Source organism: Dendrobates tinctorius, unplaced genomic scaffold, assembly GCF_039654945.1.
Source record: "Dendrobates tinctorius isolate UK_male_01 unplaced genomic scaffold, ASM3965494v1 ptg000016l, whole genome shotgun sequence".
Taxonomy (NCBI): Eukaryota; Metazoa; Chordata; class Amphibia; order Anura; family Dendrobatidae; genus Dendrobates; species Dendrobates tinctorius.
In genome coordinates this window covers 33,265,230-33,337,318 of record NW_027361684.1, presented here as the reverse complement: position 1 = coordinate 33,337,318, position 72,089 = coordinate 33,265,230, and the positions used below count along the sequence as shown (strand labels likewise).

At 45.1% G+C, this 72,089-nt stretch overlaps 2 protein-coding genes across 5 annotated transcripts; both read right to left on the bottom strand.

Annotated features, from left to right (window-relative positions):
* Positions 1–1,192: 1,192 nt before the first annotated feature.
* On the bottom strand, positions 1,193–11,343 carry CRK (CRK proto-oncogene, adaptor protein). 2 transcript variants are annotated; one of them, XM_073565643.1, is made up of 3 exons: positions 10,867–11,330; positions 7,385–7,917; positions 1,193–2,259 (listed from the first exon to the last, which is right to left on the bottom strand). In XM_073565643.1, exons 1-3 carry the CDS (start codon positions 11,078–11,080, stop codon positions 2,122–2,124), a joined length of 885 nt encoding a protein of 294 aa, XP_073421744.1. In that variant the 5' UTR covers positions 11,081–11,330; the 3' UTR covers positions 1,193–2,121. The 2 variants fall into 2 exon arrangements, with proteins under 2 accessions (XP_073421744.1, XP_073421745.1); XM_073565644.1 differs by having other exon boundaries at positions 2,172–2,259; positions 7,555–7,917; positions 10,867–11,343.
* Positions 11,344–21,740: 10,397 nt separating this feature from the next.
* On the bottom strand, positions 21,741–64,662 carry NAGPA (N-acetylglucosamine-1-phosphodiester alpha-N-acetylglucosaminidase). Of its 3 annotated transcripts, XR_012228905.1 has the most exons (15): positions 64,389–64,662; positions 59,694–60,176; positions 58,448–58,587; positions 58,138–58,246; positions 57,648–57,776; positions 50,791–50,996; positions 50,641–50,688; positions 49,537–49,665; positions 31,961–32,092; positions 31,799–31,880; positions 30,494–31,039; positions 28,135–28,271; positions 27,862–27,959; positions 22,600–22,723; positions 21,741–22,242 (listed from the first exon to the last, which is right to left on the bottom strand). XR_012228905.1 is itself a non-coding variant. In XM_073565642.1 (11 exons), the coding sequence occupies exons 1-11, from the start codon at positions 64,592–64,594 to the stop codon at positions 30,808–30,810; spliced, it is 1,896 nt and encodes a 631-aa protein (XP_073421743.1). In that variant the 5' UTR covers positions 64,595–64,662; the 3' UTR covers positions 28,119–30,807. The 3 variants fall into 3 exon arrangements, 1 of the variants encoding a protein (XP_073421743.1); XR_012228904.1 differs by having other exon boundaries at positions 28,135–31,039; XM_073565642.1 differs by lacking the exons at positions 21,741–22,242; positions 22,600–22,723; positions 27,862–27,959 and having other exon boundaries at positions 28,119–31,039.
* Positions 64,663–72,089: the final 7,427 nt, after the last annotated feature.

The following is a 72,089-nucleotide window of genomic DNA, read 5'->3' as shown; positions in this document are numbered from 1 at the left end:
CCTGGGAAGGGTAAGTTTAGTTTTTTTTGGGAGTGAAAACAAACTGCACCTGTTACTAGAGGGTTTTCTAAAGGTGGCAAACCTTTTCACCAGTCAGTACCAGGCATAAGACTTAGTATAAACCTATTTTGCATGACATTACATCTATAGGTCATGTTGGTTTAGTATTTCCTGTATTTTATTTGGAAGAACACATGCGCGTGCTATGCATAATCAGATTTTGGCATTCAGCTTTTTGTTTTTCTACAGGTATTGCTGGACGAGTCACACTGGCCTCCAGAGTGATCGGACCAGCTCCAAAAGCCTACAGTACTGTGTCCATGGCCGACAAAAATTGAAATAGGTTGCGCATCCCGAAATATCTGAAACTGCAGCACATTCATAAAACAGTTCAGTATCATTAGGGCAACAGCAAAGCAACAATAGTTAAGTAACTGATCTAATAATCGTGCTGCAAAATGGTCCCACAAAACTGGAAACTTGAAATGTAATGGGAGTTTTAAATCATACACTACAGCAAACGAGACTAAAAAGGCAAAACTGGAAAATCTCCTCAACAAGGCAACACTAACAAGTTGAAGCCAATAAGCAGCACATAAGGAGTGCCATGAACCTTGTCACTCCTGACCATCTCGAAGGCACAATCTGAAAGTCACTGCCAGAATACTCTGCAGGTCACGTGAAGTACGTCTCATGAGATGTCCATGTCAACTGAACACAATCTAATACCCTTGGCTTTTCCATACACCAGACTAGAGCGCTCAGTCAGGGGATAGACGAAAATCTATCAGGAACCAGCACGCTTGAACATTTCTGGGTTCTTATCTATTGATGCCCATGAAGGTTCTTATTGCCAAACAAGTAAAAGAGGAAAAAAAAAAAAAAAAAAATCAAAAGTGCCTCCTGCAGCTCCAACTAAAAATCAGCGGTATCCAGTCTATTCTCCAGGCACACAATGGACTAATTTTAATCAAAACTACGCACTTCGATATTTACTAGTCATAAAATCTCCTTATATCATGGTACATTCTAAGGAAAAATCTCTAAATTCCATCTACATGCCTCTTTACAAGAGCTCAGATAAAAGCACCAAAGCCATTCAGGAGAGACTTCTAAAATACATTGAGGTTTTAGGTCAAAGCAATACAAAAGGCAGAAATACCACAGTGATTCAATTATCCTTTTCACCCCCTTTCATTAAATTGTCTTTATTTTAGTAGTTTCTACATATCAACATAAAATACATCATTTCCATATTTAACAATTAGTGTGTTCTTACTTGTTCCCCATAGGAAAAAAAAAAAAAAAATTATATATATATTTCTAAAATAAGTGTAGGCAGGGGACGCGCTACAGGGGGGCAAATTATTACGGGGCTTATGTTATATATATATATAAAAAAAAAAGTCCTTATTGGCAACAAAAGATGCATGTAAATATGCAATAATCCAAGGATTCAGGCACGTGATGGAATTCTGTTGCACGTTAAACGCGCTTTTTACTTTTCAGTCAAGTGTTCTGACGTGATGTGTTATTTAGTATTGAACATTCATGAGGAAAAGGAAAATGAGGGTGTTGGTCCGAGCCATCAGGAACTGGGATGAAAACCACAGCTCGGACCTTTGAAAATTAAAGCAGTAATACTGGGAATGGCAGAAAGGAAGACGAGCTCTTCTTTAGGAGAATGAACACCTACACTGGCTTATTAGCCTCAATGACCAGACCCGATTAGAGACCCTAATAGATGTGAGAATCCGGAATATAAATTGGCGACATCCAGTCTGGGAAAGATCAGGGAAGATACATGAAAGGCCCTAGAAAAAGTCTTGTGTTCAAATAAGATTCCTTCCTACCAGCGACCGTGCAGCTGGCTGCGCCTGCGGGATGGCAGATATTGCCGCTGGTTGTCATTCATATTCTGCCTACTTTCAAGACGCAATCCAGGCTCGTCCCCCAACTCTGCCGAATCTCATAGGAACTGAACCATTGCAATCGAGAGGGATTCTGGGGTATTACTACTTTCATTGGCTAAATAACCTGTGGAAGGCAGTCTAGGTGGCAGCTGGAAAGAGGGAAACAGAGCAAGATTGTTCGCATTTTAGAAAGGGCTCCAGGTCACACTCAGCTGAAGTCTTCATCCGGGTTTTGTTGATCCAGCAGACGCACGTGTGTAAAAGGAAAATGACCATATTTTCCATTGCATTCTCCCTCCCATTGACCACTGACGTTAATCTTTGTTACCTTTACTAGGTCACCAACCTGTTGAAGAGAGAGAGAGAAGTTAGCACCGATTCTCAGCTTTCATTCAGTTCATGTATATGCAATTATTTCTAAGGTTTCTACATCTCTTCAACAACCTGATAACTTTCTACATCCAAATGTTTTTGTTTTTTTTTTGCCCCCGAACAAAAGCTTGGAATGATGAAAAATAACCTGAGTAATACTGAGCTTCTGATGTCTGCAGCTGGCAGGAGCAGTCACAAATCCATGTGACAATGTCATTGCTAGAGACCAGGAAATGGTGATGATAAAGGTAAGCATTACCTAAAGCTGGAGTCACACATAGCGACTTACCAGCGATCCCAACAACGATATCAATGTGTCAGGATCGCTGGTAAGTCGCTATGTGATCGCTGGTGAGCTGTCAAACAGACAATCAGCACAGCGATGCCGAGCGCGCGGCATCGCTGTGTTCGTTAGCGCTGAGGCCATGGATCCATGTAAAAAATAGAGTTAAAATAAAAAATATTGTTACTCTCACCTTCTGACGTCCCACGCAGCCATCCTGCCTCTCTCTACGCTCCGGTCCCAGTAATCCTTTGCGAGAATGACCGCGATGATGTCCGTTCTCGCGGGATTGCGAAGTCTCGCGGTCATTCTTGCAAAGGATTACTGGGACCGGAGCATGTAGAGAGGCGGAAATGCTGCGCGGGACGTCGGAAGGTGAGAATAAAATAAGATTTATTTATTTTTTTTAAATTTTACAGCTGATCGCTGGTCTCCCGCCTGTCACACAGCGATGCGTGCTGGCCAGCGGGAGATCAGCGACGAAAAAAAGTGTCCAGAGGTTTCTTGCAGCGATAAGCGATACCGGCAGGGGGGCCGGTCGCTGATCGCTGTCACACACAGCGATCTCGCTGGTGAGATCGCTGTTGTGTCACAAAAGTTGTGACTCAGCAGCGATCTCGCTAGCGAGATTGCTATGTGTGACGGGGCCTTTACTGGTCCTGCAGAAGGCAATAGGAGCAGTACTGCAATGAGTAGGTTACCTAATATTGGTATTTTATAACTATCCAAACTGAGACATTTTCTAAACTTGTGGGTAACACTTAGATTTCAGAAAAGAGATTCACAGAACTCTGGTCCAGGGGACACATCAGCAGTCTGTTGCCACTAAACCAGACCCCTCCAAATCTTTTATGCTTAACTCCATCATTTTAAATAGGTTCCTAACACAAGGTTTCAGAAAAATTTGGGAGAACAAATCACTCTAAAGATCGTCAAAAAGTCTAATGGAATCCAGAACATCCAGAGTCTCCTGTGGTCATAAATATCAGGAAAGGTGGGTTGGGTAACACGAGGCCTGGTAGCAGCTCGGACTTTCCCCACATTGAAACAAGCAAGCATCGACCAGTGTTTGGTTTATAGTGACATCAAGGGGTTCATTTTTAATTTTAGATGTCACAGAAAAAACGACATTTGTGATTGCAAATGTGGACCTCCCATTTAATATACAACTTTACAGAGTATGTATTCACAGACATGAAGCTGTACAGAGCACTGTTGGACACCACCTACTGAAGAGCTTATTGCCAGACTACAACCCCCCCATCCCCAAAAGGATTGATTGAGTTATTTATCTATAGGTATCCATATCTCACTGCATGATAAAATCCAAAATCCACAATAACCAATCAACCTGTGTTTTAAAAGGGTTGTCTAGTACATGGACACCAAAGCCCTATCCCTAAAATAATCAATATAAGATAGTGGGGATCAGACAGTAGAACAACCCCCCGGTTATGTTACCAGCTTCAGAAGGATCCGACCAGTATACTATGCGGACCAGCAGATCCCCGGACAACAATTAGTGGCTGGTGCTCAGCTCCTATTCAAGGGACTCTCACCAAACTGATCTTAATGACTTATCCTTGGGATACATCACCAATATTAAATAAGTGGATAACTCCCTTTAAATAGGACTATTTAATTCTTGAACAACCTCACATCAGGAAAGTCTATAAAAAAAGATTACCTGTTCAATTCCCCTGTAGCTCCCTCACCAATACTTTGATGGTCCCCACCAGTGTTCATGGGATAGCTGCAGTCAATCACCGGTCTCAGCTGTCTCAAGCCTACATGCATTTATCACTGCCCAGGTCTTTGATTGGCCACAGCCTCATGTTGATATAAATGACAATCGCTGCCGAGAAGACGACTGACGGGAACCACCAGGACATCAGTACTGTAGCCATGGGGAAGGATCATTTTTTTTTTTTCTTTTTTGTTTTTAATATACCAGAGAACTACTTTAATGCTGTGGTGGTGAGCAACTTTAAAGGGCCACAATGAATCCTGTAGTCATCTACCTGGACAATGCATCAAATTGCCTGATGCGTTTCCACTCCCATGCACTTTTCTAAGATAATAAAGCCATTTTGAAGGAATGAACCAAGCTTGGAAGGGATGATTGGTAAGATCAGTAAGTACACACTCATGTGAAGCCCAGGCTGTTTCCTAACTAAAGGAAAAACGGGACCCAACTAAGCCTGCTCACATGAGAGCACAGCTAATCCCACTGGAATAGCAGGAGCGAAAACGACGTATGTAAGCAGAGTTTAATAAAATTAAATCCGCAATCAGAGAACTTCATCAGTACATAATGTAGTGAGAGCTGACCAAGGCAAGTCTTTAGCAAAATTAATCAGAATCCCTCTACAGAGCTTGTAAGGTTTATTATATGAGCAAAAGGATTGCAGCAGATATCAAGAATACCCCTCTAAGGAGAAAGAGCTCTAAACAGCATGTCATCCAGGCAAAAGTCTGCAATATAATGGTGTCCTACACTTACAGAAAATGTAAAGACTTTAGGCAGAAACAATAGTTTCAAGTTGTATGAATAATTATTAATGGGCCAATAAAAGTAAATCGGGCCCTAGTGGAACTCCGCACAGCTCCAATTATATAGGAAGGTGTATAGTAGGTCTTCATTTTTTGGATTTATATCTTATCTGAGAAAATAAATTACTGGCATGTTCCTCTTCGATCGGATGCTGGAGAGACTACATCCAGCAGCACACAGAGCTACGTCCAACCCTAAAAGATCTGTACACAACCCTATCGCATTACTACCAGACGCATGGAGACGTTATTTGTGTGTGTGTGGAAGGCCCATCACTAATGCTGTAGTTGGAGGGGATGAGGAATTACACATTCCCGAATGCCCAGTGTGCTGTGTATATGCACACCAGGTAACCGGCGCAACCTGCTGACAATCATGGACCGATGCTGGCAACAGGGTCCAAACAATGGTTATTGCCAGGCTGACAGGTCGGCATGTGAGTCACTAGGGATCTGGATACCAGCTCTGTCCTTCTAGCTTCCTGACCAGCACAGCCAAAAGGGATCTAATAGAATCTGCTCCCTATTTTTTACCGGACATTTATTCTGACCACCAGATCTGCAACGAAATGGGATTCCAGGTTTAGCAAAGCGCGATTCATAATACAGATGGAAATTGTGGTCATTTTCTAATATTTACAGTTATTTAATGTTAGTTTGTTCATGTGACTTGCGCCAGTCTGTTTTTTTTAGGGTTTTTTTGGAATGTGGAAAAATCGGAGAATTTTTAAAATTTAAGACGACTCTACTTCAGGAAACGTTCCTTTATTTTTACCCCACCAAAGGTGGTTTTGAATAGGTTTTTGAATCATTTTATCTCCCCCTATTGTGAACAAGAAAAAATAAATAAAAGTTAAGACTCGTATGAACAGCAAAGTGGATTTGGATTTTCCACTGAATTGAACAGAAATAGTATTTGAAGTTTGTTGCAGCAGATCTGTTTCAAAAGCTTCCTCACAAAGCACCATGTTACTATACCCTTACACAGGGGGATTATTTGTTACAGTGCAGTTACATAATACTGAAGGCCTGTCTGAACCTTAAAGGGCGAGATCTCATCCCAAAACCGCTTTCCATAAGGATCTTATGAACGGGGATCCCCAGTTCAGATATGACTCAACATGGAATCTATTCTGAGCTTCTGCTTCCAGAGTTTCCAACGTCATCACAGATATTGACTAAAAAGTTCCCGTTCATACAATAAACATTTGCACTTCCTTCCCACTAGCTTCTTAAAATGCAAGTCAACAATGAGATCTGATATAGTCAAACCGGTTATCTGACACAGATTGAAAAAAAATAGGTGATAAATGTAAGAATTGCTGAGGGTCTGAATGTTTGCACCCAACAAATCGCAAGAATGGGATTCCCACAGTCCGGTGTAGTGAGCATGTGTGACCACTACATGCACAAACTCTACAGCTACAGGGTACTTAGGGTCCTCTGCACGAGATCTCTGTGGTCTTAGCAGCCAAACTTCAGCAATCTTACCCATCATCTAGCCACAGAAGAAATGAGAAAACTTGATTCTAAGACAACCTCTTTAAAAACTTTAATATTGGAAGAGGCTGAGAAGAACATTTACTAGTTTAATAATCAAATATGTATCATACACCCCAATATACAGCAGTGAGAATCAGTTAATGGGAAGAAGCAGAGGTACTGTGCCTGCCATCCAGCTGAAGATGAAGTTTGGGGAAAGTACTGAGCTTCATTAGCCACTAATGAGCCCAATCAGTGAGATAACACTGCTGACTCCACTTTCCCCAAATCTACATACCGTACAGATGGCACTCTCAGTATGCACCATCTAAACTCTGGGATCTGTGTGATAAGGGGCTATAACCATCGTATTAAAGCTCCTCTGAGTGACAATGACATGAGCTCCCATCGTACAGGTGGATTTGTGGGACCTTACACAGAAAACATACTGATAATTAGAAGCTCAGAGTAAGGCCAGATTCAGATGTCTGAGAAACATGGACTATGTACGGACCATGATGTACAGACCGGCTGTGGATCTCTTGGCCCAAACGCCACCGCTTCATAGGTGGAACCCAGGCTTTCGAGTTCGGATCAGGACACCAGGGGGCAGTCCATAAACAGATTCCTGAATTTGGCCTAATGAGAATCTGAGCCTCTTTCACCATGCAGGAGGGTTACTAGTTTTAAATACTGGAATTATAAATTTAGACTAAATACTGGACTTGAAAGGAAAATTCATTGGAGACAATTTTCCTTCACAGCTGCACCCATTATATACCTCCAAAGCCAAGGCTGTCTTGTCGTAGGCATTGGGCACTCGCTTCTGGATAACCCTGGCAAAAATGGGCCCATTCTGGAGGTTAGGCAGCGGAGTGTTGACACTGGGCTGGGCATAGGGCCCTGGCTCCGGCCCACCCAGTTGCTGCGGATGCGAATTTTCCTGGTTACCTCCAATCAGAGTGGACCCAGGAGTTGAGGGAGGCCTGTACTTTTCCACATAGGGGACAGGTATCATGCCCCGTCTTCCTTCGCTGTCCTCTGCATTCCACCACTGCTCTTCAGGTTTATCCCGGATTCTTAGGATGTCTCCCTTCTTAAATGGAAGATCTTCATCATCATTACCGTTAAAGTCAAAGAGAGCCCGGACATACTCCGCTTCTTCTTGTCTCTGGATCACTCCAGATTGCTTAGACTTGGAAACAGGCTCTATTAAAGTGGTAGTGTCCAGATAATGAATTTTGTAAAATTCCAATAACGCAGGTAATGATTCAAACTCTTGATCACCTATCCTGAATCGTGACTGATTCACCCCTGGAAAGAAACCGGAAACAATGAGCACATTTCTACAGGACAGTATTCATACCTGTGTCATGTAAAACAAGATGCAGTAACTTTACCAATAATGCTCCCGCCGTTGGCATCTGAATTTTTGGGTTGTTTTGTATGGCTCACTGATACACGGAGCAAATTGTCCGCCTCTCGTGTTAGTTTAAAACCCACATTTTCCCCCACGGGAATGTAATGTTACATGAAGTTCTCTACTACATATAGGGGGGGGGGGAAATCACAGGTCACAGGGGGTTTTATTTACTTTACCATTGGAGTGGTGTGACTAATCTAAGTCCCCTGTGCTCTTAGTATTATACTCGCCTGTCACCGCTCCTGTCGGTCTCCAGCAGTTTGTGACCGTCACCTTCACCTCTAACATCAGTTCGAAGTTACGGTCACAAGATTGCGGAGAAGCACTGGGAAGAGCAGAAGACGGCAAGTATAATACTTAAGGGCAGGGATCTTAGATTAGTGGCACCACCCCAGCGCTGAAATGAAAAAAGCTGAAGTGGTGCTTTAAAATTACATTATACGTCAGATCGTCTGATTACAATTTTTTTTGGCCTTACCCTCCTTGATCTTCTGCTTCAAGGTCCGGTCCATGATACAATGGAAAGAACTAGAAATGCCTGCTCAACCAATCATAGGCCACGATGGTGACCACACACACAACCAGTGACTGACTAGAGGGCATTTCTGACAATTTCAGGGCGAGAAGCAGAGACCAACAGACTGATGAAGGGGATCGAAGACTGACAGACATTTACCAAAAAGGAAAATTCCCTGGAGCAACTGTTCAAGAAACTTTAAAGGAGCGGTTCCCTTTATTTGGTAGAAGGGTCCCGGTGACAATAGGTGGATTAAGAGTTTCCTATAAGGGACCCCCAGCAATGAACTATAACCAGCAGTAAGGCCACATTCAAACACCTGATGCCTGTCTTTAGATAGAACATGTACCCATTACAGTTTTTGGGGCCAGTCACGTGGCTTTATTTTTTGCAGAGCAATTGTTCACAAAAGCAAAGAACAAAAAATATGTAAAATACACATCTAGTTATGATTTGATTCACAGATCAATCTCTGCACTGAAATGGGGGGGGAAGCAGATAGTGCCCCAGATGCCTGCCGTGTGTCTTCCGAAAAACAAATGCCACACGGATGGTAAAAAGGACACTAAAAATTGATTCACCACTGATGGAAATTGATCCATTTTATTCCACAGGCACCGAGGACAGGAAACCACTGAGGAACGTCGGGAGGCTCAGTCTTTGTGTAGCCATAGGTTTCCTGTCCTGGGAGCGGACCCTTGTCCACTCATGCTGCCGTCATTAATGATGGGAAAAAAGAAATATCTATGAAAACTTCCTAACTGGAATCTTAAAGGGCTCCTCTGGATTTTGGCCAAGATTATTCTTAGTCTAATCAAGCATCATAAACTCTGCCAATTTCTTAGTTATTGCTATCTCTGCTTGATGTTGCTTAATAGGAACTTCCTGAGTTTTCCGCCAATGAATACCCTGCCCCGGGCATGAGATGGGTGCATGCGTACAGGTCATTACAGCATGGCAGAACACAATACACATTCCTACTGCAAACAGATGCCGAAATCAGAGACAAAAAATATATAGGAGAAACGTTAAGTGTCCAACATTCGAAAAAAAAAAGTTTTCTCACGATATCTGATCAATGGGGGCGACTGGGGGGGGGGGGGGTCTAACAGCCGACACTGATCACAGCTCACCAATGTTACTTCCAGGCTCCGGAGGTCAGGGGAACTGAATCCTACTGATCTAATACTGACGACATGTACTATGGAAAGTCATCAACACTAGATGCCCCAACAACCACATAAGGACTAAGGCTATGTGCACACGTAGTTTTTTGGGTGTGCGGATTTTGTAGAGAAAACCGCAGGTAAATCCGTAGGACTAAAGTTCAGTAATAATCTGTGAGAACCGATGCAGAAGCAATCAGGTGACAAAAGTTGTGCAGACTCTGCTGTGCACGGCGAGACACACATGCTCACCCTCTGCTGTATACATAGGTTGGGGGGGGGGGGGGGACACACACCCACGGTTTCAGCCTCTGCCGTGTAAGGAGGGGGCTCACCCACTGCCGTGGACATACAATGGTGTGCTGTGCAAGGGTGAACCTACAAGTACCACACCAAACACTGCCTGACAAACAAACAGTTTGTATTTCATTTTTTATTTTATGTGTGTGAGACACAAGCAGGCCCACCCTCTACTGTGCACGGGGATGGGGGCAGACACGCAGGCTCACTCTCTGCTGTATACACAGGTTGGTGGGGGGGGGGGCATAGGACTCACAGGCTCACCCTCTACTGTGCACGGGGATGGGGGCAGACACGCAGGCTCACTCTCTGCTGTATACACAGGTTGGTGGGGGGGGGCATAGGACTCACAGGCCCACCCTCTACTGTGCACGGGGATGGGGGCAGACACGCAGGCTCACTCTCTGCTGTATACACAGGTTGGTGGGGGGGGGCATAGGACTCACAGGCTCACCCTCTACTGTGCACGGGGATGGGGGCAGACACGCAGGCTCACTCTCTGCTGTATACACAGGTTGGTGGGGGGGGGCATAGGACTCACAGGCTCACCCTCTACTGTGCACGGGGATGGGGGCAGACACGCAGGCTCACTCTCTGCTGTATACACAGGTTGGTGGGGGGGGGCATAGGACTCACAGGCCCACCCTCTACTGTGCACGGGGATGGGGGCAGACACGCAGGCTCACTCTCTGCTGTATACACAGGTTGGGGAGCGGGGGAACTCCCAAGGGTTCAGTCTCTCCTGTGTAGGGGGGGTCACCTTCTGCCGTGCACGGACACACAGGCTCACCCCGCTGCTGTGCACACAGGGGACACCGCGCCGCCGCCTCCCCCCCAGTCCCGGCCGCCGCACTCACCAGACTGCCGGTTGTTGCTGACGCTGTTGATGATGTAGTGGGAGACCTTGGAGTTCTCGCTGACGGAGAGCACGTAGTCCCCGGGGATGGTGGCGGAGTCTCGCACCAGGAACACTCCGTGCCTCTGACCCTGCAGCAGATTCACCGCCTCCTGCCGGTTCTGCCTCCCCCAGTACCAGCTCGCTCGGTCTTCAGAATCGAAGTTGCCGGCCATGGCCTCTGCTCGCTCCCCGGTGCGCTTTCCTCCGCCTTCTTAGGCGCCTACCGACGCCGCCCGCAACACACACGGGAAACGGGCACTTGTATCCGCTCCCGTCCTCACCAAACCCGAAATGGCGGCACAGGAAAGGTCTGACCTCACCTTCCGGAAATGCGTCATCAGCGAGCGCCGGGGCCTTGTCACCGCGCCGCCATCTCACCGAGGTCAGACGGAGCATAAAACGCGCGCCCAGCTCGTGTCCTCACCCACGGTCACGGCACCGTGTAATGTGCGGGATGTGCTCCGCGGTCATGGGTGGAACGTGACCCCTGCTCAGTTATGAAAGAAAGCGATCCGTTTTCTGTGTGCTCACGGGAATATCCAGCGATCACCAACGAAACACGATCACAGCCCGAGATTATCCGGGGCCTGTGAACCTGAAGCCGCCAATCTGGTGCGGATTTCCCACAGAAGGCCGAATTCGCACATCTTGATATTTCCGGACCGGAGATATCCGTGTGTCAATTTGTCACATTCGTGTGACATCTGTGTACTGTCTGTGTATTATCTGCGTGTGGTCCGTGTGCTGTCCGTGTATTGAAACAATTTGTTTCAGTGTTAACCCTGTGACTTAAAATGCACACGGATGGTACACGGACGCCATCCGTTTGCAGTACGCCGTGTTTACACAGACCCATTGACTTGTATGGGTCCGTGTGATCCGTGCGGTTGCTCAAAAACGGACATGTCAGCGTGTTTTACACACAGACGCACGGTGCGTGAAAACCCGCTGACATGTACATACACCCAATCATTTGAATGTGTCTACGTGTGTCAGTGTCTCCGGTACGTGAGAAAACTGTCACCACACGTACAGGAGACAATGATGTGTGAAACCGGCAACACGGGTGCAACCGCAATGGTCTGATCACGGGGGAACATCGGTGTAAGGAGGAAAACATCCGGTGTACGGGGGGAGGGGCACATACAATATAAGGGGGGTGGGATACATCCAGCATAAGGGGAGAAAACATCCAGTGTAAAGGGTTAATTTCTCCATGTGCGAGAAAATCTGATGACACTCGGACCACGCTCTGATCAGAATAATCGATCCTTTTTTCTCGTCTGTGCAAAACCAGATGTCTGAATGAGCCCTAAAGCAAACGGGCTATACGAAAAGACCACCGTGGCTTGTAGTCACTGAGGTGGCTTATGAGAAAACTCCCACCACAAATGCATTCTGGAAGAGTAAACTGAATACTGACAACCAACTGCGATTTGCTCAACATATGCGCCGATAGGGGTTGTCAGGACCCCACAGCTGAAATCCTTTACTGCTACAGGGCATTTGACAAACCTGGAGCCTCACGCTATATGTCTGGTCTGGGATATTAAATATATTGCCCCCTAAGCTGTGATGAAGGCGGCATACAATGCTCAGATGAAGCCTTTTCTCTAGCACCGTCTGCCAGTTTGATGTAAGTTATAGATGGTCCGTAGCAGTCACCCCTCACGGCACATTGCGCTGGTGTCACTCGCGAGCATCTTGATTGACAGCCGGCTCTGCAGTGTGCGCACGCACAGCAGGCTGTGAACCGAGTGTAGGAGAGTGATTACAGCGCTGTCAGTGTGTAGTGAGTGGTGACTCTTACGGCCACAGCTCCGCCCCGATGACTGGAAGCAATCGGCTGTGGGAGAACGTAGCTTTGTTTTCTGCCTGTAACTGCACTTCCAGCAAGACATGGTTAAAACACTATTTACCTGCTTATTACCTCTATATCTGCAGGAAATTAGCATTATTTGGATGGGACAGATTCCTGTTAAACCGATCTCCCAGTTTAAAGGGAATGTGACACCACAGAATAACTGTTCGAACCAAGTACAGGAGCTCATCGCATCATGGCGGGGCAAATGTGCTGTCTTCCAGGTGCAAAAATTAAAGATGTGTCTGACAGGATACCAGGACTCTTCAGACCTACAGATGACTACCCATTCCTGCTACTACATGTGGGGACAAATGACACCGCAAGAAACGACCTGGAAACCATCTGCAGAGACTTTGAAGACTTAGGCAAGAAAGTGAAAGAACTGGGAGCGCAGGTGGTCTCTTCCATCCTCCCAGTGGATGGCCATGGAACAAGGAGGTGGAATAAGATTCTGCAGGTGAACAACTGGCTACGTCGATGGTGCCGTCAGCAACGATTTGGATTTCTGGATCACGGAGTAAACTACTTATACGATGGACTACTTGCTAGAGATGGGGTGCACCTTACGAAGACTGGAAAGCATGTATTTGGAAGTCGCCTTGCTACACTTGTAAGGAGAGCTTTAAACTAGAACAACATGGGAAGGGAAGCAAAAGACCAGAAAAAGCCATACACCTGACAAATGCTATTGAGAACTCTGCTATTAGAAGTGGAAAGGAAGAACAAAGACGAAAGAATAATTAATAAAAATATTGGAGAAAGAGAAACCAATCACAAACTAAAGTGTTTCTATACTAATGCACAAAGCATGGGCAACAAACAAGGAGAATTGGAACTACTAACACAGGAAAAGAAATATGATGTCATTGGAATCACTGAAACTTGGTGGGACAATTCACATGATTGGAATACAAGACTAGAAGGATATAACTTATTTGCAAGAAACAGACTTGATAAACGAGGAGGGGGTGTCGCATTGTATGTTAGAAACGCGTATATCTGCACAGAGATTGAAGCTTCAGAGATTGGGAGTTCTGTGGAAACTGTTTCGGTAAGAATACAAGGACAGAACAATGGAAAGGACACCATTGTAGGCATTTACTACAGGCCGCCTGTGCAAGCTGAAGATATGGATGAACTCTTTATGTGAAAACAAACAAAAGCCAGCTCACCAAGTGTTCACCGCAGACCTCGGAGCTCCGTCTGGACTGACGTGTAATCAATAGGAAAAAGCAATTAGTTCCAGCTGCGTGTAAAAAATTTCTTCTTTATTTCAACATTAAAATTATGTCATCTTCATAGTAAATGCCATACACACGGACACGGCCGTGTCCGTGTGTATGGCATTTACTATGAAGATGACATAATTTTAATGTTGAAATAAAGAAGAAATTTTTTACACGCAGCTGGAACTAATTGCTTTTTCCCATGAACTCTTTATGCATCAAATGGCCATGTTCTCAAAAAAATATGACATAGTTGTCATGGGAGATTTCAACTATCCAGACATTTGTTGGGAATCTCTCTCAGGCAAAACTAACAGGTCAAGGAAATTCTTATCCTCTCTTGCTGACAACTTTATCTTCCAAAAGGTAAGGGAGAAAACAAGGGGAACTGCTACCTTGGATCTAATCCTTATAAACAGGAAGGAAATGGTTGAGGAGGTAAAAGTGGCTGGGACCCTAGGAGGTAGCGACCATGCTATTTTGGATAACTAGAGGCGGAAGACCTGTGAAGACTCAGACGTCAAGGTTAGATTTCAGAAAGGCAGATTTTAAAGGATTCAGAAAGAGAATTGGAGGGATCCAATGGCTGGATATCCTTAAAGACAAAAATGTCCAGGAAGGATGGGAAATCTTGAAAAATGAAATTCTCAAAGCACAGTTGTTAACAATTCCGAAAAGAGGGAAGAATAGGAAGCATTTAAGGAAACCAGGATGGATGAACACAGAACTTAAGCACATGCTAAAAAGGAAGAAAAAAATGTTTATAAAATGGAAAGAGGGAGGCATATCTAAAGAAGAATATAATGCTGTCTGCAGGGCACAAATCAGATTATCTAAAGCTGAAAATGAATTGAGGCTTGCAAGAGATGTCAAAAGCAATAATAAAGGATTTTGGGGATGTCAAAAGTAAAAGAAAAGTCAAAGATGCTATAGGATTTTTACAGGATGAAAATGATGAAATGGTAAGACAGGATGTTGAGAAGGCTGAACTTTTAAATTCCTATTTTGCATCTGTTTTCTCTCAGAAAGGAAATGTAACATCAACTGTTATTCACTGTCCTATTAAGGGAATAGAAGAATCCAGGATATCTATAAACAGAAAGATAGTGAGGAAACACTTAGCTAACCTAAATGAATTCAAGTCTCCAGGTCCAGATGAATTACACCCCAGAGTACTGAAGGAGATAGAAGAAATTTTTGAACCCCTCTCCATAATCTTTGAAAATTCTTGGAGAACAGGAGAAGTGCCAGAAGACTGGTGAAGAGCAAATGTTGTTCCTATCTTCAAAAAGGGGAAGAAGGTGGACCCAGGCAACTATAGGCCGGTGAGTCTGACTTCTATACCAGGAAAGATCTTTGAACAAATTATTAAACAACATGTATGTCAATACCTGGATAAGAATGAAGTGATTAAACAGAGTCAGCATGGGTTTGTAACTAATAAGTCATGTCAGACTAACTTAATTTCCTTCTATGACGGTATCACTGATTGGGTGGATCAAGGAAATGCTGTAGATATAGTATATCTTGACTTCAGCAAAGCATTTGACAAAGTCTCTCATACAATCCTTATTGAAAAAATGACTAAGTATGGAATGGACAAGGCAACTGTTAGGTGGATTCATAACTGGCTTAGTGATCGGACCCAAAGAGTGGTCGTAAATGGCTGCACATCCAGTTGGAAGAATGTCTGAAGTGGGGTACCACAGGGCTCTGTCCTGGGCCCTGTATTGTTCAACATCTTTATCAACGATTTAGATGAAGGAATTGAGGGTAAACTGATTAAATTTGCTGATGACACAAAGCTAGGAGGGATAGCTAATACTAGAGAAGAGAGAGAGAGGATTCAAAAAGATTTAAATAAACTGGAGAAGTGGGCAGTAACTAACAGAATGGTTTTTAACAGGGAGAAATGCAAAGTACTACATCTGGGCAATAAAAATGAAAAAAGCATATATAGAATGGGAGGAATAGGGCTAAGTGACAGCACATGTGAAAAAGACTTGGGTATACTAATAGATCACAGACTGAATATGAGTCAACAGTGTGATGCAGCAGCAAAAAAGGCAAATGCAATTCTAGGATGTATTAACAGAAGCATACAGTCTAGATCACGTGAAGTCATTATTTCCCTCTACTCCTCTTTGGTCAGACCTCATCTGGAATATTGTGTCCAGTTTTGGGCACCACATTTTAAAAAAGACATCAACAAACTGGAGCAAGTTCAGAAAAGAGCGACCAGAATGGTGACCGGTCTGCAAACCCTGTCTTATGAGGAAAGGTTGCAGGATTTGGGAATGTTTAGTTTGCAAAAGAGAAGACTGAGAGGAGACTTAATAGCTGTCTACAAATATCTAAAGGGCTGTCACATTGTAGAAGGATCAACTTTATTCTCATTTGCACAAGGAAAGACTAGAAGTAATGGGATGAAACTGAATGGGAGGAGGCACAGATTAGATATTAGAAAAAACTTTTTGACAGAGTGATCAATGAGTGGAACAGGCTGCCACGAGAAGTGGTTAGTTCTCCTTCAATGGAAGTCTTCAAACAGAGGCTGGACAGACATCTGACTGGGATGATTTAGCGAATCCTGCTTTGAGCAGGGGGTTGGACCAGATGGCCCAGGAGGTCCCTTCCAACTCTACGATTCTATGATTCAAACATTTCCACCTTCCCACCTGCTTGCCTTTGCTCTATCTCTGACACCCCTTCTTTGATTGATAGCTCTGGCTTCAGAGAAGGGAGGAGATAGATGGAAACTAGGAGGTGGAAAGATTTATATGTTTGGCCCCGCTGTGATGCACTGAGCGGCACTACTGGAACAAAGTCACTGTAAGGATAGATTATAACGCTCTGATGGCTGGGGTTCCCAACAATCCCAAGAATGGGACTCTGAAACAATGCCTTGTTTGGCGCAAGTGATTACCACATGTCCATTGATTGTCTCTGGGTCTTCTGTACATTTTGCAGGATACAGCCCTTGACTATGTTCCAAAGTGCCATACACAACAGAACATTGGCATGCATCGTCATCACTCCGGTCAAAAAGGGGCACTTCTGAGTCCCATTCTGGGGATTGGCGAGACCCCCAGTGATCACGACGTCATAACAAGGTTAGCACACCTCCTTTAAGCTGAATTCACAAGTCCATAAAATACAATCTGAGTGCGGACCCCAATGTCCAGACCGGTCGTAGGTCTCCCGACCCAACTTCATATACACGTATCAGGCTGCTGTTTTGGATCATGTTCCACTAATGACTGAACGAGGCCTTAAATGATGCGGTGGCACTAAATTCACTTTTACCTTGAGTATGAACACATCTCCATTAGGCGGGATTCACACACTGCTCGAAAAGGGGAAAAGAAATGGCCAACGATGAAAAACGTGTTTTACATTAACACTGTCTGTGAAGCCGGCCAATAACGGGGGAAGAAAAGGCACCAGTGACACAAATTGGGCTGTAGGTTGTAATCAGGTTTTAGTGCAGAAAACCAGAATTACATTTAAAAGGAAGAGGATGTAGAAAGGGATAACTTGTACTTGCCAGAAAAAAATGCAGCATTTCAGAGAATTTTTTTTTTTTTTTTAAAAGCCGTTCAGGGGCAATGTGACAAATCCACGAGTCAAGTCCTTAGTGACTTCCCCACGCCCCGCTCTACTAGACTGACAGGCCTCTCTATGGATGGATGACCTGTCATGTGGGGCAGACGGAGACCTGTCGCTATGACTGCATGTCCTAGTTGCACCTTTCCCAGGCAACATTTAAAAGTTCGTTTTCTAGGAAGTGTTTCAAAGTAAAATATACGTGGATGACTCGCTTTCGCCTAATACGCAGAGAATTGCATTCCTCCATGAACCCGGCTGCCGATATTCCTAGTGCTAAGCGCTGTCTCGTAGATCAGCCTCCTGACTTTCATAACCCCGGAGTTACAGGTCACAGAGGGAACCGAGCTGCTGTAAGGCAATACCGGCCAAGGGATATATGACCTGCTCCAGTGCACGAATGATGGCGGGGGGGGGTGAGCCTGTCTCCTGCCTACAAAATATTCATTTCTTGTTACTTATACGGCACCTGCGAATTCTAAAGATGCAATTCTTGACATCAGGGTCCTCTCACAGTAATGGCAGATTGCCGGTACACGGATTTTACCGTGAGCCAGCAGCAGAATCTGTAGCTGTTACATGGGAATCTGCGGTTTATTGCACCCTATGCTTAGCAGAGAGCAAGATGTGAAAATACGCAGCATAAAATGACATCGGGTAAACTAGAATTCCGCAGATCAAATTCCGCCGCTGTTTTTCTGCAGAGAGTGGATGACGTTTGGTGAATCTCACCCATTTTTCTTCCAGTGTGTATTACATTGCCATTTTTCTTCAGCAGTTGGACCCTGACTGATGAGATACGGCCAGTGTATCTAAATATATGCAGTGTGCACATACTCCTCTTCTTTGGTAACCTTAAACTCATGGATGTGTGGAGAAGATATTTTTTTCCTTGCTTCCATTAGCAGTGACACAATGTAGCAGATGAGCGCCATCTAGTGGACAGAGTCATTTTTGTTTTTAAATTTAAACATTTATTATAGCACCGTTCATTCCATGGCACTTTACATGTGAAAGGGGTATACATAATAAAATACAAGTACAATACAAATCACCGATTGGTACATGAGGAGAGAGGACCCTGCCCGCGAGAGCTCACAGTCTACAAGGGATGGGTGAGGATAGTCCTCATTCAATCATTTGTGTTTCTCACAGATGGGTAACCATTGTAGTCAATACACATTTGGCTTTTGCTTGGACCAATTATTTACAAAAAAGCACCCAAACCTCCATTTTTTAAATTGGATTTCCAGTTCAAACTCATCCATTCAAATTCACGACTTTAAAGAATCCAATCTTTTGCAGGGGTGTGCATGCTCGACCCCCATTGTCTATGAGACTGATGGAAGTAGCCAAGCACTGTAGTCGTCTGTGGAAGCGCCATAGACAATGCGCACTAGGGTGACCGGATCTCATATGGGGGGGGAAAAAATGTCAGAATCTTGTTCGTCTGGACCCCACAAAACGATTCCCCTTTCCAGATATTGAGATAGCCAAAATTTGAGCTCGATCAAACGACGTTAACCCGTGCCGCTTGTCGCTCAAAGTTTGAAAAAATCCAAATTGAGTTATTTTAAGATTTAGGTATTTTGCATAGTCTTTTAGACTATAAAGAATGTGACAACGACATTGCAGAAATAGCCCTGACCAAATTTTCGAACCATTTGTGGTATTTGAATGCAGAGTTGGTGGGATTATCGTTTTTTGATCCCACCATTACAGACAATGAAAAGTTGTTAATGGCTAATAAATTGCTCAGTAGCACAGATGAACCATCAGAGCACGCTAACCTACATGAGTTGATAATTTTACATAGTTATCTAATCTATTCTAGAGCTTTTGTTAAAGTAGTTTTTGAAACGTCAGAATATAATGCTCGGCATTTGCTTACAACTTGCAGGACATATTGCTTTTATTCTTCATCTTTTGTCAGAAGGTCGTTAAAGTCGGTTACTTCCTACCTTTTTTAATTTTTCTTTCCTAACTTTTGGATTTACAACCCTAGCGTGCTCTGATGGTTCATCTGTGCTACTGAGCAATTTATTAGCCATTAACAACTTTTCATTGTCTGTAATGGTGGGATCAAAAAACGATAATCCCACCAACTCTGCATTCAAATACCACAAATGGTTCCAAAATTTGGTCAGGGCTATTTCTGCAATGTTGTTGTCACATTCTTTATAGTCTAACAGACTATGCAAAATACCTAAATCTTAAAATACCTCAATTTGGATTTTTTCAAACTTTGAGCGACGAGCGGCACGGGTTAACGTCGTTTGATCGAGCTCAAATTTTGGCTATCTCAATATCTGGAAAGGGGAATCGTTTTGTGGGGTCCAGACGGACAAAATTCCGACATCGATTTTTTGCGGTCACCCTAATGCGCACCTCTGCTTCATTTAAGACAAGGCTCATTAGAGCCCTTTCAGGATCAATGGAGGTCCCAGCAGTCGCCCACTTACCCCACAGCAATCAATAAGTTATCCCCTATAGGGTCAGACGTAACTTGCAATTTTGTAATCAAACCCTTTAGTGGGGTGACAAAAAAAACCGATTTACATGATAGTTGTTACAAAAATTGTGAATTGTAAATAAAGTTGAATAAAACTGCAGTCTGATCTCATTCAGAGGCGTGATGGTCTAGTGAATGGTGCAGGTCACATGATCTCATTCAGAGGAGGGGTGGTCTAGTGAATGGTGCAGGTCACATGATCACATTCAGAAGCGTGTTTAGTGGACGACGCAGGTCACATGATCTCATTCAGAGGAGTGATGGTCTAGTGGACGGCTCAGGTCACGTGGACGACGCAGGTCACATGATCTCATTTAGAGGAGTGGTGGTCTAGTGTTGGCCATTGGGACCGCACCGATTGGCACAACTTGGAACTTTTACTTCAGTGGCTTACATAGAGATCACTTGGCCCCATACCAGAAGTCCTAATTCCCCGAACACGCACATTATGATGACATCACAGTGCCTCCAGCAAAGTGTGCAACCACCACCGTAATCCCAACATAATATTTCTCCCACAGTATGATGCCCCTAAGTCTTCTCCACAAAGTGATGGCCCCACAGCTCCCCTATTTATAGCATGGAGGACTCAAAGCCCTCTATACACAGTATGATGCTCCCCATGGCTCCTCCACTCAATATGATGTTCCCTACAAATCCAACAGGCAGTGTGAGGGCTCCCACACACAGTATAATGTTACTCACTGCTCACCACAAAGTATGAGAGCCCCCACACAATATGATGTCCCCTACAACCTCAACATGCAGTATGAGGGTCCCCACAACCCTCTACATAGTATGAGGATCCATGCACACTATATGATGCCCCCCACAAATTATGATGTCTCCTAAAGCCGCAACATGCAGTTTGAGGGCCCACACGCACATCATGACGGCACCAAGAGCCCTCCACTCAGTATAAGAGCTGCCACCACAGTATGGGGACCCCCACACACAGTCTGATTGTGTCTGTCTGTCTCTGCAGGACTCTCACTATGATGCCCCTGCAGGCATCATGTCACCCACAAGTACTGACCATAAAAAATTACTCGCCTTCCGCTGTTCCCCCGATGTCTGCTCCGGTTGTTGCAGTGTGCTGACTGATGTTCCGTCTGTCAGAGTGGTGCAGCTGGGAGCTGACGGCCCTAACCTGCATCATTCTATTCAGCGGCTCTACAGATGTACATACTGTTTAAATTACGAGGATAGGCAGTGCCCCCCAAGATCACGGGCCCATAGCAGCTGCGTGATCTGCCACTATGGGCGGTACACCCCTGTTTTACCCACTTTAGAATGGTGTGGCAGTGCAGAAGCTCGACCTGTTTCCATTCATACCCCATGGGGCTTCGCAGTGCTACGCTTGACTTTTTCTGGCAGCCCGAGAATGAATGGAGGCATCTGATCTGCTGCGTCAATTTCTATGGGGGGATAAGAGATTCCTCGTTCTGGCGATCACTGTGTCTCCCAGCAAGTTATCAATGGACAGCCCATTTTAATAGATGAAATATTGAGTTTATTCTCATAAATGTAAGAAGTGGATTGATTGCTTGCTTCGTGATACATGGATGATATTGATGCCCATGTATGAGAAACTGATTCAAAATGATAAAGTTAGAGGCAAATAAAACAATGTAAGAATATTTTATTGTAATATATAAGTCACAGATAACTCTTTGTGGGGGAATAAATCACATGGAAGCACATGAATATATATTATAACTTCTAAGTCTTTACTATCAGGAGTAAGACATGACCGTGGTGTTATTTGGGGGACGCTCCTTGAATTTGGGTCCGGTCTGCTACCACATGTGCTCGGGCTTTACTGGATGTGAGGGATGGAGAAGGTAGAACATCCAGCTGCTCTAGTGTAGAGAAGACATGTCGGCAGTGGGGAGGACATTACTGGGGAGAAGCTGGTGAGGAGTTTTATAGAGAAACCATTTATATGGGAGCGCATGTCAGAAGACATCAGCATCAGCCGGTAATGATGGATGGGAGCAACCAAATTTTTGGTGCAAACCATCAAAGCGGTAGGCCAGCATAGAAAAATTGGATTAATAAATGGCCCTTTAAATCGCTGCCTGTGGAGCTTCCTGTTGGTGTTATGTCTGTTCTGGATCCAGGCATCTGTAATAAACACAAAGTAATTATTATACTACACGTGTGTGTGTTTATACAGTGGAGAATAAAAATTTGGGCACCCCTGGTCAAAATTCCTGTCTTCCCTAAAATGCAAAGGAGATGTGTCATCCTTAACTTTAGGCCTTTAGAGATCATTTCATCTTCAACTTGCCTAACTGTTCATTCACAATAACAGAAATTTTGACCATATATTTATATCAGGGAGATATAGTGGAAGAATGTGCTGCTTGGAGGGTGACACTATATGCTTTACCTGTCTATCATGACATCACTAATGAGGACAACAAGGGGGGAGGTTAGTTTCTGATGTCAGGGTTATAGACCATGTAAAATACTACATACGTGCAGAAACAAAGGATGGCGAAGAAGAAGATGAGTAACGGCAGACCAGCGATCACCGCTCTCGGGGCGTTCTGCACATGTTCCATCCATTCTTGTAGATCAGACGACAAAGATCTCTGGATCCCTACAACAAACAGTATTCATGTTACCATTAGGCCTGGGCCGCACTGAGATTTTTAGCCGTCCTGTGACTGATTTGTACCTTTGGAGGTAAAGCTGCCGTCCACAGGAACACACTGAACTGTGTGCGATTTTGCGGACTGCAGCTGTCACTCCATGTGACTGAAAACAAGCTTAGTGTCAGCCACACCATTAAGTTTTTAGCTTGCCTACCGTGCTGCAGGTGGGAAAAATGTTTTATTTTGTTTTCCTGGTTTTTAACTGCTAATTCACGGACTGGCCACGGGTCTTCTGACCAGGGCATGACAGCTTCATGTATTTCTATGAGGCTGTCACACTTGGGGTAGGAAAGACACTGCCAGTCCGTCCATTGCCGTCCGGGATAGGTCTGAAAGCCCCAAATAAGCCAACTACTTGTGAGGAACACTAGAATATTTAATTCAACTCTGAAAATTACAGATATAATTTAGATTGTAAAGTTGGATCTTTTCAAAATGAGCAATTTCTATATAAACGTTTGTACCTTTTTAGGTACAGTGAGGCTCGTGTGATTTATTCTTTAGGGAGATATGATATAGATTAAGAGTATGCGGCTGAGCTACAAGACCAGGTAAAGTCGCATGTAGTTCGGCATACCAATGTGCTGGATTGTGACTTCCAAGATTGTGAATCTTTCCAGTCACACATCAGGGCATATTAAATCAGTAATGTCTAATTTTTAGATATTGCAATCACAGATTAGACAGTCTAAAAATTATCCAAATTTATCATTCTGTATCATTCATGCTGTATAATAATTGTCTAAGTTTAAGCCACCAATTAGTTGACTTTGTGTCTTAAATTAATAAGCTAATTAGACATTGTTGGTAATGCATAATGTCCCAGTTTCTAAGCCCATGGAGGACACTTACTCTCTACTTTCTGCTCTGTCTCAGTGTTGGAAGAAAATCCGTCTTAAGAGTTAGTGTTCTCTTCCTTCTCACTCTCAGGCTCCACGTCATGTGGAGGTAATGGTCGGCACAAAATATGTGACGTCCAAACAATTATCAACAAAAGTTTAAGCATTTTTTTTTCAGTAGCAGCAAAAGTGACGCTCTCTCCTCTCTATACTTTCACAATCACATCTACATCTGCTGACGACGTGTCTAGAATCCGGTGATGTCATCATTATGACATCACCCCTGTGTGACATCACAGTTAACCCAGCACAATACTGCAATATGAAATATGAATGATGACTTGTAGAATAAATATATGATAAGATTGGAACATTTATTATAACACGCATGCTTGTAAAATATGAAACATGAATGTTCTTGCAGAAATAAATTTCAGCTCCAGACCTTTTGCCTTAGTTGATGATAGATTAATGAGATAATAGCTCATGCAGTCCATTGAATAGCTTGTGAGATCATTGTACAATTACCCTTACTCCAGTGTGAATATCCTCAAATTAAAGCTGGGAATCTGCTCTTTAAATCTAGATTAGTTATATAACTGTATCTTGAATATGTTTTGTTAGTTAGCTAAAATTTGTGTCACTGTCCACATTTTTTTAACCTATTTGTATGTACAGGTGTGCTTTGCTATATTGCTATTGTACAAACTGCTAGCACTCCTCTCATCTAGTCAAGGTTGTTTTTAACTAGAGCTGGATCCTACGTGCCTTATAAACTTGCAGGCCTAGGCACAGAGGAGCTAACCTTGATAGTGTAGGTTCCCATCTACAGAGATCGCTCCGCTGTTGTAGCTGCTATGAGAAATCAGAGGTGATGTTTGGTTTTATAAAGTTGTGATTTTCAATATCCTAAGAGTTATCAAAAATAGTCACCGGTCTCCTTGACTAATGAAGTTCAGGAAGATGGTGCCTTGTGAAGACAGCCCTGTCTATATGTCCTACTATGGCATAGCACATGGATGGCATGGTGGGGGGGTCACCTCAATCAGGACTTTCCACTGTCAGCTATAAAAGAGATCTGATATTTGTGCTGCTTACTTTAAAGGTTTGCCTGGCTAATACAAGTTTTCCATGGGATAGGTGATAACTTGTTGGCCACTGGGACCGCACCGATTGGCATAACTTGGAACTTTTACTTCAGTGGCTTACATAGAGATCACTTGGCCCCATACCAAAAGTCCTAATTCCCTCAACACGCACATTATGATGATATCACAGTGCCTCCAGCAAAGTGTGCAACCACCACCTTAATCCCAACATAGTATAATTTCTCCCACAGTATGATGCCCCTAAGTCTTCTCAACACAGTGATGGCCCCACAGCTCCTCTATTTATAGCATGGAGGACCCAAAGCCCTCTATACACAGTATGATGCTCCCCATGGCTCCTCCACTCAATATGATGTCCCCTACAAATCCAAGAGGCAGTGTGAGGGCTCCCACACACAGTATAATGTTACTCACTGCTCACCACAAAGTATGAGAGCCCCCACACACAATATGATGTCCCCTACAACCTCAACATGCAGTATGAGGGTTCCCACAACCCTCTACATAGTATGAGGATCCATACACACTATATGATGCCCCCCACAAATTATGATGTCTCCTAAAGCCGCGACATGCAGTTTGAGGGCCCACATGCACATCATGATGGCACCCGGAGCCCTCCACTCAGTATAAGGGCTGCCACTACAGTATTACAGTATGGGGACCCCCACACACAGTCTGATAGTCCTGCAGAGATAGACAGACACACTCACTATGATGCCCCTGCAAGGCATCATGTCACCCACGAGTGCTGGCCATAAAAAATTACTCACCTTCCGCTGTTCCCCCGATGTCTGCTCCGGTTGTTGCAGTGTGCTGACTGATGTTCTGTCTGTCAGAGTGGTGCAGCTGGGAGCTGACAGCCCTAACCTGCACCATTCTATTCAGCGGACTCTACAGATGTACATACCGTTTAAGTTACGAGGACAGGCAGTGCCCCCCAAGATCATGGACTCATAGCAGCTGCGTGATGTGCCACTATGGGCGATACACCCGTTTTACCCATTTTAGAATGGTGTGTGGCAGTGCAGAAGCTCAACCTGTTTTCCATTCATACCCTATGGGGCACATGGACGACTCAGGTCACATGATCTCATTCAGAGGAGTGGTGGTCTAGCGCAAGGGTCCCCAACCTGTAGCTTGGCATGTGGCTCACGGTCCCATGAATTGTGGTTTGCGACTGTCTGCCAGCTTGGTGCATTAGGTCCAGGTCTAGCAAAAAGGTATGAGGAGCACATCTCAAAATGGTGAATTTTGTGAGTAGCCCTGCACAGAAGAGCAGATCTGGCTGGATGCACATATACTGGTCTTGGGGGTTTAGTGATGTTTTAGGTATGGTACGCTGGAGGATGGTACCTGTTAGAGGAGATTCTTGAAGCTGGATGTGACAGTGTGTTGGGAGTCCTTGATCGGAGAATACTGAATGAGGGTATTGTGGGAACCCCTGGATCTCAGTGTACTGTTTCGAGTGATTTTTGTGGAAAAGTTTTGGTTATGTCTGTAATGGGGGCTTTGGTTGCCACTACTTTGAAGTGGCTGGGAGCTGGATATGGCTCGCGACCCTCTCTCTAAGCTGAATGTGTCTCTCACGGTCAGAAAGGTTGGGGACCACTAGTCTAGCGGATGACGCAGGTACATGATTTCAGAAGGGTGGTGGTCTAGCAGACAGCGCAGTCACATGACCTCATTCAGAGGAGTGGTGGTCTAGCGAATGGCACAACTCACATGATTTCATTCAGAAGAGGGGAGGTCTACTGGACAACAGGAAACATCACATGATTTCATTCAGAGGACTGGTGATCTATTGGACAGGACAGACCACATCATTCAAAGGCGTGGTAGTCTAGTGGCAGGTCACATGATATTCAGATGAGGGGTGGGCTGCTGGTCAGGATACAGCACATTTTGTCCATTTTTCTTTTGCAGTTTAAAAAATAAAACAAACCACCATTTGCCAGCACAATGCTTATATTTGCATTGTCTTTAGTATCTGCACGGTTCTGTAATAGTTGCAGTACAATGCATTATCACAGCCTTGGGGGTACAATGATGTAACCCATTTGATGATGCAAAAGAAACTCAAGAGGGTTCTAGGGGGCATAGAAAACATCTGTATGACAGTCCTGGACAGGTTTCAGAAGTCAATGCACTTTTTGAAAGTTATGTAACTTTTTTCTTCCTTTCTCATGCAACTTCTAAAGGATTAATCCAAAGATTTTTTGGGGGGCTTTGCAAACAGTGAGGCACCTTCAGGTTTTGGTGAAGCACAGCACGGGATTCAGTTTAAGGTTGGAATCACACAGGTTTTTAGGGGGGGCTAAAGCCAGAAGTGGCTATAGAGGGATTGGATGATAAATAGAAATGAGCCGGTTATACGTACCATTTCAAACAAAACAAAAAATATTTTGGAGTAACATTCCTCAAAAAAAAAAAAAATTGTGGGTCTAGATACCTATGACGCTGTCAGTTCAGGTCATAAAAGCTGTGGTTGGGGTTACATCTGCACACATAATACAGGCACTTTCCCCCCAATCCGAAACTGGCTTTAGGCCTCATGAAAACACTGCGATGCATTAAGTGTCCGAGGGTCTCAGAGCCTGAGCTTGACAGCCTCATAAGCAGATATTATGCTGTTGAGTTCAGGGCAGTAAACCCTCGGCCAGTACATGGCCCATGTTTCATGGAAGTCAGAATTTGGCATAGATCACATTCACATGCTGCAGATGTATTGCACACATTGCTACCAAAATCCCCGCCATTGATCGGTGTGGGCTTTGTGCAGTAATCACATGGATTTCAGATGAATGTGATAGTCGTAGAAATATCTGCAACAAATCCACCCTAAGAGCACGCTCACACTGACGTATAACATGCCCGAGTGCTATGCGGTGTATTATCAGATCGCATTCGGCCTAATGTTATACTATGGGGCTGTGCAGATCTTTTTTTCTCATAAAGTAGCAGAAAAAAATTGCAGCATGCTGAGAGTGGCTCTGGCTATGAATGATCCAAATTCCATTCAAGTCTATGGGTGCGTGTGAAACATCGGACTTCAGTCGCATGTCAGCCAAATGCACTCCGACATCCGCAGACTCATACAATGGAGAAATTAAGTTCTCCATCTTCACTTCACACCTGTGTTGCGATTCTCATCTTTCATCTGAAAGTGGAAGAATAAGGAAAAGCGCTTATAGCAATCAATCAGGTAGCAGTTTTCAATTTCCAGCGGGCACCTGAAAAATAAAAGGTGGAATCTGATTGGTGGGGAGGGACAGGTCTACCATTTTTCCCACTGAACTAGACAATATAACTTCTAATAAATAATTCAATGACTGTAGAGCAAAGAAAATTACAAGTCATCATCCAAACAAAAAAGAGCACGCGTGGCTTCATAGTGTGCCATGTCACCTTTTTATTCAAGCATTCGGAAAAGACAAGCCAAGCGTTTTCATACTGACGTACAAGTTCTGTATTATCACACGGTGGTGATACGGTGTGCGCATGGCTGTGTGCATTAGTGGAAGTTTGTTTCTCTTTTTGTCATTCTGAAAAATACAATGCACTTTAAAAAAAAATAGTCAAACAACTTTAAACACTGAAGTTAAAAATATTATGCGAATAATCCCTTTAGGATAGAGTCCTTATAATGTAATAATAAACGATTTAATATTGTATTGTTCCCATTCTCGACTTCATATCCCAAAAAGTATAGCGTAAAAATATGTGCCGGACATTTAAATAATAGAATTAGCCAAAAAATATTTCGTTCTCTTATCGCTTTATTCCCTATGCAGCAGCGTCACATTTTTAGTTACGGGAGATCGTTTCCCCCCTCCCCTACGTCTACAATTATGTGGAAAATTATTTGCAGTATGTTTAACCCTATGTAAAGAAAATCTATTAGATCTGTGGATTTGCCATTTCCAAAGATTTTGTTTTTCCCATCGTGTGTGGTTGAGGGTTTGAAAACCCTATTCACATGTATTGTACTTCCAACTGTTGCAGATGTGGGGGCAGAAGCCACACCACACGTCAGTGACAATTCCAGCAAGTTGGAGCAAACCCATATATCAATTGGAATAGGTCTTCAAACATCACAGTATTTCCTTATGAACAAATATCAAAAGTTTCTTGAAGTTACTGAATAGCGACTAACATCGACCTGCAGCCTCATTTATAGGGACACAAAGCAAAAATTTACTTAAAAGGGGTTGTCCGGTCCAAAACGATGAGGTCTGCAGTCACTCTGTGTGACTTGCCTTGCTCAATACACATGTACAGAGCGAGACTGCGCCCTCTGGACGGACGCTGGCTGGGAGTATGTATAACACATACATACCCTCTTGGTCCCGGCTCAGAAACTGGCAAATCCTCGCAGCACACCATGCATCAGCTGGGGGATAGATTCGCAAGTCAAAGATAACTGAAGAAACAAGAATAGGCGGCGCTCACTAATTCCGTCAAACGTGGAAGTCCTTTATTCCATATTCCAAGACATGGACAAATATATTCCGTCGTCCTGCCTGCTTCTCCGCTCATTCCTCTGTAACCTGCACACCGTATATTTGTCCATGTCCTGGAATATAGGACTTCCACGTTTGTCTGAATTGGTGAGTGCCACATATTCTTGTTTCTTCAGTTATCATTGACAACATTACTGATATCGAGCACCTGATATTCACCGCACCGCTACAGTTCTACGGATGTAGGTCTAATTTCCACCATAGAAGCTGTACAAATTGCTGGTAACAACTGATGGATTCAAAAGCCTGCAGTCACACAGAGGACCCCTGATCCCCTGTTTTGACTTTCTGAATCCTGCTCATATAGGTTCTGTCCACATGATCAGGTTTTAAATACATTAGATAGGACTGCTCCGAGATGGGTATACCGTGACGTTGGTGGAGTGGCTTAGTATACATTTTTTGCAAAAAACGTATCAACTAAATACCCTGTTTTTGCTATCATTTTTTACTAGCACTTGCTGTCTACTGTTATATTTTTTTACAACAGAGTATTTTTGCACGTTTGTTATACTGTTTTTTTTCTTTGTGTTTCAGTCTTTGGGTGGTGTGAACACGGTCCAATCGACCTGTTCACTTTTGTGCATGTCACATCTGTTTTTAATCTATGCCTTTGATCATGTACATTATTTTAGCACATACAAGATAATACAAATGTCCACAAACATATAATGACTAGAGCAATCTGGGTGCACTACAATGTATATAAAGCTATTGAAGGTGCCTGGTGCATACACCCTTTGATCAGAATCATCCAAAATTAATACTTCAAAAAAATAATGTATTGTGCACTGCCAATATTATTCCAGTTACCTGTATGCTGGCTGCTCCTGTAAGGTTGTACTCGTATGGCTTGGCACTTTAGTCATTACTATGGAGCACCCGTCTCGACATTATATTTTGGAAAAGCAGATCAAACTTTTTGTATGTCGCATATGACCAATGTGATGAGTATTTATGTATAAACACAACCTGTTATGCTTTAATTACTCATAGTTCATGGTCAGCCAATTCAGAAAGTTCTCCACTATAGGTTATTGTATTTAAAATGCACCCAAAAAGGATTCTCATACAAGAAAACATACATACTGGACCCTTGTCTCTGCCCACCGGTCTCATTTCATTTTCTTTTATGCCATCTGGATCCATATTTCAATATAATATGTAGTGAACAACGCTTTCACCTGGGATATTCCCAACCATAACCAGAAGCTTATAATTAAGACGTTACTAAGTATCCGTACCTTCATATAAAAAATTTGGCACTTCGACATATCGAAACGAGAACATTGATAAAAACACACAAATAATCCAGTGTTGAAAAACCACAGTCCAAAGATAATAAAATAAGGCAATGTGAATATTGCACAGTTTAAAAAAAGTTCAAGAAATACTTTTTTGGATACTATACACCGCAGTCAATGTACTGCCAATGTGCGTATTCATTTCCTTCAAGTTTTACCCCAAAGTTGCTTGGTGTGTATAAGGCACTAGACTGCTGCATAGCACAGCATGCGTGGCTGGATCTGACTAATCCCAGCTGGATCTGCCGTGACCTTCAACTCCTGATCTCATTATGTGTCGCGTCCGCGTCAGGATCCGGATGATACAAGTCACAGGTCTCGTACATATCTGGGACGTCCACGTTTCCATTCATCTCTCGTAGTTGATGGTAGGAATATGTCCAGTCATTATGGTTCCCTCTGCAGGACCAGACCTGTCTAATATTGAATACAGCGCTAATGACAAGTAGCAGCAGAAGGGTACAGCTCAATCCTGCCCACACATGCCTGCAAAACACAATCAGAGGGTCACTATACAAAACAATGAATTGTACACAGACAGGGTCCTGTATTTCTATATTTACATACATGAGAGGAGAGGATAATCTATGGGTGATGTAGCAGAGCTGAACTGGCAGAACAAAGTGACCATATGTTTCCTCGGCAGTTTTACACAGGATGGTAGGTGATGTATAGAAAAAACGCAGCCCCACAATTAAACGTCATGTTCAGCTCTGCTACATCGGTACACACAATGCAATCTCCATGACTGGACTTCGCTCTAATCTTAAAGGATCATTCCAAAAAAAGTTATTCCCAATCCAATGGTTAGAGAATAATTTGCTGGTTGCTGTGGGTCAGGTAGGTGGGGTCCACAGCGATCTGGAGACTGTGGCCTTGGACTCTTAACAACACGCTCTGCAGCCTCTTCCTGAACAATGTGAGGTGTGCACGCTCGGTCTCCACTGCATTGTCTATGGGACTGCCAGAAATAGCCGAGCCCTGTACTCGGTAGTCCCACAGACAATGAATGGCGCAAAAGCTGAGCTTTGTCATATGGATAGAGAATAACTTGTTTATGGGAAAAACCCTTTAATGGTCCCATACACATTAGCTTACAGTTGTCCAAATACGCTGATTTTGATTGGATCGGCCCACCGTATTATGTGTAAGCGTGATGTTCTGTTACTCTACTTTGTACACTTGAAAATGTGAATAATTTATTTGATTTAAAAAGAAAAAAATTAAATGGAGGAAAATTCTTACTCAGCAAGGTAAGTCGCTTTGGCATCAGAGGGGACAGCGTTCCACCAGTACGAGTGTAAGATGGAGACCATGCAGGTGCCAACTGAAATATCAGAATAGCCGTCACTAAGAGAAATCTCACGGAGTTCCCAATATGTGCGCACAAACCATACAAGAACAAACCTTTTGATAAAAGCACAAGTGCCCTGGGCTCACTGGTGAAGCTGCAGTTTCCTGTTACAGGATGGCAGTAACACTGTTTCTCACAATGGCAAACCTGCTGGCATCCAACACCATAAAATCCAAACGGGCATACTAGAATAGATGAAAAAAATCCAGTGTAAGATACAAAACACACTACATTCAACAAATAAGACTTCACAGGGGCGTGCGCCCCTGTGTGTGATGGGGAAATCAGGAGAGATCATGAGGTCAGCAGTTATCTATTAGGTATGTGGCCCCTTTATTAACCCTGTACAGTGAAATCATTGTGCATTAACCCTTTACTGTGACATAACGGTTTACTATTTCACCACTGTGACATGACTGTTTCTTATCTACTTACTATGACATCACATTGGGCTTCCACCTATTCGGCGATATCACGGTGTGCATTATCCGTGTACTGTGATATTTACTGGCGTTAGCAGACCCCACTAATCACTTTTCATGTGCTAACTATGCTGCTGGAAGGGGTCATGTTGGAATGGGAATCCAGTACAAGTTTAATACGGAGCCCAATTGTCTTGGGCCCCTGTGTGGCTGAACAGGTTGCACCAATGGTATGTCCGCCCCTGCATGTTATACCAATATTATAATCGGCTACTTAAAGGAAATGTCTGGTAGAGAGGAGCAAATTTTTCAATATTTTTTGGTTTGGATTACGATCGCCAAATTTGCAATATTCGCCGAAAGTCAATGGGAGTAGAGATGAGCAAATATGCTCGAAAATGATCGCCAAACTTAAATTTGGCACGAATATGGCACACTCGGATTCAGTGACCGTTTTTCCAAACATATTTGCTCATCTCTATGTCACTGTGTGTGACTGCAGACTTATGAATCCCCCCCCCAGTGCACGCACCGTGGGCTTCAGAGATTCAACGGTTTCAGACCAAGGATCTGAAAGTAAGTACGAGTTATACATACTCCCGGGCAGTGGGCGTGGCTTCACTCCATTTGCTTGCATGGAGCGAGGCCGCGACCCATCCAGTAACGTGGCCGACCACTGGGCGTGTCCGATTAAAGGACGCAGCCTCACACCAAGTGTATGGCGAGTGAGGCCGCACCCCCTGCCCAATAACATGTATAACTCATACATACCCGCCAGTCCTGGGTCTGAAATTGACAAATCCCTACAGCATACAATGTGTTCATAAGTCTCCACGACCCCTTTAAAAGGATTTTACAAAGTTTGGAGGGGGGAGGGTTATCCACAGGAAAGGGGATAACTTCATAGCCACTGATGGTCCAACCAATGGGACCCAAACCAATCCATAAAACCAGGGCCCATGTGAATGGAGTGGTAGTCAATCATGCAGACTTAAGTTCTATTAATTTTCAATGAGCGCCAGAAATAGGAGAGCACATGGTTCGTCTGTTCTTCAGAAGTCCCATTAAAGCACCACTCCAGGATTTTTTTTTTTCAGGGAGGGAGTGGCGCTTTAAGTGCAAGCCTCCTGCACCCATTCTTATACTCACCCTCCGGCATCTTCAGCTTTTACCGACGCCGCTCCAGTCCCGCAGCATTACCTCGTGACAGTGAATTCTCAATACAAGTCTATGAGAGCCAGATCAAGGCTGTCATAGACTTATATTGAAAAGTGACGTCTAAAGTGCTCCTGCAGGTCACTTTTCGCTGGAAACGGACTGGATCGACGCTGGAAAAAAATGAAGGGGATGACAGATGAGTAAGAGACAGGGAACTTAAATTTAAAGCATCACTCCAACCATGCAATTAGAAAAAAAACAAAACGCTGAAGTGGTGCGTTAAGAATTGAGTTGATCGGGTGCGTGGCCTGGCGCGGATGTGAGAGGACGTGAGGCTGAGGAGCTCCACTGTCATTCTGAAGAATAATCCTTAATAGGCCGACATAACAGAGACCCGTGCACACTTACTGCTGTGGTGGGTGCCCGAGGGCCGAGTGGAGACACCGGGAGTGAAGAAGAGTGCGGAGATGGGGAGGAAGTGGCAGAAAGACGTCGGGGAGGACGGCAGTGTGGCTGCACAAGATGGCGCCGGGAGAGTGGAGGAGGCACAGAGACTGACTGAGAACTATGGCAGAAGGTCACAAATTATCCAGAAGCTGCAGCGCTTTTTGCAAGGGAAGATGAGGGGGGCACCGGAGAAGGTACTGTGCTGGAGGGAGAGAGAATGAGCAATGAAGCTGCAGGAGAGGCTGAAAGCAGGGAGGAGGGGGGAGGGGGAGTCACTGTCTCTGAGTGTGCATCTGAAGAGGAGGATAGTGAAGCTGACGAGGAGGGCCCTGAAGGGGAACCAACTTTAAAAGATGTCTTTCTGGTGGTATTGTTCTGTAAAAAAACACTGACTAAGTTGAGCAGCCGGGTTGATAATATTAAGGAAGAAATTATTGGAATTAAAGAGGCACTAAACAAGGCGGATGCTAGGATGGGTGCTGTGGAAGAGAGAGTGAGCACCACTGAGGACACTGTAAATAAAATGCAGAAAACTCAGAACCAGCACACGCAAAAGATTTCAGAGGTGCACTTAAAACAAGATGATCTAGAAAATAGATCTAGGAGAAACAATCTTAGATTTGTGGGATTCCCGGAAAAAGTAGAGGGTAACGACCCCACTGACTTTACTGAGCAATGGATCCTATCTAAAATTGGCAGAGACACACTCTCCAGGGTGTTTGCGGTAGAGAGAGCACACCACGTTCCCCTGCGACCCCTCCCTCCGGGTAGTGCCCCCCGTACAATGTTGGCCAGGATACTTAACTGCAGAGATAGAGAGACTATCCTCCGGGAGGCTAGGAAGCAGGAGGACCTCATATTTAATGGACGCCGTATTGAAATATATCCGGACTATTCAGCAGAGGTTCAGAAAATGCGGATGAAATTTGGCGAGGTCAAGAAAGGACTGAGAGTGCTGGGAGTGAAGTACTCTATGTTATATCCCGCCAAACTGAGAGTAGCAGCTTTGGGGTCTGTTCAGTTTTTTCCAACCCCAGAGGAGGCCGTCAAGTGGATGGAAATCAACCACTCCAAACTAAGGGCTGAGAAAGAAGGAAAAGGCTGAAGAAGAAGAATTTTTCGGACATTTTTTCTCTATTTTTGAATCTGTGCCCCGCGACGCCTGGGTACTCAGATCTATTTTTGGGTCGTAGATCCTGGTTTTTTTTTTTATGTTTATTGAATTATCCATGTTAGAAAAAGTTATGTGGCCTATTGGGCATGTTTGTATGTGACGGTGGGAGCGATGTACGCCCAAGTGAAGGAGGTTCAGTGGCTATTCGAGGGCTCACAGTAGCTAGGTGCCAGTTGCACCCTCTCTCGTTGGAGAGAGAGAATCTGTTATATGGGGAAGGAGGGGAGAGGGGGGGCGGGGGGGATCAGGGGGGGATATGTTGTGGGAGAGTTTTCATACTGCAATGTGATAAAGGGACTACAAGAGACCGACTACAACTGATGTTCATAGGACATAATGAGTGGTGATACAAGAATTCTAAGTTGGAATGTGAGGGGGGTTTCAGATCCAAGTAAAAGAGCGGCAGTCATGGCAGAAATTAGAAAGCACAATCCAGCTATTACGTGTTTACTAGAAACTCACTTGATTAAAAGGAAAAGAAAAATGGCTAGAGAAAAAATGGATTACCCGGGCCTATCACTCTATGTATTCGGCCTACGCGAGGGGAGTCTCTGTACTGATACATTCTCATGCTCACTACGAGGAAATTGAATCTTACGTAGATAGGGATGGGCAGTTTGTTTCCCTGAGATGCCGAATTTCTGGTGTATGTGTGATCATAGTGGCACTTTATATTCCACCCCCATATTCGAAAAAGAAACTACAAGAGATTTTTGAGTGGACGGGGAGGGGAGGGGAATGTCCGGTGTTAATATTAGGGGACGTTAACAATGTCATGAACGAGTATTGGGATTGTGTGGGAATCGGGGGAATTAACCCCAGGAAGGATAGGATGACTCCATTCGGGACATATGTTAGTGAGATGGGTATGATAGACTTATGGAGAGTGCGGAATGAGGGGAACAAATGCTTTTCGTGTTATTCGTCCTCGTATCATGCCTTATCGCGCATAGACTTAGCATTAGGTAACAGGGGCATGGACAGAATAGTTGGGACGGTGGAATATTTACAGAGAGTTATCTCCGACCATAAGGCAATTGAAGTTAGTTTGAGGCTGGGAGTGGGAAAAAGGAGGAGAGTAGGGGGGACAATACATCCGGAATGGCTCAAATGTCTTAATATGGAAATTATTAAAAAAGATCTTATTGAATTCTTCCAATTAAATGAAGGTTCTGCTGACTCACTTATAGTGTGGGATACCATGAAAGCATATTTAAGGGGACTATTCATACGAGATATTTCGAGACGTAAGACACAAACGAGACAGGTAAACCAAGAGACTACAGACAGATTGAGCAGGGCAGAGGAGGAAATGATACGTAGGCCCAGTATCGCCACTAAAAAGGCATTAAAAGAAGCACAAGAAGAAGTAAATAAGTTATATTTACAAGGGATAGACAAGAAAAGGGCATTCCAGAGAGCACTGTTCTATGACGAAGGGGAAAAGGTGGGACACTTACTGTCAGTGATATCTGCGGCGCAGAAAGGGTCCACACAGATATATAAAAATGTCAAGGAGGATGGGGTAACTCATAAAGCCACCTCTGGGATATTGGAATGTTTCCGGGAATACTATGTAAAATTTTATACCTCAGAATTGGGGGTTAGAGAACAAGAAATGGATAGATACTTACAAGAGATAGAGATACCCAAGTTAGATGATACTGATAAACAGAATCTGGAAGAATTATTTACTGTAGAGGAAGTGGAAAAGGCTATTCTGTCATTGGCAAATAATAGGTCACCTGGCTCTGACGGTATCCCGGGAGAAGCATATAAGGAACTAATAGAGGTCGTAGCACCTAAACTTAAGGAGGTATTTGAAGATGCAGCGGAGAGAGGGGCTTTGCCGAGGTCTATGAGGGAGGCCGTAATTGTGGTTATTCCTAAGGAGGGGAAAGATGCCTCATCCGTTGAATCCTATAGACCCATCTCGTTATTGACGTCAGACGTTAAAATATTAGCTAAAATGTTGGCGATAAGAATGTCTGGGGTTGTTCAAAAATTGATACATCCAGACCAATCGGGTTTTTTACAAAATAGATCTACCGCCATTAACCTACGTAGACTCTTTCTTAATATACAACTCCCGGCAGATAATGAAGGGGAAAGGGTGGTGGCCTCGCTGGATGCACGAAAGGCATTTGATAGGGTAGAGTGGAATTATCTATGGGCAGTATTGAAGTTAATGGGATTCAGACATAGATTTATTTCCTGGATTAAATTATTATACGTGGATCCAAAGGGGTACATTAGGATTAACGGGGAGACCTCGGAGTCGTTTGGGTTGTTCAGAGGAACTCGTCAGGGATGCCCCTTATCGCCGTTGCTATTTGCGGTGGCGATGGAGCCATTAGCGATTAAAATTCGTAACTCCACAGAAATACAGGGCTTCAGATATGGGAATCTGGAGGAAAAGATTGCCCTATATGCAGATGACATACTCCTTTTTCTGCAAGATGGGGGAGATTCGTTGACTAAGGTTATGGCCTTTATAGAAAGATTTGGATCCTTTTCCGGATTGAGAATTAATTGGGACAAATCATGTATCATGGGGATTGACCGGGAATTGGGATGTCCACATATAGGTGGGGTGGATGGACAGCTGAAAGTAGTTAATGAATTTAAATACCTCGGAATATGGGTATCAATGCCTATATCTAGATTTCTCGAATTAAACCTGGATCCTTTATTAGTTAAACTTAAAGCCAAGATGACAGCATGGTGTTAACTAGTATTGTCAATAGTAGGGAGGACGAACCTACTTAAAATGATAATGATGCCTCAGTTGGTGTATATTCTCCATAATACCCCGGTGTGGATCCCAAAGAGAAGATTTTATAAAATTAATACTATTTTTAGGGAACTAATTTGGGGGAAAAAACAAGCAAAACTTAAACTGGAAGTGCTCCAAAGGGGGAAGGAGGAAGGAGGGCTGGCGGAACCAAACCCATGGATATACTTTATAGCAACGCAAGGGCAGCACTTCAGAGGTTGGCAAGAGGAGGGAAATTTAAATGTTATGGGAAAAATTTTGGCCCAACTGACCAATAAAAAAATATTAATACAGAGTCTGGAGGCGGGATGCTTTGTGAGTCATGGAAAAGGACTACCTACTTTTAGGTTAATGCATAAAATATGGCAAAATATTAAAGAGTCTCAGAGGAATTGGGGAATTGACGACATACACGCCTATTTGGGATAATGCAAGCCTATCAGAACTGTGTAAATTGAAGGATTTTGGTGATTGGGAGAGGAAAGGATTGCAATATATGTGGCAGTTACTGGAGGGGACGGAAATCAAGCCATTTTCTGTATTAAAAGAGGAGTTTGGGCTCTCGAGCAGCGGGGAGTTTCGATACCTCGGTCTCAGGCATGCATTCCAGGCACAGAAACATATGACACATATGACTGTACAAAAAGATGTTGTGTTGGATTATGTGTGCGCGTCTGGGGGTACGAGGGGAGTTATTTCCACCATTTACCGGAACCTATTGTACTCCCACATGATTAGGTTTCCCCTAAAGGCAAAAGCTAAATGGGAGAGGGAAGTGGGACAGATAGAAGATGAAATATGGGACACTATATTAGAATATATACCCAAACTTTCATTGAGTGAACCGGGTAGGATATCGCAGCTGTACATCATACATAGAACGTATAAAACCCCGGAACTTATGGAAAAAATGGGCCTGAGGGACAATGCGGAATGTCCAAGATGTAGAGTTGAGCCCGCGGGAATGTTACACATGCTCTGGTCCTGCCCAAGACTCTCTTCATATTGGGGGGAGGTTATTGAACAAATTGAGAAGATATACCAATGTGGAGTGGGAAGGGACCCCATAACGTGTGTGTTGGGGTATGTGGAGGAAGTGTCTGTGGGAAATGCATATAAGCCAATTATAGCAAAACTTTTACATGTTGCCCGTAAACTGATCGCACAAAAATGGATCGATGCCGAGCCCCCAACGGTTGGGGAATTTATTGTACGAGTGAACAATGTAGTTCGGTTAGAAGAGTTTATAGACGACACAAAGAGGTGCATTTTGAAAAACTTTGGTCTAAGTGGTTGCAGTAGAGTCAACCTTATTGAGAATGTCTTATGGCAATTAGGCTGGGGGGGCGAGGGAGGAGGGAGGAGGGGGGGGCTTTCTTATGAGGGGGGTAACTCGAATGTCGTATATTTTTTTTTGTATATGTTCTGGATTTTGCATAGGCTTTTGCCTGCATGTAATGTAAACGGCATTTGAATATAATAAAAAATCTTTGGTTCAAAAAAAAAAAAAAAAAAAAAAGAATTGAGTTGATCATGATTGACCTACATTCACATGGGGCACTCAGCCTCAGCCATCCAGCGATTGGGAAGTTATCCCCTATAGTTCGAATGTGGAAGAACTTCCAAACTTGGTACAACCCCTTTAAATATCGTATAGAATGTAGCACATTATTATATGTTTGGTATATACAACACAATGTGAGCCAACCTATAATAGCTCTGTAATAATGTTTTTTCAGGGAGGGGAAAACACTACAGTCATCAGTTACACAATGAGGACAATGACGAGAAGCAGCAGGAGTCATGTCCTTGCCCCTCTTTTGAGTGTTAGCATACAAGTAAAATATAAGGACTAAACATATTTGGAATCAGCATTTTCTTTCTGCAATGAAAATATGTGCTTACTTACCAGTAATGGTATTTTTCAGAACCCATATCAGCACCATGAGAGGGGGGTGGGGGGGAAGGAAACCATCAGGATAAAAAGGGGTGGCACATCTCCCCACATCAGTGGACCTCCAATAATTAATTACACACATTATATACAAGCTATACAAGGAAAGTGAAAACAACTTAGTAACAGGAAGGAATATAAAAGGTGCTGTCATGGGTTACAAGAAAACCACATTACCATTAAGTAACTTTGCATTTCTCTGTCACACATGACAGCACCATGACAATATGACAATAAGATGAATTACTCCTAGGGAGGGACCGCAGCCTACAGAACCCTTCTCCCAAATGTAAGGTCAGAATGGGTAGACAGATCCAGCTTATAGTGCTTATTAATGGTTAACGGGGAAGCCAATGTTGTCACCTTACAGATGGAGACATTCGACCTCTCTGACCAGGATGCTGCCATCACATTTGTGGAGTGGGCCTTCAAACCTTCCGAAACAGCCCATCCTGCTGCCACACAGGCTATCTTAATGGCTTCTCTGATCCATCTCTCTAAAGTACCTTTTGATATTTGTAATCCCTTTATAGGTTCCTGAAAGGAGACAAGAGTCCTGTCCTTTCTCCAAGGTTCTGTGACATCCAAATATTGTAATACATACCTTCTGACATCTAAAGTATGTAACCTTTCCTCTTTATGATCTTTAGGATCAGAACAAAAGGATGGCAAAACTATCTTTTTTAATCTATAAAATTTAGAAACTACCTTGGAGAGATCAGCCAGGTCAGGGTAATTTTGAAACCAATCTTCCAGAACCTGGGTAAAGGGGGGGGGGGGGAAATGTGTTGACAAGGCCTGGATGTTACTCACCCTGCAAGTTGACATCAAGGCTACATGACTGTTTTCCAAGAAATTATTTTCTCTGAAACTGAATTTAAAGGTTCGAGGGTGTTTCTGTTACTCTTGATGTAGGGACAGGTCTGGACCTAGTACATGCTTTTATAAATCCAGAGACCAACTTGTTGCCTGCTAGGTCAGAACTATACAGTGCCCCTAGGTCTGAAACCTGAACTTTAAGCGGTACCTTCCTGACTAGAAAAGCCCCTGTAGTGGACAGGAATTTTTTCCAGGTACTACTATATATTCTTGTGGTAATCAGTTCCCTTTACCAATTCAGAAAGTAAATAGAGGAAAAACCTTTACCTTCTAGTACCAACCCTTTAAGCTCTAGGCTGTCAAATGTAGCATGGTCACTTGACGATGATGCATGGGCCCCTGAGAGACAAGGTCCGTACCTTCTGGAAGAAACAGGGGTCTGTGATTGACATTGTCCTCAGCAAAAAAACCCAAGGACTCTTTGGCCAGAAGGGCCATAAGTATAATCTTCCTTTGTCCTCCTTGATCTTCTTTAGAACTGATGGAACTAGATACACTGGAGGAAACACATATGCCAGACTGAAGTTACAATTTATCAGGAAGACATTTACCATCTAAAGGCTCTCTTTCATATTCAGGGAACAGAATTGCCTCTACTTTTTTGTTTTGCTTGGTTACAAAAACAGGATTTTTAGTTGCTTACCGTAAAATCTGTTTCTCTGAGCCTTCATTGGGGGGACACAGGAACCATGGGTGTATGCTGCTGCCACTAGGAGGCCGACACTATGCAGAAAAAGTTAGCTCCTCCTCCGCAGTGTACACCCCACCGACAGGAAGTAGGATGTTCAGTTAGTGAGAAACCAGAAGGAGAAGCAATCTGTAAACGAGATAAAAACCACAGAAACACAAATCCAAACTGAAACAATATTATACAGTAAACTGAGCTGTTCAACTTGGGAGGGTGCTGTGTCCCCCAATGAAGGCTCAGAGAAACAGATTTTACGGTAAGCAACTAAAAATCCTGTTTTCTCTATCGCTTCATTGGGGGACACAGGAACCATGGGACATCCCAAAGCAGTCCTCAAGGTGAGGGAACAGCAAATAGCTCCATCAGGACGAGGAAGTCACCCTCGTCACCTGCAAGGTCACCTGCGAGGTCTTTTTTTACCCCGATCGGCACTTGCCGGAGCTAGGTATGGGCTTTGAAAACCTTATAGACCTGTGGAGGACATATCGCACTGCAGAGGTGCCAGACGAAGGCCCAAAGAGTACAGTCAAGAAGACACACACTGCCTGGGCAGAGTGCATCGTACTCAAAAGAACGCAGTCCTTCCTGAGCCGGCAACCCTACTAATGCCGACCAGTTTCCGCGAACAGAACTCTAACCTGAAGGCCAGAGGACCTCTACACTTCAAGCCTGAGAAGTACCGTTGCTGTGGCCAAGTAGCCTGATGAGAGGGCGTCACGAAGGAAAAGTCCGAGGCGGACGAAAGAAAGGGTATTCAGAGTGACGGAGAGTGGACCCTTGATCCACAGGAAGTGCACCACCGCTGCTACAGACTCTAAGACCCCAGGAGTGGTTGAGAGTCTGAAAGGGAAAGATACCAACTGAAAAGGAAAATGAACCCGTTCGTTGCAAGAGCAGACATCGCCAAGGCCCTGAAGAAATCAGGACCTGGATAAGAGCTTCATGGAACAAGGAAAAAAAATCATGCGATTCATAGAAGGTAAATGTCGAACGAAGAAAATTTCTTCCTGAAAAAAACAAGGATGGACTGAATCTTAGATCCCCAAACGTCATGCTGAGGAAAAAGCACTGAAGAACGACGAGTGTTGTGAGTTCATTTTCCCCTTCATTACTGAGGCCCGAGGAACTCCCTCTTCTGGTAAAGAAAGGTAGTGAGCCTGATTATCAAACACCTGAGGCTGATGATGATGACTGGCTGAGTGGAGTTACTGACTGGATATAAGGCTGCCGACGCCCTTCTGCCCTGCGGGTGATTTCTCTGTGGGATCCTTGGAGACCAGTCTGAATTCCTGCTCCTCTAAAGCTAAGTTTTCTGCTCGGCCTTTTGCATTTGTGCTTTGACTTTGTTTTGCTTTGTTTTTCTGGATTTCTGCCATTCCCTGCTGGGGTGTGCTGAATTCCTTTAGCTCTGTCTTCTGAAAATACCTTAGTGCTGATTTAGTTTTTGAAGCCTAGCTGCTTCAGGGCCTTTTTCATATCAGCTTGTTGGCTTATGTCTTTGATAGGGTTCTGGCAGATTGCAGACAGCAGCCTTCCTGTCCTTTCCTATCTAGGTAGTTTTGGGCCCCGTCTTTGCTAAGTCTATCTTTCTGTCTTGTGTTAGTGTTTTCATCTTGCTTCACCGTCATTATATGTTGGGGGCTGCCTATTGCTTTGGGGGTCTGCTCTGGGGCAGTTTAGATTTTCCCTTTCTTTCTTTAGGCCTAGTTAATTCTCCGGCTGTGATCGAGGGGTCTAGGGCATCGTAGGAACCCCCCACGGCTACTGCTAGTTGTGTTGACAGGTTCAGGGGTCTGCAATCTGATAGTTGCCAACTTCTCTGGTTTTCTGGACTTAGCTTGTATTTCTGATTTTGCCTCCTACGGTGACTCATTCATAACAGACGAGGCTTAGCCTGAGGAAGGGGAGCGCTTGTCCTTCCGGTGAGCTCCTTAATAATTTGGCCATGTCTCCATGCAAGAAAAATTTTTGGACAGTGAGGACGATCAAATGTTCCGACCGGCCCCCAGGAAGAATGCTCTGAGCAAGCTAGGCCATGCGTCTATAGAACTTTGCAACACGAGTGGGGGCTAAGGCAGGACACGCTATAGCGGCGGGTGCTTTGAAGGTTGACCCTGCTAACTACTGTGTGAATTCGACGTTGGTATCCCTGAGGGATGAACGTCTGGGTGAGGAAGGACCGTAGTGGAGAACTTGGAACCGGAGGGTTCGTAGTCGCAGAAGTAGTCTAATTTGTGAAGCGCTCAGGAGAAAAAAAAAGATATACCGAGGCACCCCCTTGTTAGGAAATGGCTGAAGTCCGATTCCATTAGAATATGACAAGACCTGAGAGCAGGCCCTGAGAACCTGCTAAAGAACCGAACACTGAAAACATACTGAATGGAACCTGGATCTCATCGCTGCGATGTAGGCACAGGTTGGCTATGAAGAGACAACTGATTGCTCAATTAAGCAGGTAGACTGAAGACTACTGGATGACTTTTCAGACTGACATCAAGAGGAAGATAATCAAAACATACAGGGATGAGGGTGAATATGGCAAAAAATAGTCCAGCTGGACTTATGAAAATGAATAGTCGAGCAAGGAAAGTCCACGGCAAAACATGGAGTATGACAACTGCAAACAAAGTTGGCTCTAGGTAGATCAAATAGACCCCAGAAAGACAACTAGGCTGATGAAAGGAAGGTCAATCCTTATGACGATGTAAATGGCCGAATCCATCCTGGACCCTCTGGAGTAGGGAGGGGATTGCAGTGTGTAGATCTGCATGCCTAAGTCTAAGACAACACGCGCCCGAAGATCACAGTGAAAAAATACAATTCTAGCTGAAATAAGAAACATGTTATCACCAGACATCCTTAGATCCAAGACTGGAGCAGCTTTCTATCCTGGTCGATACTTGCGCAGAGTGAGCTCCCACTCCTGTCTGAGGTGGGATACTTGCCCCAGTCACGGTCAGAAGTCACATCTGTGAGCTGCTGGAGGCTTTATCCGGTGTCTGTAAGAAAGAATAGGTAAGTTCCGACAAATAAGGAGCTTAGGTATTGTAGTTTTCCTAAGGGCCTTCGAGCTTACTAGAACCTATAAACTACTATTAGCCAAACATTAATGATAAGCGTAACACACCGGGCAGTAAAGATAGCCTGCGGACGGTACTGTAAACTGATCAGAAGGTGGGACAAAAACTCTTGTGGAACAACTCACACTTAGGGTGCAGATCATGCCACAGTAAACCTCGACCATCCGTACCTGACACGAGAGAGTGTCTGACCTACCTGAAGGTGGAGTATACAGTTATGTTGCTACTGAGGTCCGCTCTGTGGCACAGAGATCCACTCTGTTTGGACATGGTAGCCTTTTACGTTTAACTGTTAACAAATCACAGTTGTTATTGACTATGAAATATGCAGCTGAAAGGTGTCTTAAGGTACTGTCACACTTAGAGATATCGCTATCAATATCGCTATAACTTGTGACGTTATAGCGATATTGCTAGCGATATCGCTGTGTGTGATACTTACCTACGACCCGCTCCCCCGCTGGTTATCGCTGATCGAGCGAGAACGTCCTGGACCGTTTCTCGTCGTCAGCTTCCTGCGGCGCTTCCTGTGGAGAGACAAGCGACGAGCGTGGACGCGGGCGAGAGAATGTCAGGATCGCCTAGTATGACAGATAAGTAGTGACCCCCGACCGCTACGATGTCGCTGGTGAGATCTGCCTGTGTGGCAGCTCACTAGCGACCAGTTAGCGATGCACCAGCGATCCTGACTGCATCATATCGCTGGTCGGGATCGCTGGTGCATCGCTAAGTGTGACAGTACCTTTAGACTCACATGAAAGAATCTTGAAATCGCAGCTGCAGTCCGCCAGAGGTAATAAATGCCGGCACCTCACCTCGAGTGGTGATTATACGGGAGCTAGGCAAAAACTGCAAAGGACCCTGAGGAACGTGAGAGAGGGCGCTCCTGACTCATCTGACAATGGGACAGTAGAGCCTGGCCGGTGTAGTCGATGGACTTCGGGTACGTTTGAGTTACCGGAAAGATGGCGTGTATTGACTAAACCTGTCTGGTAGAGGACTATCCAAGTGCTCGATAAGGGATGGAATACTGCTGCAATAGGACGCGAGGAACCTAAAGACGAGGGCGTCTGACTTACCTGAATACGCTACAGAACACCAGTACCATTGAACCAGTCAACCCTCGACATGTCTCCACAGTAATACGGCCATTTCAACCACTGTACTTGGTAGGTGGTGCGTCTGAAGCCTGGATAGCGGATATAGCACAGTTGCCATCGGCTCTAAGTATCCTGTGAACAAATCAGCGTGGAGAAAACCCGGAGAAGGGTATAGGATACAGCCATTTCTGTGTTGCGGTGCGGTCTAGGCCTGGATAACTGACGACCTTAGGCAGAATAACGGCTTCTGTGTTGCGGTCTTGGTCTGGATACCTGACGACATTAGGTAGAATAACGGCTTCACGTGTAGAAAACCATACCATGAAGTCTGTATTAAAGCAGATTCTGACCAGTCAATTCTCTTGACGGTAGAACAGTAGGTCTGGGATCAGAAAGAGACTATACTCTGTTGTGCGCCAGGGTTCCAACCCCTGGACCTGCGAGTTGTGGACAGCTTCCTTATTCACTGAGCCACAGCCGACAATTGCCAGATAACACGGACTTCTATCCAGCTGGAAGTCCGGCCCAAAACACTGAAGATGCGAAGAGATAGAAGCAGCTCATTATTCTGCTTAGGGCAGTGTGAAGCCAGCGTCCGGAGGGGGCTGCAGAAAAAAGGAAGGGCGAGTGCCTGTGAGCACTAGATATGGAAGCAGTTGCTATGCCAGGGCTCCAGCATCATTATGTGTGAGGCAATGGTTGAGTCTTGCTCTACTGAAAATTAAGGCACACCTGCAATTGCGGGTGGAACCTTCTACCAGACAAACGCCATGCGGCAATTACAGAAGACAGCAGCGTGGCTCTACATGGCTCTGTGTGCTATGACACCAGACATACTGATACACTAGAGACTGCGCGGCAGATTATTATTACGCCAGTGAATTACACGCCTCTAGAGTAATATTACGTCAGTGACTGTATGGCTCTAGAGTACTGTAACGTCTGTGACTGCACGACTCCAGAGTACCATTACGTCAAACCGTACGGCTCCAGAAAACGAGTTATGTTAGTGACTGTACGGCTCCAGAGAACCATTACGTCAGGGACTGTACGGCTGCAGGGTGCTATTCCGCTAATGACTGTCCCTATACCACTATTGAGTACGGTACGACTATAGCGCATATCCATGAGACACACTAGCAAAAATGGATTCTCTGCTCGTGACTGTACGGCTCCAGAGAACCATTACGTCAGGGACTGTATGGCTGCAGGGTGCTATTCCGCTAATGACTGTCCCTATACCACTATCCATTGCACGGTACGACTATAGCGCATATCCATGAGACACTAGCAAAAATGGATTCTCTGCTCCTTCACTGGACCTGCGGAAAGTGTGGCCCTGCTTAGTTTTACTATGAGGGGCTTATACTCCGCATAGTACCTGATTAGGCTGAGCGTAGATAGGCAGGAAAGAGCTGGTCCTGCCTGGTGAAGGCACTAACCGGGTCCCACGCTGGGAGAATGTGACCGCTGGGGGATGCCGAGGTCCGAGGAAGACACTTCTCGCTGCAATAGAATGGGCACGCTGTGAAAAACACCGCTCTGCACAGCCTCCAAGGGGACGGAGCTAAACGTCAGCTCTGGGTGCAGGAAGATGGCGGTGATGGCTACTATCTCTGTGCCGCATGTGAGGCCGGGTAGAGAATGCGGAGCTTGCACCGTGGAAGTGAGGGGAGATGGGCGGGAAAAAAGCCCGACTACAGAGAAGACGGGGGGGGGCGGAGCTACTGAGGTCTAGGCCGCAAATGAAGCCGGGGCCTAGATTAGTCCTTTGAAACCGCCGACAGAGCGGGGGCGGCTCGGAGGCTCGGGAAACGCTGGAGCTATAATCCGGATCCTATCAGAAAGATAGACAGGTGTGGGGGGGAAAACGGTGGGGCGGGGGCTCCGCACTGAGGAGAGAAGGCTGCTGCCCACTGTCGCCTATTCTGAGGGAAGGCACTAACTGAGGAAAGCCTGAAGCGTACAGCGCCCGGCGAAAGGAGGGTGCATGATCCGCTGGCCTAAGCCGGGAAGTGAGCTCCCCACAAGTGCGGCAGGAGAGCGGCCAGGGGAAAGGGAGGACTAGGCCCCAATATAAGCCGGGGCCTAGATTACCAGTGACCGTCTACACCTGACAAGGGGTCTCCTCTTCTTTACTTATCTTCTTATTGAAGTCGCCCTGACGGTTGCCGGACGTCACGTTTCATCCAACTGACAGGCTCTGGTGGGCGAGTAGGTGGAAGACGGTGGGCCAGGACCGGGTCTGAAACACCCTAGCACGCTTCTGTGCTAGGGGATGGGGTCCTGCCGTCCAGACATATGAGGATACAGGGTGGCAGTACACGCCGTACTCATAGTCTCTGTGTGGGAGTACAGTAGTGACCATTCACACTGTATCCCTCCGGAAAACCTGAAAAGAAACGACGCACATTGAGGTAGCTAAGGGTCTAGTGAAAGACCCGTGTCCACCTCCTACTGACGCTAAGCTAAACTGAACACCCTACTTCCTGTCGGTGGGGTGTACACTGCAGAGGAGGAGCTAACTTTTTCTCTGCATAGTGTCAGCCTCCTAGTGGCAGCAGCATACACCCATGGTTCCTGTGTCCCCCAATGAAGCGACAGAGAAAAGATTTTTAAAGACGCCCCATTCCTACAATCTGGTTGAACACTGACTACTTTTAGTGACCACTCTCCTTGTCGCAGCTGTTTGTGGCTCAAGAAATCTGCCTTGTAATTTTCTTTCCCTCTGATATGCAGGGCTGACAAGAGAGGAAATGTTCTTCCTCCAGTATAAATATTTGCTTCGCAAGTGACATCAGGGACCTGGAGCAAGTGCCTCCCTGCTGATTTATGTAGGTTACTGCGACCTGGTTGTGAGAGAGAACCCTCACATGGTGACCTTGCAGGAGGAGCAGTAGCCTGTTTAGTGCATACTCTACTTGCAGGAAACTTTTCTTCCTCTGACATGTCCACCGGACCATATGGTTGTCCAGATGAGCCATCCATCCTCTGGGGCTGGCACCCGTGGGGACTACTCTGGAAATGTTTGTCCTCCAGATCACTTAGCCAGATCATTAGGGACTTAGCTGTACATGTCACTACTATGGCTAGTTTTAAAGGGAACTTGTCAGAAGTTTTGGCCGAAATAAGATGCGGCCACAGCCTTTCAGGGCTTACCTACGGCATTCTATAATGCTGTAGATAATCTCCTGGTCCAACCTGCAAGATAAGAAAAATAAGTTTTATTATACTCACCCGGGGCCGGGCCGGGCCAGTCCAATGGGTGTCACAGGTCCGAGTCTGGCGCCTCTCATCTTCTTGCAATGCCGCCCTCCTGCTAGCTTCATCACTCCCCGACATCGCGCTCCTGAGTAGGCGTACTATTCTGCCCTGTTGAGGGCAGCGTAAAGTACTGCAGTGCGCAGGCGCTGGACCCCTCTGACCTTTCCCAGTGCCGGCGCACTGCAGTACTTTGCTCTGCCCTCAGCTGGGCAGAGAAGTACGCCTGCGCAGGAGCGCGATGCCGGGGAGCCTGTGAAACAAGCAGGAGGGCGGCATCGCAAAAAGATGGGAGGCGCCGGACCCGGACCTGCAACACCCATCGGACCGGCCGAAAGAGACCCCCCCCCCCCCCAACGCGTTTCAAAGTCCCCGGCATTGGCTGCAGAGACGATGCCTGCCAGAAAACTGAATGGCCCAGGTCTAGGAATAATCTTCTTTCTTTTTCCTCCATCCTTACAAGGTTGCCCCCCCCCCATCAAGGACAGGAAACCAACTGATACGGGGAGAGGTGCCTCTCCTTTTTATCCTAAATGTTTCCTGTCCTTGAAGGGTGGATCCCCTCTCTTGGTGCTGTCATGGGTGATAGAAAAACTTCCATTTTTTGCAGCTCTGAATGGACAAAATATGTTATTCATGTGATTATTAATTTCGAGTTTACAAGCAATGTGACAAAATGTAATAAATTACCTTCTTCACAGCTTAGTCCTGTAAATCCTGCTGGGCAATCACAAGTCCCATTAACATGGTCACACGTCCCATTGTTCTGGCAATGACACACACTGGTACATCCATCTCCGTAGTAGCCACTGTTACAGGCTGGAAAAGAAAATACACACACTCCTGAAAACTAATCAATCGGGTGAATATGGCAGATCTGCAATACCAGCCATTATATGCTATTCATGAAACATAAGGTGCATTTTTTTCATAAGTCATTTGTCTAATACATAATATGAATCTGCGATATGGCTGTATTTAGATATCATAGCAGCTGTATGTCAGGACGAACAGCATGAAGAAGGATCTAGTTCCATGGAATACAATCTTCTTTATTGGTGAATGTATTTCAGTTATATAGTGAAATTAAAAGCATGTCATAATTAAGATGGTGGCTGATCACATGTTTTAGGTATCATAAAAGTAATTGTTGGCAGCACCTTCCCTGTGTAAAAAGATTATAGATAAATACACAAAAGTATATGTAAAATTATATATAAACTGATGACACAACATCAAATAGATGTACAAAATACAGCAAATAACGCAAGTACGGTATATAATTCCAGATAATATCTTGTGTGCACACAGGAAAAATCTGTTGTTTTGGAAATAATATACTTAAGTCATACACAATACACATGCAGGCCATAGAATAAATTAAAGACGCCACATTCTGTGATATGCTCATATGACGTAATAATTAAAAAAAAACAAAAAACAGATGTAATTCTAAAGGTAGATGGTAATACGTGCGGCACAAACATCAGGTGTTATATGCATATACGGTACCATGTATTTCTCTCCACACATATATGTGGCTATAGTGCGGGTGGATGCAGACAATGTGGAGGGTATTCGTACACTGCAACCCAAGGGTGAAATGTGCATCTATAAGTCATTTATGGCATTAAATGCAATTTGTCAGATCATCCCTTTAGGTTTCCCAGTAGTAATGACTTGTTCGACTTCCTGTCCTTACTCTTCCTGTATTCACCTCAATGTTCTTTTCTCACTGTTAGGAGACGTATTATACAATAGCTTTTTAATTCTGACAAATGGAGTAAAGTTTACCACTGCTGCAGTTCTTGTCCATCCAGCCAGAGTCACAAACACATCCGCCTGTAGATGACAAAGAACAAGAAGCTATTCCAAAATCTTGTGCAGAGATCCGACTCCTACAATAAGTATACACACATACATAAATTGTACAGAGATACGTACTTGGGGTGCAGGTGCCATGAGAGCTGCAGTTGGACGTTCCACAGTTTAGAATTTCACAAGAACTCCCCGTCCAATAACCTGCACAATGACATGCTCCTGCGACACACTGTCCGTGGCCTCGGCAATCTGGAGGATCACAGAAGGGTTCATGGACACATAGAACTGTGGACACGCTCCGCGGGCAACGCCACATCGGATTATCCGAACTGCGGACAAATCAAAAATATATTATTTGGCAAATAAAATAGAAATATTCCAGGTTCAGAAAACTCATAGCTGTAGTGAGTTTAAAAAAAAAAAGAAGGAAAAAATCAATGACTGTTGACATGGATGATATGAAATGGAGAGTTTACTAGAGCCGATTTTCATTAAATCATAGGGTTTGATTACTTTAGAGGTGTTTTGATCGGCTATGCATTTAATTGATGGTGGTTAAATTCCCTAGTTATTTCACTTTGGCAGCACCATAGATGTACAGTGCAATGCAACTCCCCTGATGAACCTGAATGGAGGAAACGCGTCAGGTGGCATATGGAGATAAGGGCATTCTTTGTTAGGGCAGTGGTTCTGGGGAAACCAGAACCTGGATAGTCTGAAAAGGGCTAGTGTACTGGACCTCTGCTTACTGGGAACAGGAGCCATGGAGACATCAACTGGCTTACTATATGACTCTTTTGGACATGGAGATGAGCGAGATTGTTCTAGTATATCTCCATATCATGTTTTGATCTCTATGTTGGTATATGGATCGATATTTTTGTAGGATACCACCATGGTTACTTACCGGTAGCCGGTTTTTCCGGAACCCATAACAGCACCACATGAGAGAGGGATCCGCCCCGCCAGGACAGGAACCTACAGAAACATAAGGGGCGGCACCTCTCCCCCGCTTCAGTTGGATACAGAGCATTTGAGAGGACTTCCCGGTTAGTTACATATTTATCTAACACCACATCACACAAATACACCCGACTATTGTGCACACCCAAACGGTGAAAAAGGGGGGGAAATATACGGGTGCTGTCATGGGTTCCGGAAAAACCCTGGGGTCCTGGGTTCGAATCCCACCAAGGACAACATCTGCAAGGAGTTTGTATGTTCTCCCCGTGTTTGCGTGGGTTTCCTCCGGGTACTCCGGTTTCCTCCCACACTCCAAAGACATACTGATAGGGAATTTAGATTGTGAGCCTCATCGGGGACAGTGATGAAAATGTATGCAAACTGTAAAGCGCTGCGGAATATGTTAGCGCTATATAAAAATAAAGATTATTATTATTATTATTATTATTATTATTACTAGGGTTCTTTTAACGTCTAGGCTATGAAATTTCTCCTCCCCTGGGTTTTTCGGATTCTCACAGAAGGAAGGGAGGACAATTTCTTGGTTTCGGTGAAAGTTAGTTACTACTTTCAGCAAGTAAACAGGGTCTGTTGTCATAACCACCCTATCCTGGTATATCTGGGTATATGGTGGGTTGACTGAGAGGGCCTGCAAGTCACTAACTCTACGTGCCGACGTTAGAGCTACCAAAATGATGGTTTTTAGGGTGAGGTTTTTAGTTGAAATCTGCTGTATGGGTTCAAACGGCTCCTTCGTAAGGGCTTCCAGCACCAGATTTAGATCCCATGGAGCTATTTTTGGTAAGGAAACTGGCCTAGATCTGTGGCAAGATTTTATGAACCTGGCTACCCATCTGTTTGCCGCTATATTGCAATTGTATAATGCACCCAGCGCTGAAACCTGTACCTTGAGGGTATTAACCGCCAGGCCTAGCTGTAGACCTGTCTGCAAGAACTCCAAGATGGACTCGATTGGGGGTTCTTGACCCAACGGTTTTCCCAGGAATTGTAGAAATTTCTTCCACGTCCTGCCATATATGTTGGTTGTTATTGGTTTTCTACTTTTCATTAGAGTAGTCACCAACCCCGGGGAAAAACCTTTATCTCTCAAAAGTGCCCTCTCAAATTCCACGCCGTCAGATGGAACCCCTTGACTTGTTTGTGGAATATCGGTCCCTGAGCTAATAAATCTGGAATTTCTGGCAGTACCCACAGGTCCGAGAGAGACATCATTTGCAGTAGTGAAAACCACGGTCTTTTTGGCCAGAACGGGGCTATGAGGATTACTCTGACTTGCTCGTCTCTTATCTTTTTTACCACTGCCGGGATTAACGCTACTGGGGGAAAGGCATAGCTCAGTTTGAACAGCCACGGGATTTGCAGAGCGTCTACTGCCCACGGGTTTTCCCCTGGGTTTAATGAGCAGAACCTCCTCACCTGCCGGTTGTTTTTGGTGGCAAAGAGGTCAATCACTGGCTGCCCGCATAACTGTACTATCTTCTGGAATATTACACGATTTAAGGCCCACTCTCCCTGTTTTAACTTGTTGCGGCTTAAAAAGTCGGCTTGAACATTTTCTGTCCCTTTGATGTGTAGGGCCGTCAGGGAGGTTAGATGTTGTTCTGCTTTGAGAAAGATTCTTTTGGCTTCGTCCATTAGGGAGTTTGACCTTGTCCCTCCCTGGTGGTTGACATACGCCACTGCCACCCTGTTGTCTGACATAATTCGGACATTTTGACCCTGTAGCCTGGGAATGAATGCCCCCAAGGCTCTGTTTACCGCTCTTAACTCTCTTAAGTTGGAGGAAGCCTTCTGCTCTAGGTGACCCCAGGACCCTTGGGCTATTTGTTCTCTCAGGTGTGCCCCCCATCCCAAGGAGCGTGCGTCCGTCAATATTACATCGGACACGGGCCTGTGCCACAAAGTTCCCCCTGCTAAATTTGTGCTGTCTAGCCACCAAGTGAGAGTTTTTCCCCTTTTTGGAAAGTTCCAGCTTCCCTTCTAAACGCCCTTTCAATCGTTTCTGGGCTGACAAGATTTCCGCCTGCAGTTGTCGGGTATGAAACTGTGCCCAGTTGACCACAGGGATACAGGCTGTTAGCGTGCCCAACAGGGACATTGCCCTTCTTAGGGTCATGCGCGGATGTTGTATTGCTGTAAGGGTCATTTATCTCACTTTCTCTAGTTTTTTCTCTGGCAAGAGACAAACTTGACGGTCGGAGTCCAAGACGAAACCTAGAAATGTTTGTTTCCTTAGGGGTTGAAGTTTTGATTTCTTTAAGTTTACCATCCAACCCAGTCTTTGCAGGGTTTCTGTTATTTTCTCTACTTGATGTGCGCAGTGACGTTCTGAATTGCCAATGACCAAAAAATCGTCCAAGTAAGGCACCATAATCACATTGTGGATTCGAAGGAAAGCTGTCATTTCCGCTATTACTTTCGTAAAAATCCTTGGCGCTATGGAGATGCCAAACGGAAGAGCTGTAAATTGAAAGTGTCTGAGGTCGCCCTGGATGTATAGGGCTACCCTCAGGTATTTCTGGTATTCTGGGTGCATCGGGATGTGGTAATAGGCATCCTTCAAATCTATTACGGCTATGAAGCAGTTGTGGTGTAACAGCTTTATGGCCGAAGACACTGATTCCATTTTGAATGTTTGGTTCATGATCCATTGATTGAGGCGCCTGAGATTTATTATCGTTCTGAAGGAGAGGTCTGGTTTTCTTATTAGGAAGAGGGGAGAATAGAACCCCCTTCTCTCTTGATCTTTTGGGACCTCTATTAGAACTTGTTTCTCCAACAGTCCTAAAATTTCTGTTTCTATGGCTGATTGCTCCCCTGGTTCCTTTCTGACGGGGGTCACCACAAATGAAGCTCTTGGATGCTGGAAAAAAGGGATTTTTAGGCCATTCTTTATAATGCTCAGAATCCAATTGTTGGCCGATATTTTCTCCCATTCTTGAGAAAAGAGCTTCAATCTTCCCCCCACCGGAGGGCTGGCGTCATTGTGGGGATTTTTTGGCGGTTGAGGTAGATCCCCCAAACATGAACCCTGGTTCTTTTTTCCTCTTGTCGTCCCACCTTTTCCGCTCTCCCGGGGGACGGCCCCGATTGAACTTTCCCCTCCGAAAGGGCGGTCTCCTTTGATCACCCATGAATCTGGGGAAGCCCTTCTTTTTATCCACGGCCTTCTCCAAGATGTCATCCAGGTTTTTTCTCTCTTGGTACCTTGGAGACTAATTTTTCTTCAAGTTGTTGCAACCAGACCATTAATGACCGGGCTGTGCAGATGCCGGCTATTGCCGGTTTCAGACCCCCTGCCGCTGCCTCCCAAGTGTGCCTTAGGTATGAGTCCGCTTTTTTATCCAAGGGATCTGTCAAAACCCCTGAATCCTCCAGGGGCAGGGCCGACTTCTTGGAAGACCTAGACACTGCTGCGTCAATCTTTGGGACCTTGTCCCAGACGTCCGTGTCTTTAGCCTCAAAGGGGTATCTTCGCTTTGAAGAGGAGGGAAGGCTACCTGACTTCTCCGGTTTCTTCCATTCTCTTTCGATTAGGGCCTGAACCTTGTCATTGACCGGAAAGGTACGCTTCTTCCTTTCTTGCAGGCCGCCAAACATTACATCCTCCAGTGATCTCTCTACCTTCTCCTCTTGCAGGCCCATAGTGGAACTGATGGCTTTAAGGAGAGCGTCCGTATCTTCTACGGGAAAGCAAGGTCTGCCCCCCGTATCACTGTCTGAGGATGAAGATGACCCGTGCTCAACTTGATACTCCGAAGAGGAGGAGCCTGACGAGGAACTCGGGGAGGCTTTCCTACTCTTACTCTTCTTTTTTAACAATTTTTTAAGTGAGCCCTGTACCTCAGATTTTATCATCGATCTGAGGTCTGTTGCCAGGCTCGGCACCTCTTCAGCCATAGTTCGCTGGATACAGCTGAAACATAAGTCCTTTTGGTAGTCTTTTGCTAAAGGGCTGTGGCATATGGCACATTCTCTATTTTTCTTTTTGCTTATAGCTTTTTTGCCTCCCTATAAAAAAAAAAAAAAAAAGACAAGACATAGGAAAGCCTATTATTGTCTAACTTTCACGGAGATCACTCACCACCCAGGAAAGACGGATACCGGGCTCTGGGGCTGCGAAGGAGCGTGCGCTCTGCGCTCTTTTGATCTCGAGGAATCCCTCGATCGGTGACTCGGACGGCTGCTGCTTTTGCCGCTCGAGCGGCTCTTGCGACCAGAAGCTTGCGATGGGGGCAGAGACAATGGGGACGGTGAGCGATCCTCCTGAGACGCCATTGTCGCCCCTGCAGCCGCTTCTGCTCCTTTTATGCGGTGAGTGAGCCCCTCATTACCCCTCCCCCCCGCGACCGCCAGCCGCTTCTCCTGACCGGCGCCATGACCGTCGCGTCTTGATGACGTCAGCGGTCGCGCTCCCACGTCAGACGCCGGTCTCTGCCCCCGGCTTCCCCTGCATGCAGGGGAAGGAACGGGCGCGCGCGCAGGGGGAGGGCAGCACAGGGAGGAACCTCCGAAGGGAGGACATCGGAACGTGCCCGCACGAACCCGGGGCCCGTATGAGGAAAACCCCGGGGACTGCGCTACCAGCTGCCGACGGCCAGCCTCGCAGGTAAGCCAGCCCTGCATTTTTACACGCCGGGACGGCCCTGGGTCTTTTCATCCTGACAGGCACCGCCGCTGTCAGAGGGATTCCTTTCCAGGACAGGAACCCAACTGAAGCGGGGGAGAGGTGCCGCCCCTTATGTTTCAGTAGGTTCCTGTCCTGGCGGGGCGGATCCCTCTCATGTGGTGCTGTCATGGGTGAAGGGAAAATAATCTGTCCTATTTACAGTAGGCGAGTGTTTTGTTCAAGGACCACCTTTTGCAACAGACCACTGTCAGAAGTATTCATGATCCATTTATATCAGTGTAGATGTAACTCTTATTTTGTTTGTTATAACAAAATCTACACAGTGATTTTTTTGTCTATATTCTAGGCAGTTTTAATAGTCCTTGGAAATTGCTGTGCAATTATTTTAACCATATATTAAAAGTTGTTTTTCACTTTGCTAACAGTGTTTACCTTTAGTGAGCGGCTTTCAATTTTGATAGGATGAGGATGTGGATTTAGATTCTGCCTTCTTGTCTTTTTTTATGCTCTAGACTAAAACACAAACTGCGGTTTACTCATTGCCCTTGGATCAGTGCTGCAGCCAATAAGTGAGCAGAGTGACTCTGCCCGAGTTGTTGGTGCTCAAACTGCTGAGGTCACTGTTTGCAGTGCTAATACCATTTTGGCAGCGCTGCAGCCAAACAGTAGTGTGAGAGATGGATTTATATTCATCTATCCTGACTCCATATTGGCTTCATACATGTCCTATACATGAATCCCTTTCCTTGCAAGATGGAGTCTATGATCAGATAAGGGGGTCTCAGGAATGTCTTTGTTCAAATACATAGAAATAGAGAAAACTAAACTTAGTGTGTGTGAGTGTGTGTGTGTGTGTGTGTGTGTGTGTGTGTGTGTGTGTGTGTGTGTGTGGTTAGAACAACACCTGGCACTATTAACACCCAGCTTTTGGCCTAACTTGGCAAATTAGAAGTATGTATGCTAATGCCAGCACATATTTATAGATAAGCTGAGCCAATTATATTGTTACAATGCATGAATATTAATAACCTATAAAAAGACTGACCGAATGGTGTAATAAAGAGTTCTGTTCTGATACTAAAAGTGTCAGTGTGGTTCTCTCTCTTTGTACATGTACTTGGATTATACAATTTAATTTGGAGCAGGCACAACATCTCAGAATGTCCCACAATACGTGGCTGGTTGTAGCTACAAGCTTATTAGTCCCATGTTAGTTATGATTTGCAGAATCATAAATTACAAGTAGCTAGTGGATAATAGGTGTAAGTTGTAAGTGCAGACTGAATAACGCCGACAGTGATGATGCAGACTACAGAGTGCAAATATGAAAAAGTTTCCATTTCTTAATTCAATTATTCATACACACCAATGATCAGATGGATAGTTGGCAAGTGATCCATTAGTGACTAGAGTAGCAGATCCTCCTCCATCCAGGTTTATAGCATTAATGACTCCTTGCTGCTTTAGAAATTCAGCCACTTCCCATAAACTCATGCTAAAGAATGAAAAAAAGAAGTTCACATGACATAATATAATTACAGCTATATACCATAATATATACTGTATGTTGTAAGTGCTAAATAAAGTTGCTTGGCCATAATTCGGATACAATTATTGTCTGTCTCATTGGTCATATGCCAAACATGCAATCATCACGGCTGAGGCCAATGATTAGCTGCAGTGCTCAATGAAGGAAATCATGTGATCCCTGCAGGAAGTTAGCAGTGACAAATGAAGACAGCTGCAGCGCTGGATTGAGGAGGTGAGCATAGGTTTTTTTTTTTTTTTTTTTAAATTTACTGTTTGTGGCTAAATCATTACAAATCTCATAAACCCCTTTAACACCATAGGCTTACCCTCTGTCTCCAGTCTGGCCATCTACATGGAATAGAACAAGGCGCCCATCTTTATCATGTCCAACAGCTGTCCGAGCAGAGATCACATTCACAAAGTAGTCAAAAGTACCTAAGAAAAAAAACAAAAAACAAAAGAATATAAGTTTGGGCAATACACACGTTCTGAAAAATGTAGATGATATTAGATTTGTTTAAAAAAAAAACCTATCCTTTTATCCATGTGGGACGTGACATTTTCAGGATGACAGCTCTCTTACAACCAGAGGGCAAAGTGTGAATAGATGAGGTCGTCACTCACGTTTCCACCTACCTGTGTTCTGGGTCTTGTCACATTCCACATCTTTGCTGTGTTCAATGTACACTTCTCCATTGCGCAGCAGCCACACAACTCCGCTCACCAGCTGCACAAAGGGGTTCTCCGCGCTCAGCACCTCCTCTTCTGATAAATATCTACAGGAAAGGCAGGTACAATATGAGCAGACATTATTCCTAAAAAAAAACCATGGGCTCATAATATTCCTAAAACCGCGCAAAAGAGAAGCAAATACTGTCTAACTGGTTATATGCAACTACAGCAATGTTACTCTGCACAGTTTATTCTAAATCTCCCCTGTAGATCTTACATTAGGATTACATGGTCACACAGAATCCTGCATGTCCCATGTAATCTATATTACCTCTTAATGGGGAAAAGAAATTGCATGCAACGTGGACACCTATATAAGGAATGCTACATAGTGGATATTCCTGTATTTTTCATGAGGTTCTCGTAAGCAACTCACATGACTGCGATAAAGAAGAAGTGGATCTAGTGCAATTAGTGCTGTCCACCGCATATTATGGGCCCAAAGTGGCAATAGCCAAAGCATGGCTCTATAAACCTCTGGGCTGAATAGCCAATACACAGCGGTCATACACTTCTGTTCAACCATTTCACATCCCTCTATTCGTTGAGATTCTGTAAGAAATCAACAATGGGATAGAGGACCAAAAAAAAAAAAAAAAAAAAAAAAAAAAAAAAAAAAGAAACACAGCTCCATCAGATGCACCAGCACTATCCAATACCCACAAGTACATGGCATGGAGAAGCAGGGACGCTGCATACCTCTGACAAAGTTTTCCCATGCACATGCATGAATTTGGCCGAAAATGAGGAATGCGCTTTAATTTGATCTTTAGTGGAACCAAGAAAATTGATTGTATTGTTAAAATACTGCATGTACCCTTACCATTATTGTAAAAAAAAAAAAAAAAAAAAAATATATATATATCCCATATCACAAGGAAAAAAACAAACAAAACAGCCGAACAAATGTAACCTACACTTGAAAAAAGGAAAATTAGAAGAATAAGCTTAAAACATCTAGAACCAAACCAGGACTGGTAGCAAGTACTCCAGATAGACAGACTGGAAAGGGAAAACTGGAGCCATCTGCAGCCAGATTCCAGCTCTCCGTTTTTTTTGGACGGCATTGGAAAATTAAAAACAGCAATCTGAATTTACTCCCTACAGACAAAATATATGATCCTTTAAAGGCATTTGAATCAGTACTCACCCAAAAACCATGGTACCATCCGCCCTTATGCCAAACTGTGCATTTTGAATCCCTCCAGAGCTCTGCACCAGTCTGCTATTACTTACAATATTCCCAAGACACACGCTAGAGTCAGTGTTGAAAAATCCTCCATTTTGGGCAACTATGCATTTGCCATACTTCACAGTTTCCTCAACCGTTGCTGTAATATTTTTATTACAATTTCCAGGTCCCGCAGGCTCCAGCACTGACAGAGTCCTCAGTGGATCATTTATAAAAGTAAAGTGACCATAAACCGCCTTTTTCACACCATCAGTAAGGATTGACACAAACGTCCTGGTCGTGGCCACTGGGCTTATGGTGTCATTATTACTGGGCCACGTCTCATGTGTTGTATTCCCATGTATAAGAGGCAGACAGCTCCTGGTCTCACGATGACTTTGGCTAGGACCATGCTTATTAGAAACGTCATAGGGCAGGAGCAAATCATCCATCATGGAGGTCCTAATGAGGGACAAATATAAGTTAAAAGATTTTTTTTTTTTTTTTTTTACTTTTCAAGGAGCTGTACCGTACACATTCACTAAAGTATTGAAATTACAGAAAAATGGCTTTCCAGAGGGGTGCAGCCTTAAGAAAAATGTACATAGAAATACAAACTCATGATTGAAAGATTTAGTCTAAATCAGGTCTTATCAAAGAGGGTTTCCAAGACTCATCAAAACTGGGGAAAGCAGCAGGTTTGTCATAAATACATCTGTGACATGGTCTCCAGGTACCTACCCGCACGCAACCTTCGATCATCTCAAGATCTCCTTCTCTACTCTCCCCTTATCTCTTCTTCCCACAACCGCATACAAGACTTCTCCCGTGCTTCCCCCATACTCTGGAACTCTCTGCCGCAACACATCAGACTCTCACCATCAACAGAAACCTTCAAGAAGAACCTGAAGACCCACCTGTTCCGACAAGCCTACAGCCTGCAATGATCCTCGGTTTACTGAACCACCGCACGACCTGCTCTACCCTCTCCTACTGTATCTTCACCCATCCCTGTAGACTGTGAGCCCTCGTGGGCAGGGTCCCCTCTCCTTATGTACTTGTGTGTCCCTTGTCTTACACGTTTATTATACTTGTCTATATTTCCCCTTTTCACATGTAAAGTGCCATGGAATAAATGGCGCTATATAAATGCATAATAAATAATGGTGACCTAAAACATGAATCCCTCGCTGCTCCAGTTATCTCCTCCAGGACCCAAAGCCATTCTATGACTGCCGAGAAGTCATCACTAGGCTATGTACACACTCAGGTTTTGCAACGTTCACAGAAACAAGTTTTTCAAATAGCAATCGCTTTAGGGGCAAACTCTTCATTTTGAGAGAGTTTTTGGCTGAGCTTTTTTCCTCTGTCTGGAGAAAGAAAGGTTCAGTCTACAGAGGAGACAAGACTACTTTACCACGAGAACTGTTAATCTCCAGGTAAGTTCACGCAGTCATATATAAAAAAAAAAATCATTATCTCAAGAACTTGGATACCGTATACATGAGTATAAGCTGAGGCACCTAATTTTGCCACGGAAAACTGGGTAAGCTTATTGACTCGAGTATAAGCCGGGTATGCATTGTCCCCTTATCCTTGTCCTGCTATGTGTGGCTCCCCCCTGTCCTGCTATGTGTGGCTCACACCCCCGTCCTTCTCACTCTCCTCGTGCCGTCGCTGCATCTGCATTGTCCCGGCACGGCAGCTCTTCCTGTGCTCAGCGGTCACGTGGTACCGCTCAATGTCTTCTGTTAGCCGGCGGCTGCAGCTGTCACTGTGCTGAAAATCTCGGCTTATACACGAGTATATACGGTAACTTTCTCACTTCTCATCGGTGTGCAATCCGTTATTTTATTTTTTTTGCAGCAGCCATTAATAATGTACAAGACCATGTACAGTTTCCTATGTTACAGAATTGCAATGTATCTATAGGGCCTGCTTCACATGTCCATTTTGCAGTACCTGTGTGGTCCATTTTCACACGTATTACGAATATGACACATGCACACCCATTTTCATCTATGGTACCACACACTTCCGTGTTTCACAAGGATCGCGTGTCTGTGAGGAAAACCCGTAGACACATATGCATACGGATGACATCCGTGTGCTGTCAATGTGACATGTACCGGAATAGAAATAAAAGTTTTTTTTTGTTGTCAAAGATGTGCAAAGATAGAGATAGATAGTTAGCTAAGCGGTAGATAGAGATAGCAGTCAGATATTTAATAAGTTCTGTGGCGTTTATCCAGCAGCTTTTTAGGAATAATAAGAAAAAAAAATTATGTGGGGGGGCCCCCTATTTTCAATAACTAGCTAAGAGAAAGCATACAGCTGTTAGCTGGTATTATTAGGCTGGGAAGGGCACAATAATCATGAACCTTCACAGCCTATTAACATCAGCTCACAGCTGTCTGCTTTGCCTTTGCTGGTTGTAAAAAAAAATGGCCAGCTGCTGACAACCCCACAATTCCATTACCCTGATTACCACCACACCAGGGTAATAGGGAGGAGCTAAGGCTAAGTGATAGAATTGATGCATCTAATGTGATTATATTTGGGAGCTAGGAAGGGTCAGATAAACATGAACCTTCCAAGCCTGATATCAGCTCACAGCTGTCTGCTTTCCCTTAGCTGGGTATTAAAAATAGAGGGGACCACGTATTTAATTAAAATGAAAAAAATGACAAGTACAGTAAATTACACAGGCACGACACTATATATCTCACAGATAGCTATCTTTCTATCTACCTCATATCTATCTCTATATTTGCACATATAACACCTAAACATCTACCATTTCCATTCTGCATTCAATTCCAGTACGTGTCACACATGTATACGCATGGCACGGGAACTGTTTTTTCATGTACTAGAAATATCAGGACGTGTGAAGGGGGCCAAAATCTGAATACTATACAGTGGATTCATTTAGAATCAGTTTGTTTTTTTCCTGCACACTTCTACACTTGAATAGGCGAGTTTCATCCCACACACAGAAGAAACTAGAGCTGTAATTTTTTCACCATGCAGATTCGGTCAATGAAAAAAAAAAAAATGCTCCACCGAATAACAGTATAGTCTGCGTGTGGTCAGTTTAACAAACAACATTTGTACCGAAAATATGGTCGTGTGAATATCAGAAGCAGGAAGAGTTGATGGGCTCAAAAGAGGCTTAGGGGCAGAATCATTAAGGCTTGCATGATGCCAGTCTTTTCAAAGTACACGGCCCCATTAGTGGCGTGCTCCTATGTGTGCAGCACCAGAAATGCCATTTCTGGTGTAAAGAATGTTGCCTGTTTAGTCTGAGCTGATCCAAAGATTTGTGACAACTCCAAAAGTCACAATTTTTCAAAGCCTTTATGGCTGGTTTCACATTAGCGTTTTTTAGCGCAGCGCATTGTGCCTGTCCATGCGCCCCTATGCTTAACATGGGGGTGCATGGTCTAGCGCAGGGTTCCCCAACTCCATGTCTCAAGGCCCACCAACAGGTCATGTTTTCAGGATTTCCCTTGATGATGCAGTTATCACCTGAGCAATACTAAGGAAATCCTGAAAACATGACCTGTTGGTGGGCCTTGAGGACTGGAGTTGGGGAACCTTGGTCTAGCGTTTGCACGCATTTTTGGTCCGTCCAACCTGTGTCAAAAAACACAAGCGCATGGAATGCGACAAAATAACACATTACAGTCAGGCGTTTTAAGAGTTAAACATGGCTAGAAACTGGTTAAACCGCATGCGCCTAAAAAAGCAAACGCATGATGCGTAGCGCAGCGCTAAAACACGCTAATGTGAAAGTAGCCCATGCCTCTTTTCTGGTGTAAAAGCTATAAAGGAATTGACCCCTTAGACTTTTTTTTTGGAAAATACTTATGTAAATGTATAGAATTCTTGCTCTGAATGTTGATCAAGTCGATCAATACTCGCGATCAGGAGGGAAAGCCCTGCCTGTGGGACAGACTGGATCATGCATTATAGTTACATGTGTTGTATCTTTATTATTTCCCAACTCTCAGGTGAACATGTGGCTTTTTCAGCTATGCTATGTAACTATCTTACAGGGACAAAAAACAACAACTTGTGATATGAACAGTAAAGTATTCTCAGCATTTTTACGATCTGTTCGGTAAAAAGAAAAATAAAACCCTTTATGAACCTGCCTCTTGGGTGAGATTATAATTCCCTCTGTCATTTTTCTCTAATCAAAAGTCACTAAGTTTGGTGCAAGTTTTATGTGCACAAACAAACTTTTTTGGGCCACTTTTCCTGACAGCGATTGGTGCGGTCGATGCTACGCTCGTGTACTCTTCCATACGGCACTACTGGCGCGCCGTGGCGATCATGCCCGCCATCCCACTGCCGATGCAGATTTCCTTTGGCGCATGAACAACCTCTTGGTGCTGCTTTCTCCAATCTCTCGTGGGATGCTCATAAATTCTCCCTTATTCTTGGCAATCCCTTTACTCTATTTTTTTTAACATTTTAAGAAGTTTTGAACCCCCCCCCCCTCAGGTGTCTGGTGGGCTCCCCAATAATGGGGGCTAATGGTGTCCCCCGTGAAGTGGCTGCAGAAGTCGCCACACAGGCAGCATTAGCACAGCACCACACAGGGCAGGAAGGCTTGTGCCATACGTCAGCTCATTCAGCGCCGTCCGCCCGCTGCTCCTCACTCACCAGGCGCTAACATGAAGCCAACAGTGCAGAAACAGCGCTATCTGCAGCGTCCGCCCATACCGTAGCCGGTACCGAGACATGCACGTGTGCAACGCCGGGAACCACTGCGGACATGACCGTGCACCGAGAATCCCCTCTCCTCTGCTCCCGGCCGCCGACATGTTACTCTCACAGCGGTCACATGACTGCTTCCTGGATGACGTCATCAAGCTGTGGAGACAGCTGCTTCGCAGTTAGGCGCGCGGCTGCCAAAACTAAGAGAAAAATTGCCTTAGATGTCCTTAGCAACCAATCAGCGGTCAGCTATTATTTGCGCACTGCTCTTGAAATAAATAAAACCTGAGCTGTGATTGGTTGACGTGGGCAGCTAGGATAGTTATGTTAGATAAAGCTCGCTTGTCTTATTAATATGAGAGACTAATTAACTAAACTAATGGCGGCTCACATGGCCGAGCAGCAGCTGGATGGTCTCAGCCATAAGTATGCGCCCAACCACAGGTCATGTGACTTAAAATAACGGCCCGTGTGAACTGGCGGCAATTCACTTAGGCCTGTTTCACACATACGTTTTTATCAGTTGCAATCAGCGAAAATGGCGGGACACGGATCCGCAACTGTTATGAAAGCAACGTGTGCTATCGGACCGTTGCTTTGACGGATCCGGGGAAGACGGGCGGGGGGGGGGGGGGGGAGAATTTTTTTCAGCCGCCAGACCTGGCATGTAGGGTTAAATTTCCGCCAGAGGCAATTCTTCCAGGCATGCGCAGCGTACAAATGCGGACAGGGCCGGACTGGGACTAAAATTCAGCCCTGGCATTTGAAGTTACACAGGCCCACTAGTCACATGGTGACTATATAATATCTTTGTACACTTGTAGTTTACAAGAAGTGAGAGGAGATTAACACAACTATATAACATGTAGTCACAGCTGTGCCCAGTATTTCAGCTCAGTCGTATTTATTGCTTTTAGGCAGGGCCGGATTAAGGTTGGTGGGGGCCCCTGGGCAGAAAATCTGGTGGGGGCCCCCATATCATTAACATTTTAGCCATAACAGTAGAGCGCGAACTGTAGCACTTAGATGTACAATCTAATCTTATCCTCTTGTTCTGCCACATTTCCACCACCACCATCATTGCATTCTCACCCACCACCCCATCATTGCCCTCTCGACCATCACCCCATCATTGTCTTCTCCCCATCACTGCCTTCTCCATCACCCCATCACTGCTTTCTCCCCATCACTCCCATCATTGCCTGCTCCATCACCCCATCACTCCCATCATTGTCTGCTCCATCACCCCCATCATTGCCTGCTCCATCACGCCATCACTCCCATCATTGTCTGCTCCATCACCCCATCATTGCCTGCTCCATCACCCCATCATTGTCTGCTCCATCACCCCATCATTGTCTGCTCCATCACCCCATAATTGCCTTCTCCATCACCCCCATCATTGTCTGCTCCATCACCCCATCATTGTCTGCTCCATCACCCCATCATTGTCTGCTCCATCACCCCATAATTGCCTTCTCCATCACCCCCATCATTGTCTGCTCCATCACCCCATCATTGCCTGCTCCATCACCCCATCACTGCCTTCTCCATCACCCCCATCATTGTCTGCTCCATCACCCCATCACTGCCTGCTCCATCACCCGGCCCCATCACTGCCTGCTCCATCACCCCCATCATTGCCTGCTCCTTCACCCCATCACTGCCTTCTAGACCATCACTCCCATGTCCCATCACTGCCTCTGCCTGCTCCATCATACACACAGATATACACACAGACACAGACATACATACACTGATACACACATACATACACACACAAGACACCACCTCTCTCCTCTCACCTGTCCTCCGCAGCATCGCCAGCGCTTCCTCCCTTACACAGCAGCGGCCGCTGAATGATGACGTGTGAAAACAGGAAGCGCGGCCTCCGGGCAGGAAGCAGGACGGACCCTTGCCGGCCGCTCCGTTCCTGCTATTCACTGACGGCGTCTAATATTTATCCTCGTGCTGCGTTGGCGGTCGCTGCCCAGTGGTGGGGGCCCCCTTAGAAGCTCTTGTGGTGGGGGCCCCGGGGCTGAAGCCCCGCCTGCCCCTCCTATAATCCGGCCCTGCTTTTAGGTACAGTACTCCTCCCAAAGCTCTGTCCCCTTTTGTATGCATGATTACAGAATTCCTGGCAGAACTGCTCTGCAAATTTTGGCCACGCCCAGCCACACCCATTTCACAACTAGTCACACCCATGTCCACACCTAATCGCACCCATTTAGCACTGCTGATCACACTGACTGGTACTGAGGGCACAGTAGCTGGCACTAAGGAAGAGAGAAAACAGAGAGAGAAAGAAAAAAGAAAACAGAGAGAGCGAGAAAGAAAGGGGAAAGAAAGAAAGAACAGTGAGAGACAAAGAAAGAACAGTGAGAGACAAAGAAAGAACAGTGAGAGACAGAGAAAGAACAGAGAGAGAAAGAAAGAACAGAGAGAGACAGAGAAAGAACAGAGAGAGAAAGAAAGAGGGGAAAGAAAGAACAGAGAGAGACAGAAAGAACAGAGAGAAAGAAAGAAGTAAAGAAAAGAAAGAAAGAACAGAGAGAAAGAGAGGAAAAAAAGAAAGAGGGGAAGAAAGAACAGAGAGAGAAAAAAGAAAGATTAGAGAGAGAAAGAAAGAACAGAGAGAGAAAGAAAATGAGGGAAAGACAGAACAGAGAATGAAAGAACAGAGAAAGAAAAAGAGAGAAAGAAATAAAGAAAGATTCTACAAAGATACTATAGCAGCCCAGCTCCCATTGTAGAGCCCACCTGAGCCTCCCAGTGCAGGACATATCATGATCCGCTCACATGGCCGGCATCCCCGATTCCAAGGCGATCCTGCTGTCTGCGCTGTCGGAGGAGGACACGGTGATGGATCTGAAGCATTCCTGGTTCCATCACAATCTCCTCAAGAAATTATCTCATTTCCGGTCAGCTTCCAGCACATCACTTCCGGTAGAACGTCATGTGTGAGTTTTAAAATGCTCCTCGGGGCTCCGCCGTGTACTCCTGTGTCCGTGGGAAAAGCACGCTTTGTATGCTTTGTACACACTTGGCTCCGCTCCGTACATCCCGTACACATATGGCTCCACTCCGTACACACCCGGCTCCGCTCCGTATACCCCATACACACGCGGCTCCGCTCCGTACACACGCGGCTCCACTCCGTACACCTCGTACACGCGCGGCTCCACTCCGTACACCTCGTACACGCGCGGCTCCACTCCGTACACCTCGTACACGCGGGGCTCCTCTCTGTACACCTCGTACACCCGCGGCTCCACTCTGTACACCTCGTACACGCGCGGCTCCACTCTGTACACCTCGTACACACGGGGCTCCTCTCCGTACACCTCGTACACCCGCGGCTCCACTCTGTACACCTCGTACACGCGCGGCTCCACTCTGTACACCTCGTACACACGGGGCTCCTCTCCGTACACCTCATACACACGGCTCCTCTCCGTACACCTCGTACACACCCGGCTCCACTCTGTACACACCCGGCTCCGCTCCGTACACCCCATACACACGCGGCTCCGCTCCGTACACCTCGTACACACACGGCTCCACTCCGTACACCTCGTACACGCGCGGCTCCACTCTGTACACCTCGTACACGCGCGGCTCCACTCTGTACACCTCGTACACACACGGCTCCACTCCGTACACCTCGTACTCGCGCGGCTCCACTCTGTACACCTCGTACATGCGCGGCTCCACTCTGTACACCTCGTACACGCGCGGCTCCGCTCCGTACACCTCGTACACACGCGGCTCCGCTCCGTACACCTCGTACACCCACGGCTCCGCTCCGTACACCTCGTACACACACGGCTCTTCTCCGTACACCTCGTACACACGCGGCTCCGCTCCGTACACCTCGTACACACGCGGCTCCGCTCCGTACACCTCGTACACACGCGGCTCCGCTCCGTACACCTCGTACACACACGGCTCCGCTTCGTACACCTCGTACACACACGGCTCCGCTCCGTACACCTCGTACACACACGGCTCCGCTCCGTACACCTCGTACACACTGCTCCGCTCCGTACACCTCGTACACACACGGCTCCGCTCCGTACACCTCGTACACACGGCTCCGCTCCGTACACCTCGTACACACACGGCTCCGCTCCATACACCTCATACACACACAGCTCTACTACATCCACACTGTAAATCCTGACCCCACACATACTTACCTCAACGAGCACCATGACAACAGCAAAGCAGAGTCTTGCAGACGGTAGAGGCAAGGCTGAGCGCACAGGACCTGTGATGAGGTCACAGGAAGGGCGGAGTCAGGGGTGACATGATCGGGGTCTGGACAAAGGCTCCTGATCATGTGACCCCCCTGACTCCTCCCCTCCTGTGACCTCATCACAGGTCCTGCGAACAGAGCGAGCAGGCAAGCGAGTGCGACGCTGTGAGTGGCTGCGGGGGGGTCTCATCTCATGCTAAGGCGAGGATGGGGTGCGTGGAGGGGCGTGGCGGCTTATCTCCCTGCAGTGCGGGAGGAACTTGAAACTATCACCGCTGTGCCCACAGAGGGCCGGCGGCAGGAGCAACAGTGGCCGCAGCAGCTGGCAAGCGGCCAGATGATCGGGCGCTGCCGCCCGCGGCCCACGTGACAGCGGCCCAGCGGGAAAATGCCCGGTTGGTTATATTGCCAATCCGGGCCTGAATGCGGATCCGGCCAGCAAAAAATCGTTGCATTGTCCGTCCTGTCATGTCTGCAGATGCCAAAATTTTGGCCGATCCGTAAAAAAACGGATCCAACGAATGACCATCCGTCAAGATCCGCCGATAATGCAAGTCAATGGGGAAAAATACGGATCCGCCAAAAGAATGGCGAATCCGTTTTTTTTTTCAAAATGGTGGATTTTGACTGATGGTGACAGACGGATGTGTGAAAGAGGCCTTACAGGTGATGACACCGCCACTGGTTTGTTTCAAGAGAGCAGACAGGACAGCAGAGAACATGGGGGGGCGGATAGTTAGACGTCAGCGTTTGTCATACGTGTTCAATTCTACGCAGAATCGCTCAGACTCTATGTATTATGGGGCTTTACTTACTTTTCATTTTATTTTGCAGACAGGTCCACACAGTGAAAACAGAGACGTCCTACACGGGTCCGTTTTGGGGGCAGAATTGACCCCTCCACGTAACTGATGATTGGGACAGAGGGGACAGTGAGCATAGGACAGCCACATGCAGCCATTCTACAGGTATATGGGCCGGTTGCTGAGACATGCTTAGAAAACCTCAATTATACACCAAAAAAAGTACGAAAAACATCCAGGTGGAAAACAAGACATGGTAGATGCAAAATGGAGGGGTGCGGAACGGAGAACTGCAGAACGGACACACAGTTTTGCCTAAGGCCCATGTGGTGAGGTTCACAGTGATTAATGCAGAGCTGTATGGAGGACAGGTCACGGCAGCCGTCTCTGTACTGACTTGTGTTTGAGAACAGATGAGTAGCCAGGGAGGCAATGATTTGAGAGGAGCAGCATGGGAGCAGGGGGCATCTGGTCACAGGATATGATGAGGGCATGTTGACTCAAGACTGAGGGATATGGAGCCAATAAACTTGTATATGCAGCTTTACTTGAGGTCTACAGCACCGTGTATACAATGAACAGTCAACCAAACCGACAGCTATCGATGGGTTCTGGCAAACAGTCTAATGTGTATGAAAGACGAGGACAATATCAATCCAGCAGGTCTGATTTTGGACAGGTGATCGAAGAGTCTACCAAAGATAAGCCACCAGACAGAGTCTGGTAACAGCTCTATTAGGCCTCATACTCACTGACGATAAAATCGGACGATTGCACTCTGACCCATGTTAGTGAATAGGTGACATCTCACTTGCGATTTTTTTCTCAGCCAAAATCGGTCGATTTTCGCCAATAGAAGTCAATGGGTGCAATTAAAAAACAGATAAAAAACGGACCATCCGTTTTCCATCCGTTTTTAACCCTTTAAGCCCCAAGGGTGGTTTGCACGTTCATGACCGGGCCAATTTTTACAATTCTGACCACTGTCCCTTTATGAGGTAATAACTCTGAAACGCTTCCATGGATCCTGGTGATTCTGACAATGTTTTCTCGTGACATATTGTACTTCATGTTAGTGGTAAAATTTCATTCAAATAACTTGTGTTTATTTGTGAAAAAAACAGAAATTTGGCAAAAATTTTGAAAATTTTGCAATTTTCCAACTTTGAATTTTTATACCCTTAAATCACAGAGATACGGCACACAAAAAACTTGATAAGTCACATTTCCCACATGTCTACTTTACATCAGCACAATTTTGGAACCAAATTTTTTTTTTGTTATTAAGTTATAAGGGTTAAAAATTGACCAGCGATTTCTCATTTTTGCAACACCATTTTATTTTTACGGACCACATCACATTTGAAGTCACTTTGAGGGGTCTATATGATAGAAAATACACAAAAGTGACACCAATCTAAAAACTGCACCCCTTAAGGTGCTCAAAACCACATTCAAGAAGTTTATTAACCCTTTAGGTGCGTCACAGGAATTTTTTGAATATTTAAAAAAAAATGAACATTTAACTTTTTTTCACAAAAAAAATACTTCAGGTTCAATTTTTTTTATTTTACCAAGGGTAACAGGAGAAATTGGACTGCAAAAGTTATTGTGCAATTTGTCCTGAGTATGCTGATATTTGATATGTGGGGGGAACCACTGTTTCGGCGCATGGCTGAGCTCAGAAGGGAAGGAGCGACTTTTTTGCTGGAATTGAGATCGGACACCATGTCGCAATTAGAAATCCCCTGATGTACCAAAACAGTGGAAATCTCCCACAAATGACACCATTTTGGAAACTAGACCCCCCAAGGAATTTATGTAGATGTGTGGTGAGATCTTTGAACCCCCAAGGGCTTCACAGAAGTTTATAACATACAGTCGTACAATTAAAAAATCAATTTTTTTCCACAAAAATGATCTTTTCACCCTCAATTCTTACTTTCACAAGGTTAACAGGACCCTAAAAGTTATTGTGCAATTTGTCCTGAGTACGCTGATACCCCATATGTGGGGGTAGACCACTATTTGGGCACATGGCAGAGCTCGGAAGGGAAGCAGCGCCATTTGACGTTTTTGGCTGGAATTGAGATTGGACAGATTTGGAAAGCCAAAACACTGTTTGGGCGCAAGGCAGAGCTTGGAAGGGAAGGGCCACCATTTGACTTTTTCAACTCAGAATTGGCTGGAATTGAGATCAGATGCCATGTTGCATTTGGAGAGCACCTGATGTGCCCAAACAGTGGAAACCCCCAATTCTAACTCCAACCCTAACCCCAACACACCCCTTACCCTAATCTCAGCCCTAGCCCTAACCCTAACCTTAGCCCTAACCCTAGCCCTGGCCCTAACCCTAGCCCTGGCCCTAACCCTAGCCCTAATGGGAAAATGGAAATAAATACATTTTCTTTTAATTTTATTATTTTTCCCTAACTAAGGGGGTTTGATTTACTATTTATGGCGGGTTTTTATGTTTGGCAGCTGTCACATGCTAAAAGACGCTTTTTATTGTAAAAATAGTTTTTTGCATCACCACATATTGAGAGCTATAATTTTTCCATATCTTGACCCACTGAGTCATGTTAG

Excerpts from the sequence above, each read along its gene's own strand:
- CRK (XM_073565643.1), bottom strand. The coding sequence starts at position 11,080 with ATGGCCGGCAACTTCGATTCTGAAGACCGAGCGAGCTGGTACTGGGGG. Across the intron at positions 7,918-10,866 it reads CAGCAACAACCGGCAGTCTG|GGGTGAATCAGTCACGATTC; the intron begins GTGAGTGCGGCG and ends GTTTCTTTCCAG. Across the intron at positions 2,260-7,384 it reads AGACAGCCTTGGCTTTGGAG|GTTGGTGACCTAGTAAAGGT; the intron begins GTATATAATGGG and ends TCTCTTCAACAG.
- NAGPA (XM_073565642.1), bottom strand. The coding sequence starts at position 64,594 with ATGACGTCATCCAGGAAGCAGTCATGTGACCGCTGTGAGAGTAACATG. Across the intron at positions 50,997-57,647 it reads AACTATCCATCTGATCATTG|TTCGGATAATCCGATGTGGC; the intron begins GTGTGTATGAAT and ends ATTTGTCCGCAG. Across the intron at positions 50,689-50,790 it reads TCATGGCACCTGCACCCCAA|GCGGATGTGTTTGTGACTCT; the intron begins GTACGTATCTCT and ends TGTCATCTACAG.